Consider the following 71,616-nt stretch of genomic DNA (forward strand, 5'->3'; position numbering starts at 1 on the left):
CCCCGTGCTCGTCTTGTTTGTTGCGGAACACCCACTTGGTTCCCACAACGTTTTACTTGGGACGAGGCACCAGTGTCCAAACTTCATTTCTCTTGAAGTTGTTGAGCTCTTCCTGCATGGCCAACACCCAGTCCGGATCTAGCAAGGCCTCTTCTATCCTGAAAGGCTCAATAGAAGAGACAAAAGAGTAATGCTCACAAAAATTAACTAATCTAGAGCGAGTAGTTACTCCCTTGCTAATATCACCCAAGATTTGGTCGACGGGATGATTCCTTTGAATCGTCGCTCGAACTTGAGTTGGAGGTGCCGGTTGTGCTTCTTCCTCCATTACATGATCATCTTGTGCTCCCCCTTGATCACATGCCTCCTCTTGATGAACCTGTTCATCGTCTTGAGTTGGGGGATGCACCATTGTTGAGGAAGAAGGTTGATCTTGCTCCTTTTGTTCCTGTGGTCGCACATCTCCAATCGCCATGGTACGTATTGCGGCCGTTGGAACGTCTTCTTCATCTACATCATCAAGATCAACAACTTGCTCTCTTGGAGAGCCATTAGTCTCATCAAATACAACGTCGCTAGAGACTTCAACCAAACCCGATGATTTGTTGAAGACCCTATACGCCTTTGTATTTGAGTCATAACCTAACAAAAACCCTTCTACAGCTTTGGGAGCAAACTTAGAATTCCTACCTTTCTTCACTAGAATGTAACATTTGCTCCCAAATACACGAAAGTAAGACACATTGGGTTTGTTACCGGTTAGAAGCTCATATGAAGTCTTCTTGAGGAGACGATGAAGGTAGACCCGGTTTATGGCGTGGCAAGCCGTGCTCACGGCTTCCGTCCAAAACCGTTCGGGCGTCTTGAATTCACCAAGCATCGTCCTCGCCATGTCTAGTAGCGTCCTGTTCTTCCTCTCTACCACACCATTTTGCTGTGGTGTATAGGGAGCGGAGAACTCGTGCTTGATTCCTTCCTCCTCAAGATACTCCTCCACTTGAAGGTTCTTGAATTTGGACCCATTGTCGCTTCTTATCTTCTTCACTTTGAGCTCAAACTCGTTTTGGGCTCTCCTTAGGAAGCGCTTGAGGGTCCCTTGGGTTTCAGATTTATCCTGCAAAAAGAATACCCAAGTGAAGCGGGAAAAATCATCAAGTATAACAAGACCATACTTACTTCCTCCTATGCTTAGATAGGCGACAGGTCCGAAGAGGTCCATATGAAGTAACTCCAGGGATCTTGATGTTGTCATCACATTTTTGGCATGATGAGAGCTTCCCACCTGTTTACCTGCTTGACAAGCTGCACAAGGTCTATCTTTTTCGAAAGTTACATTAGTTAGACCTATCACATGTTCTCCCTTTAGAAGCTTGTGAAGGTTCTTCATCCCCACATGTGCTAAACTGCGATGCCACAGCCAGCCCATGCTAGTCTTAGCAATTAAGCATGCATCTAGACCGGCCTTCTCTTTTGCAAAATCAACTAAATAAAGTTTGTCGTCTAGTACACCCTTAAAAGCTAATGAACCATCACTTCTTCTAAAGACAGACACATCTACATTTGTGAATAAACAATTATATCCCATATTACAAAGTTGACTCACAGACAACAAGTTATATCCAAGCGACTCAACTAAGAACACATTAGAAATAGAGTGCTCGGATGAAATAGCAATTTTTCCTAACCCTTTCACCTTGCCTTGGTTCCCATCACCGAATATGATTGAATCTTGGGGATCCTTGTTCTTGACGTAGGAAGAGAACATCCTCTTTTCCCCTGTCATGTGGTTTGTGCATCCGCTGTCGATAATCCAGCTTGAGCCCCCGGATGCATAAACCTGCAAGGTAAATTTAGGCTTGGGTCTTAGGTCCCCAACTCATGTTGGGTCCTACAAGGTTAGTTACAATAGTCTTAGGGACCCAAATGCAAGTCTTGTCTCCCTTACATTTGGCCCCTAATTTCCTAGCAATTACCTTCTTATCCTTTCTACAAATAGCAAAGGAAGCATTGCAAGCATAATAAATTGTAGAAGATTCATAGTTTACTTTCCTAGGAACATGAACAATGTTTCTTCTAGGCATATGATGAACAACATTTTTCCTAGACAGATTTCTATCATGCATAATAGAAGAACTAGAAGCAATCATGACATGAGAATCAAAAGCATCATAACTTCTATAAACATTCCTAGAATGTCTCCTATCATGATACATGAAAGCATGGTTCTTTTGAGCACTACTAGCCATAGGAGCCTTCCCTTTCTCCTTGGCGGAGATGGAAGCCTTATGGCTTGTTAAGTTCTTGACTTCCCTCTTGAAGCTAAGACCATCCTTAATTGAGGGGTGTCTACCAATCGTGTAGCCATCCCTTGCAAATTTTAGTTTGTCAAATTCACTCTTGCTAGTCTTAAGTTGGGCATTATGACTAGCCACTTCATCATTCAAATTAGAAATTGAAACTAGATGTTCACTACAAGCATCAACATTAAAATCTTTACACCTATTGCAAATTGCAACATGTTCTACACAAGATGATGATTTATTAGCTATTTCTAACTTAGCATTCAAATCATCATTTATGCTCTTTAAGCTAGAAATAGAGTCATGGCATGTAGACAATTCACAAGAAAGCATTTCATTCCTTTTAATTTCTAAAGCAAGGGATTTTTGTGCCTCTACAAACTTATCATGTTCTTCATACAAAAGATCCTCTTGCTTTTCTAATAACCTATTCTTATCATTCAATGCATCAATTAATTCATTAATCTTATCAACCTTAGTTCTATCTAGGCCCTTGAATAAACATGAATAGTCTATTTCATCATCGCTAGATTCTTCATCACTTGAGGAAGTGTAAGTACTAGTATTGTGAGTGCTTACCTTCTTTTCCCTTGCCATGAGGTAGGTGTGATGCTCGTTGGGGAAGAGGGCCGACTTGTTGAAGGCGGTGGCGGCGAGTCCTTCGTTGTCGGAGTCGGACGACGAACAATCCGAGTCCCACTCCTTTCCAAGGTGTGCCTCGCCCTTAGCCTTCTTGTAAGCTTTCTTCTTTTCCCTCTTGTTCCCTTGTTCTTGGTCACTATCATTATTGGGACAATTAGCGATAAAATGACCAATCTTACCACATTTGAAGCATGAGCGCTTCCCCTTCGTCTTGGTCTTGTTGGGATGTTCCTTGCGACCCCTTAGCGCCGTCTTGAAATGCTTAATGATGAGGGCCATCTCTTCCTCATTGAGTCCTGCCGCCTCAACTTGTGCCACCTTGCTAGGTAGCACTTTCTTGCTCCTCGTTGCTTTGAGAGCAACGGTTTGAGGCTCATGGATTGGGCCGTTCAACGCATCGTCAACGTATCTTGCCTCCTTGATCATCATCCGCCCGCTTACAAACTTTCCAAGTATCTCCTCGGGCGTCATCTTGGTGTACCTAGGATTCTCATGAATATTGTTCACAAGATGTGGATCAATGACAGTAAAAGACCTTAGCATTAGGCGGACGACGTCGTGGTCCGTCCATCGCGTGCTTCCATAGCTTCTTATTTTGTTGACGAGGGTCTTGAGCCGGTTGTACGTTTGGGTTGGCTCCTCGCCCCTGGTCATTGCGAATCTCCCAAGTTCGCCCTCCACCAACTCCATCTTGGTGAGCATGGTGACGTCGTTCCCCTCATGTGAGATTTTGAGGGTGTCCCAAATCTGCTTGGCGTTATCCAAGCCGCTCACCTTATGGTATTCATCCCTGCACAATGAAGCTAGAAGAACAGTAGTAGCTTGTGCATTTTTGTGAATTTGCTCATTAATGAACATAGGACTATCCGTACTATCAAAGTGCATTCCATTTTCTACTATCTCCCATATACTTGGATGGAGAGAGAACAAGTGGCTACACATTTTGTGACTCCAAAATCCGTAGTCCTCTCCATCAAAGTGGGGGGGGGGGGTTTACCGAGGGGAATGGAAAGCAAATGAGCATTGGAACTTTGCAGAATACGAGAATAATCAAAGGAAAAGTTTGAATTAACCGTCTTCTTTTTCTCGTAGTCGTTGTCGTCGTCCTTTTGGGAAGAGGAAGATTCGTCGCTGTCGTAGTAGACTATCTCCTTGATGCGCCTTGTTTTCTTCTTCCTCCCGTCTTTTCTTTTGTGGCCCGAGCCTGAGTCAGTAGGCTTGTCATCCTTTGGATCATTGACGAAGGACTCCTTCTCCTTATCATTGACCACCATCCCCTTGCCCTTAGGATCCATCTCTTTGGGCAATTAGTCCCTTTCTTGAAGAGAACGGCTCTGATACCAATTGAGAGCACCTAGAGGGGGGGTGAATAGGTGATCCTGTAAAACTTGAAACGTAATGCCACAAAACTTGATTAGGAGTTAGCACAATAAAGCCAAGTGGCTAGAAAGGAGTTCTTGCAAGACACGATAGCCACAAGAAGATCAATCACAGATAGACACAGTGGTTTATCCCGTGGTTCGGCCAAGTTCAACACTTGCCTACTCCACGTTGTGGCGTCCCAACGGACGAGGGTTGCAATCAACCACTCTCAAGCGGTCCAAAGGCCCACTTGAATAACACGGTGTTTTGCTTTGTATACTTTATCCCGCTCGCGAGGAATCTCCACAACTTGGAGCCTCTCGCCCTTACACTTTGATGTTCACAAAGAAGCACGGAGTAAGGGAGGGATGAGCAATGCACACAAGACACAAAATCAGAGCGACAATACGCACAGAAGTCACAACTCGAGCTCACAACACAACCCAAAAGAGTTCTCTACTCAAATGGAGCTCTAGTTGCTATCACAAAGAATCGAATGCGCGGAATTGAAGTCTTGGTGCTTAGGAATGCTTAGAGAATGCTTGGTGTTCTCCTCCATGCGCCTAGGGGTCCCTTTTATAGCCCCAAGGCAGCTAGGAGCCGTTGAGAGCATTCCAGGAAGGCAATTCTTGCCTTCTGTCGCCTGGCGCACCGGACACTGTCCGGTGCGGATTTCTTTCCTTCTTTGGCGAAGCCGACCGTTGGAGATTCAGAGCCGTTGGCGCATCGGACACTGTCCGGTGCACACCGGACAGTCCGGTGCACACCGGACAGTCCGGTGCCCCTTCTGACCGTTGGCTCTGCCACGCGTCGCGCGCGGATTACGCGGCCAACCGTTGGCTGGGCCGACTGTTGGCTCACCGGACAGTCCGGTGCACCACCGGACAGTCCGGTGATTTATAGCCGTACACCGCCGTCGAATTCCCGAGAGCAGCCAGTTGACAGACGCCAGCCTGGCGCACCGGACACTGTCCGGTGCACCCAGACCGAGCAGCCTTTTGGCTGTACACATCCAACTTCTCCTAAATTGTTTCTCCTGTTTCTAGCACTTAGACACAATACATTAGTCTTCAAAACAATGTACTAAGTCTAGAAACATACCTTTAATCTTGATTTGCACTTCTTGAGTCCTTGGCACAATTTAACACTTAGGCACTTGTGTTGGACACTTAATCACCAAAATACTTAGAAATGGCCCAAGGGCACATTTCCCTTTCAGAGCCGACCCGGGAGTGGTGGTGGCGAGCGACGTAGGAAGACGAAAGCAGAACCCTAACATGTGGGGACAAATGGGTCACAGATAGGATAGAAAGCTGCTCGACTTATTGAGCAAGCGGGCTCATGGCGCTTTTATGAGATCGTTGCCAACCCATTTTCGCGGTGAAGCGCTTTGGACGACAACTACGTGAGAATTTAGATGTTTGGGTGCCATACACGACTTCTGGCTACTGCGAGCCGAAAAAAGTAGATCCAAACAGATCCCATGTGTGTTCGTTTGGAGCGTAGACTTAGGAACAATTTGGAGTCACTATAACATAAAAAGAGAAAAAAGTTAAACCTGTAAAAATTCAAATGTGTTTTTTATAAGTTGCAATGGTTAGGGAGAGGTAGGTAATAGTTTTTTATAAGTAGATCGTTGGGTACTTTAAAATAAGTTTAAGCTAGACTACAAGCTGAATTGTTTGGATCAACTATAAAATCTATCTGATCCAAACACGGCTTATAGCAATTTAGATGCGCGTTCAAAATGCTTCACCGGAGGTGTCTTCAAGGGACCACATACAAAAAAAAACTTCAAACGGTCCTGTTTTTTTTTCCCAAAAACTTTTACAATTTCCGTTCCATAATGGCCTTGGTCGTATGCAGCTGTTTATATAAAATGCCTAAACCCCGTACCCCTAGTCCCCGACCACCTCACCGCATCGCCACCGGCCCACCGCGCAGCCAGATGGCCTCTTCCTCCTCGTGCCCGCTCGCCCCCGGGACAAGCGGATGCAAGCCCAGGACGACGCGGACCAGCGGCGTCGGGTTCGGAGTCGAAGCAATGGCGCGGAGCGTGGCGGCAGTGAAGCTGGAGCCGAAGCCGGAGCCGTGGGCGGCGGAAGCAGAGGAGGGGTCGTCAGTTGTGCCGCGGTCGATGGAGGGGCCACCGTTTCCGGCGCCGTTCGTGGCGAAGACGTACGAGATGGTGTCGGACGCGGCCACGGACGCCGTAGTGTCGTGGGCGCCCTGCGGCGCGGGGAACACTTTCGTGGTGTGGGACCCGCAGGCGCTCGCCACCGGCATCCTCCCGCGCTTCTTCAAGCACGCCAACTTCGCGTCCTTCGTCAGGCAGCTCAACGTCTACGTACGTACGGTATCTCCCACACCCGCACCCACGCGCACATGCCCTTACTATACTTGTTGCTGCTTCGTGCTGTGATGAACGGCGTTCTTGTGTGGCGACCGCTTTACTTATCCCGTATGCTTTGCCTCCCTTGCGTAAGCTGTTGCTAGCGATTCCTGGACCTCAGTTGCTTCTCTGTTACTCGTTGTTGTCTGATCAATGTTGGTCATAGTTGTTTGTGTTGCAAAAGGCAGGAGATGGGAATATGATCTGCTTCAGTTTTGCGGCAAATTATATTAGTCGGGAACTCGGGATTGATGCCAAGACTAACGTGTGAGGGTAGTGTTCGTGGATTGTGAAGAATTTGAATTTAGAACCATGGGTAACTTTGCTGAGATAACAGTTGAACAGTGTAGAACTGGGCCAGTCCCAACCCCCAAGTTCTCAAGTCCCAACTGCTCATTATGCTGATCCATGTGCCTGTAATTTGGACTGTTGTGTATAGCAGATTAGCAGTTAGCCAGTTACTTTATTTCAGTGTTAATCATCAAAGCTGAAAATCTTTGGCTACATAAACAGCGGAAATTCAATGGAGATGTAGCTGCGTTTGTGCGTCCAGCCAAAATGCTCATTCATGCCACTCAATCGTGTTTATCCACAATCATAGAATAGGTTTTAAACTTCTGCGATGAATTAGATGTGCTCAGATTTCTTATGCTCCATCCACTATGTTGTTGTGTGAGATTTCTTCTGCTCCATCCACCATGTTGCGTGTAACACTAATTCCAGTTTCTTCCTATTGCGATATAAGATACTTGTGTTATGTATCCTCTAAAACCAATAGGATAATGTGCTTTGTCCTGGAGACTACAAGTGTCCGAGCAGTTGGCATGTCATAATCAAATTCTATTCCACTGCTCTGACTGCTCTGAAGTACTGAACCTCATGACCCGTCCAACCTTTAGCAGTTAAAAAGCAAAAGGCGATGGGAACATGATATAAGTGACACTTGTTGTTTTGTTTGTCCTATTGGTGATGTTGAGCTCCGTTATTTTCTTGTAGTATGTATCTGGCCTTGATGTCCATGAGCTGCAGGACACTTGCTTTGTTCCTATGGCCTTATTTTTTGTGGCAAGTAATTTCATAGTGTATTGTGCTATTGTCCCTTTGGTTGATTTTTTGTGGTAAAGGGCATTGCCGCTTTAACTACTTTTTTCTTGTTCTATACTTCCCCTTCCCAAACTATAATTCTTTTTAGACTAATTATATATCCATTAAGTAATAAATGAATGTAGTTTGTATGTATGTCTATATTTATTATCATTTGAATGAACAGAAAAATGTGGGCTAAAAAGAACTATATTTTGGAACGAATGAATGTGGATGGAAATCAGTGATTTGGGCTCGTCTCATGGAAAAATGTTAAAAAAACTCTGTATTCTAATCTCTTCTCGTACAACCTCGGCTTTGCGCTGACGGAACGGTGGTAGTGAAACTGTGAAAGGTTGATTGTGTTTCGCTACCTCTTGCATAAACGCTAAGGGCTTATTCAGTTATTTTCAATCTATATGGATTGGAGGGATTGATACGGATTGGAGGAGATTTTCACTTAGGCTATGTTCGGTTAGGCCTTTCCCGGCCGGGATCAAGTCCAGATCCCCGTGGATCACCCACTCCTGGAAAGAATCCCGGGTCGCAAGAAATCGGTGTTCGGTTAAGCCCCGCGTGAGCTGTATCCCGGCCGAGCCCGGCGTTTCCTCGTCACCTTGGCCAGGGAACGACGCCCGGTCTCTAGGACGTGGAAAATATCCCGTCGAGCGCACGCGAAGCAGATGCGAGACAACACGCGTGAAGGCAAGCTGCGGCGACGATAGCGCAGTGGCTAAGACACGGGATTCCTCTCCGGCGTGGATCTCCTCTGGCGCTCATCTTCTCACTGGTATTCTTCTTCCTCCCTATCTGATTCTATCGCACCTAGGGCGTTTAGGGTTCTTGGTTCTTGCGTCTGCATTTAGGGTCTTGGTTCTTTTGTCTCTTCGTGGATCTAAAGTATTTGGGAGATTAGGTTCTTGCACCTGCTATCATTCTCCACGAGTTCGTTCTTGCGCCATCAAGCGCTATTTTCTTCTATAGTTGAAAATTCCCTCGTGTGTGGAGCCGAGGTGAGTGGTGGCTCATATCGCTTTCTGTGGGTCAGGTAGGGGACAGTCCTGGACTTCTAATTTTGGGTTTGTTTCGGTGCAGATTTCTTCACTTGGATACGAATTTTCACACTACTTCGCTGAATTAAATCTTCAGGCTTTTCTCTCCTGTAGCAAATCTTTAGGCTTTTCGATTCAAAATTTAAAACCCCGTCAGATCCGTGCTTGCGTTGCTCGCCATAAATTGAACCTGACAGTAGCAAAAGGAAGTGTTGGATATTGTGATAGCACAGACAAAATTATTCCATCCATTAGTCCCCCCTTGCAGTCAAGATAAGGATGTATCAGTTGCCAGACCTCGAAATCACTTAACTAATGCACATGATATCACCTCCAAAAGGTGGACTAAACTTAATGCAACGCGTAAAACTTTAAAATTCTGTTTTTTAGAGGTGTATCTGTTTGGGAATAGCCTCAAGAGAGACTGATCATCATTTCCTTTCAAACCCAGCTATATTTACACCAATTCATGTGAACAGAGACAAGCTTCCTATTGCTCCACCTACCTATACATCATGCTACTCCACCCCACCCACCCCCACGACAGAGTTCAAGTTCACATTCAAATAGTAATGTACTCAACTAGGTAATGCTGTGATTTTATCATCTGCATTTACACATAACTGCCATTCAAATAGTACACATGTTGCTGCATCTGCACCTCACCACTCTAGGGAAATCCTCTTCACATTATGCACATATAGAAGCTCGCCTTTTCACCTTTAGTTAAAGCTCAAAAGACCTGATAACAATATGATCATCAGGCTCAGTTTCTTCACTGTCACAAAGTGCTCCACCCACAGATCAAATAAGGTGCATGATATTCAGTTTGCTGCCCAAAGCATTTAGTGTTTTTAAATTCTTCACACAAAAAAATGTACCATCTCGGTTTCAAAGTTCATGAAAAAATATGCAAGACAGTACTAGTAGTTTGAATGTACAACACTCGCTTGGGTTTTCTACTGTATCCGCAGAGGATGTCGCTTTGTTTCATGCAGTAACCGGTGGAATGGAAATGTGCATATATATGTTTATAGCTCATTTCAGACTCAACTGAACTTGAGATGTCTATTTATATCTGGTACAACAAATAGTATTGTGAATAGCTCTTAGTTGAAGATGAGATGTTTAGATATCTTACTTGGTTCATTGGAAATTAATTTATATAGTGTTCCTACTGCCTGTTGTTTCTATTTACTAGGTGTGGCTGCTGGAGACTCTGCTCAATTGGTGATATTTTCTTTTGGAGCATGACTGGGCATGAGTGGGCACGACATTGTGGCGACATCAGAAGAACATATGCTGCTAGTCCTGATGTAGATAACTGACTGCGCAGGGCCAGATGTGAGCAGACTAGGGGAAAACTTGACATTTGCTTGGTTTTATTTCATCTGGGTTGAAACTTGAAATAGTTCCTTGAGATTTGGATCAACTTTGCTTCCCGTTGAGTATCTGCTATCACAATTTGAATCTGGTTTTTTATTCATGAACACTTCATTATTTTGGGTTTCCTTGTAGACAAACGTAGGGAGATGCTACTTTTTTTTAGAAAAGTGATCATGGACCAAATCCTATAGATCGTTTTGGTTAGTTTTTCTTGATACTAGAGACATTTTTTGTCTGCTTGCATGTTTCAGTTTGAGTACTACTAGTGGCTGGACTGGTTTCAGTTTCAGATTACCAGGGACACTTCTTTTAGTTTCGGAATTCAGATAAACTTCTTTCAGTTTTAGAATTCAGAGAAGTGTCTTTCAGTTTCAGGATTCAGAATATAAGGGACACTTCGCTCATCTATTGAAAGCCAAGTGGTCGGACTTGCATCTTTTGTTTCCTTTTAAATTCTGTTGTATATGGCAGGGATTAACCGAATGGACTTTTTGAGATATGGATTAAATCATAAAGGGATTAAATCCCTAAGGGCTTGTTCGGTTATTTTCAATCCATATGGATTGGAGGGGATTGATACGGATTGGAGGGGATTTTGACTTACTAGGGATTGAATCCCTTCCAATCCCCCTCAATCCATATGGATTGAGTTATAACCGAACATGGCCTAAGGGGATTAAGTGGAAGGGAGGGATCCACTCAATCCCTCTCTGGATTAGATCCACTTAGGGAAGTAATCCCTTGCAAACGAACATGCCCTTACTAGGAATTAAACCCCCTCAATCCATATGGATTGGGGTAGAACCGAACAAGCCCTAATGGTTCTGTTCCTTTTGTGCAGGGATTCAGGAAGGTGAATCCAGATCGTTGGGAGTTTGCAAACGAATCATTCTTAGCAGGCCAGAAGCATCTGCTGAAAAGCATCAGGAGGAGGCGCGCGTCCAAGCCTCAGGTAGAAGCATCGCCAAGAAACAGCGCAAGTGCTTGTTCCGGACAGCCCAACAAGGATCCCGGGGTGGTCGAGAGTTTGAAACGGGACCGCGCAGCGCTCAGGGCTGAAGTCATCACGCTAAGGCAGCAGTACAGCATTTGCAAATCCCAACTCGTCGCCCTGGAGGAGAGGATCCTGAACAACGAGAGGGACCAGCAGAAGGCCATCGCCTTCTTCGCAAAGGTGCTCAGCAACCCAGCTTTCGTGCAGCAGGTCCTGCGCAACTACGCCAGGGAGAGAGAGCTACACGGCGCTTCCAAAAGACAGCGGCTGATGGAAAACGAAGGACATCGGCAGGGCGATTTGCCACTGAGGGGTAGCACCGAAGCCGCGTTTGCGACCGGTGCGGCTGGCGTCTCTGTGGGGACTGGGAGCACAAATGTTGGCACAGCCGCGAGACAGGAGGAGTCTGGTTCTGAGTTGAATGATCAGGAGGTGAACAGTATTTGGTCTGACGTGTGGGACGAGCTGGACCTGGACCTGGACGCGGTACCAGGCGCTGAAATGGACCGGCGAGAAGCGGACAAGGGCGTCGCTGGCTTCCACGACGTCGAGGACTTGAGTGGCCGGCCTTGCGGTTGGGGTGATGAGTTCTCGTATCTCGCGGAGCCGATGCAGTTCGTGGAGCACTATGACTAGTGGTGCAAGAATAGCTTGATCTGGAGCTGGAGGGGATGATCAGTGGCTTGTTCATAGCTTCACCATACTAGGATTCTGCCAGCTGAGATTCGTATATACTGGTTGAGTTGACATGCTGGCTGTGGTGTGGTGTATAGCGTCAGCTCGGACTTCTCAGAACGTACTGCAAACCAGGATGTGATAATTTGTCCTTTTCTTTTCTAACTTTTGCTGGATAAAGTACAGGGTGCAGCGAATGATACCATCGTGGAGCATTTAGCTTTCGGACATTGGTACCGCCAACGATGGCATATTTCGCGATGTTAGAACTTAACATGTTGTGTCAAGAGTTTGCTCGACTTGACCTACTATGTTGGTATCACTTAGGTCTTTGAGCTTGATATTATGTATTATTTGGATCTCCAAACTTTGATTAATGTACTCCAATGTGGCACGGCAGGTCGATATCCATTAGATTTGAGCAAACTCGGTTTTTAACGGGTTTGCATGGGCCAATCAAGTTAAAGAACCGGCTTCATTGGTTTTTATGTTCGAGGACCCAAATAACATAACGTGCCAAGTTCGAAAACTGATACTGCATTTTACTCTTTCATGAGATATGAGCCACTAGGAGTGAGGGGCATATACAATTGTTGATATTAAAAAAAGAATTAAACACATGAGCGGTCTTTGAACTTGGCTAAGATATCACTTAGATCCACGAACTTTATAAATAAAATTTTAAGTTCTTGAATTTGTTAAATGTCATATCATAATGGTCAGTATGATTTAAAAAATGAACCTATGATGCATTTTAAGTTCGTAGATATAAATGGTATCCCTTGATAAATTTAGACTGTCTGCAATAACGTCTCCTATATGTAGAAGCTCAAAGAACCTAAAAATGCATCATAGTTTAATCCACGAACTTAAAAAATGAACGAACTTTAAAAATGCATCATATAGGTTCATTTTTAAACCTATATCAGTGTGCTTGGTATGTGCCTCAAGCACTGGTTAGCTGTTAAATAACCAGTACTAATATTATCACACCATAATTTAGCATAAAGGGGTGCAAAAATACTTAGCCCTTTCAATAAGGGTTGAATCTATGTAACTTTAGTAGTTTCATTTGCCAAAGCTTTATGTTCAGCCTTTGTACTTGATTTTGACATTGTAGCTTGCTTTATAGGACTAAGGACATAAGATTATCTCTTAGAAAAATAGCAAAAACCCATGTTATGGAATATGACCTTCTTATTCTAAGTTCAACATCTTGTGTGAGGTTCATATATCGAATGATTCTTTTATTGCTGACCAGTGAACATCAGTAGGCGCACGTAGAAACTGGCATACCTTATTAACTTAGAATGCAATACTTGATTATATCAGGGTTACACACTATAGTGCTCCAACTATGCTTATGTAGTTTGTGGCATCCTAGCATCCAATAAGTTCCCTTGCTCTATGGACAATTTTCAGAAGTGGATAACATAGTGGAGACTGGTTTGCAATGTGTCATTCCCACTCATCTCATTATATCAGTGACATATTTTCCTTGTGAGAGACGTATCCATCACATGTGTTGTGTACTTCTATTACAAGAAAATATTGTATGTCTCCCAAATCTTTTAATGCAAAAAGAATGAAGATCACTAAGCAGGGAGCAACAACTTCTTATGAAGAGCTAGTGACTATAGTGACATCAACCTATATTAGTAGAAATACAGTTATTTATTCTCTATTATAATAGAAATAACGATGTACAGTGGCGGAACTTTGCTCACGACAGGACTAGGGCCACTAACTCTAGTCGAAAAAATTTAGCACAGACTAATTGACAGACAAGAATAAGTACCTAATCGATGAAGAATTATTGTATTTGTGAACCCAACATTTATGAAGGCATTAACACCATAATTTTCAGCTCTTGGTTGCTTAAAGAGCTAGCAATAAAAATAAAAGGCTGCATCCTTGACAATACTGTACTCCAACCATGCATGATTATTAAACCAATCTTCCTGAAATCGTCGTTTGTGCCCACATATTATTCTTTGTGGATAACTATGACCTTTTGGTTGACATGGACCCATCAAAATATACTCTCTTTTTATAGCATCCCTAATATTTGGATCCAAATCCTCAATTGGAACTCGAAGGCCAGGATCAACTATAACTCCATTTTGATTAGGTACAACACCAGGAATAGTTTGCTGCACATTACTAGGTTGAGCTTCAGTTTCTACCGTCTCTACTACCGGTTCCAAATTTATTCCATGAGGAGGTTGACTGAATTGTATTATCGGAGTGATCGGTTGAGTAAAATATGATGCTATTGTTCTTCTTCTCTTCATTTTCTACAACTACAACAAATAAATAAAATGAGTGTAGAATTGAGAGACAATAAAATAAACCAATTTTGCTTGATCGGTTGATCCTGACCTGAATGGCGTGCAGTGAAGCAGCAGGTGGCGGGCGGCCTCTTGCCTCTTGGAGTCGGTGGATGCGTGGATCTCTGGTCGCTGGGCACTGGCCACTGGCCGATGGGCAGGCTGACAACAACTTGTTTCGTCTTCTGCTTTACAATGTGGCGGTGTTGTCGACATGCGGTAACTAATCACGATCAGTAGGGGGCAGGACAAACGACACGGTAGAATAATGGATCGAACTAATTAAGTATGGTACTATTTTTTTCTCACGAGCAGGGCCATGGCTCCAACAACCTATAACAGAGATCCGCCTCTGACGATGTATCAGCTTTAGATGGTATAAATTTAATATGCTATTCCTATATATTAATCGGCTGCAGCATGGAGTGACATGAGAAGGTCCACGTCACTCAAAATAAGATTCACCGTCCAGATACTATCCTATGGTTACTTCCTCTGCTTCTAGACACTTCCCTAAACATATGCTTTTGGACTCTTTCCCTCCAAATATATATCGACGTGAAGAAACAACGGTGGAAAAAAATGAAAAGAAACCAATTGTATCACTGAACATGTTCTCCGTCTTACGTCCGCTAGATCTTTGTGCCATCTCCTATCCGACCAACGCATGCCGATGAATCCACGACCCTTAGTGGTCGCCACTATCGTTGCCACCACCGTTATCGCAACAGGGGATTTGCACTAGAACCCCAACAGACTCGCCCTCTGGGTTGGACCGACAGATCTCACCAGGAAATTGCAGGCACCGATAGTCGATAGTCGACCTCCGGCGTCGTCGCGCTTGCCTACAAAAACGGCATGACAGGTGCATGTTGATCCCAGTGGGATGGCGTGGGCGTGGATGGTCGGGCTCCGGCAGCATACACCAATGGTGGCTCGGCTCCGGTGCTATTTTTCTAGGAGAATAATTCTGTACATACTGGATGTAATCATCATCTTTTGCAGTTCCTCACATTCAGCACTTGGAGACCCACAAAGACGGATCAAAATTTACAAAATAACTCTTTAGTAATTTATTTTTCTTCTATTTATATGACCAGCAGCTGATGTATGTGTAGGGGTGTAAAAGAAATTCTTTACATCCGGTATGTAAAGATTTTTTCCCTTTTCTGTCGTTCTTTGGACACAACAATTTATGTCAGCTTCTTCCCTGTAACTACATAGTACCATTAAGAAGTTTTGTTCTATTGTCAATTACTTCATAACATTTCTTCAGAAAGAAATTCAGAACTTGAATATATATATATATATATATATATATATATATATATATATATATATATATATATATATATATATATATAATATAAGCTTTTCTTCAGAAAAAAGAGGACTGGTCTCTTGGTGTGTTGATTGCTGGTAAATGGCAAGGTCTCCGTGACTTCAATCTGTTGTATTTTTGGAATCTGATTTCTCTGTTGTGTCATCTAAATTTCTTGCTGGTAAATGGTAAGGTCTTGATGACATTCTTTTTTCATATTCCCCATATTATACCTAATTTTACCAATAACCCTTATCTGACACATGTTTTACATATGAGATTATGACACAAAGTCGTGTAGGCTGGTACTATATATGTAACTATACAATGTAATACTCCTATATATTACTGCAATCTCAAATAACATGCGCGCGCTAGCGCGCGCTAACGACTAGTAATTTATCGCCAAGCCAAACCAAAACCATACTCCGAGCAGACCATCGAAGTGTGGAACTGCGACGAAAGAAAAGTTATTACTAGGAAAAAAATATAATAAATAGGAAAACTGGAACAAAAATAATTACCATACTTTAATGATGAACATATATGAAGTAGTCTTGGATGTGTTTGGTTTTTAGGGACTAATTTTATCTATCTATTTTATTTTATTTTACTACCTAAATCGCCAAATATAAAAAATAAAACTATATTTTAGTTTTTGTACTTAGCATTTATATACTTAAACAGAATAAAATATATAGACTAAAAAATTAGTGTCTAAAAACCAAACAATGCCTGCCTTTTCTGTTCGGCTGGCCGAGAAAGCTGAGCTATTAACCTTTTACTAAAGTTAAGTTTAAGATTTTGAAGAAATTTAAAAAATAAAACATGGAAAGGGCCTAGTGGGCTAGTCCCACACGAAAGCCCGGTAGGCCGAATTGCTTATGGAGCAGCGGCAAAAATGCAGCGCCACCGACTCACCGTATACTTGGCGGATTTCGCCCACGCCCGCCTCTGCCGAAGACCAGCCGCCGCTGTCGACGGCGAACTCCCGCGGCGAGTCGACCGCCGTCTCAGACCCTAAGGCCTAAGCCCTAGTTCCAGCCCACCCAGTTCCTTAACCATGGAGGATGCCCTCGCGCCGCCGTCTGTGGCCCCGACTCCCTCCCCCCTCGCCGCCGCTGCCGTCCTCACCCGTCGTCGGTCACACCTCGACAGTGCCTCCTTCCGCACGCTCTCCCGCCTCTTCTCTCACTGTCTCCACATCAACCCGTCGCCCTGTGGCATCTCGCCGCCCGTGCCCGAGCCCGTCGCCGCGGACTTCGTCGGTGGGGACCCCGACGATTCCCCAGAAAGGCCTAATGGCGCTGATTTCGATCGGCTAAAGGATGTGCAAATCGAGGCGGCGGATGCGGGAGGCCCTTCGCTTCACGGGACTGTCCATCAACCGGCCGCGGCGAACTCTACCCTCGACCTGGTTGAGGCTGAGGCTGAGGCTCTGCAGCTCGAGGGTGCGGACGCGGTAGGGGTCGTAGAAAGCACCTCGTGTATGACCAGAGCCGAGGCTGGGGAATCAGCGGTACTTGTGGTAGAAAGCACCTCATGTAAGACCACTGCTGAGGTGGAGGAGTCAGCGGTTGGAGCTGGACTGGCGATGGTGGGTGACGTATCTTTGAAGTCGGTGGAGTCTCTCTTGGAGACGAAGGTTGACGAATCGGTAGAGGTAGCAGTGGGTGATGATGAAGGCTGTCTTTTGTTTGAAGCGATGCTGACAAACTTCACAGGGTTGATTGATGATGTTGATGCTGGAGCAATACCAACACAGAGGTGTGCAGTTTCTGGAGGTGACCTGCAGAATAGCAAGGCATCTGAGGATTTGAAACAACTGGGTGATAGGATTGAAGAAGGAGAACCTCTTAGAAACTGTGATAATGGGCAGAATGATGGTGGTGGTTTCGAGGAAGGAGAGATTGAGGGCGAGTTTCAGGATTTGGGTTCAGAAGAATCTGGAAATTCCGAACATGGAGACGAAGATGGTGAAGATGAGAAATTGGAAGACAATTCCATTAGCAGAGGCTCAGGGCCAAATAAATCTTGTGATTATGGCACACAATTCGGGAATTTGCAATCAATTCCTGAAACAGGAAATGATCATCTTATACTGAACAGGGATGCTATTGTCAGAGGTGATGCACAAATATCTGTTACCAGGGCTCAAGCCGTCACTTATGATGAAGTTGTGGATTGGAATGAGACTCCGCTGCCTGACAATGAGGTATCTGATACTGCTTTCAAATGTTATTATTTGTTGCTTCTGTCTAACCATGCACCTTCTAGTTCGTTTGCCTAGTGAGGTTTAATGTTTTGTGTGATGCCTTTTGTTATTGAACTCAATATTTTTTAATCTTACATGCCAAGGTTAAAAAGCTACATCTTAAAATGATACATGTGCACTCTGTAAGAGCAGCACAAAACTCCCTGATGCAGATGGCCATCTTGAACCTTGATTACAATATGGGTTCTTCTCTGCTGATAGTTTTTTGGCTGGATATACTAATTTTGAGTATCTACCTTTCCAATCTATTACAGACTGTCAACCCTGGGAAGAAGAGAAAACGCATTCTGACAGAAGAGAGAAAAGCTAAAAAAACAGTATGTTATAGTTTTGACACCATTTGAGTTCCAATCGTGTTTTGTATGAATTGTTTCTTCTAAAGTGTGAAATTTGCCTTCTAATGTTATTGACAATTGACATGCAGAAAAATAAAAGAAAGAACCGGGCACTGCAACGGATAGCGGATGGAGTCAAAAGACCAAAACTTACTCCTGTTACAAAGCCAAAAAAACCTTGCCACTTCTATGACCATGGGAAGTGCCGCCAAGTGAGTGTTATATGGACAACATAATTTACCTTATATCTATTCACTTCAAGCAGATTGTGTTTTCATCTAATTCTGCTTCTCTTTTTACATTCTTTGCCTTATTTTAGGCTGAAAGTTCATCAATGGTTCTGGTTCCTTGTACCGTGTTTTAGTCATCATCACAAATTCCTGATTTCTAGATATCATGGTCGAGCTGTATACAACAACAACAACAAAGCCTTTTTGTCCCAAGCACGTTGGGGTAGGCTAGAGATGAAACCCCGTATGAAAACCTCAGAGCTCAACCCCCAAAGAACAGAAAAGGGAAACAAAGGCAAAGGAGAACCGAAAACAACGAAACGGGGAAACACATAAAAGAGATAAAACCCACAAGGACCAGCAAGATCTAAAATGGACACAAGAAAAGGTCAAACGATTAAGGAGGAAAAGCGAAACTATCAATCAGGGTTCTGGCACGTGAATTGCACACTTCCACCCCTTCCTATCTGCGGCGAGCTCTTTATCAATATTCCACTCCTTCAGGTCTCTCTTCACAGCCTCTGTCCACGTCAAAGTTGGTCGGCCTCTACCTCTCTTCACATTTTCGGGACGCCTAATTATTCCGATATGCACTGGTGCCTCTTCAGGTCTTCGTTGGATATGTCCAAACCATCTCAAGCGATGTTGCATAAGCTTCTCCTCAATTGGCGCCACTCCTACTCTCTCTCGTATATCATCATTCCGGACTCGATCTCTCCTTGTGTGGCCACATATCCAGCGCAACATACGCATCTCTGCCACACTTAGTTGTTGGACATGTCGTCTTTTAGTGGGCCAACATTCTGCTCCATACAACATAGCCGGCCGGATTGCTGTCCTGTAGAATTTGCCTTTTAGTTTGCGTGGCACCCGGTGGTCGCATAAGACACCCGCAGCTTGTCGCCACTTCAACCATCCGGCTTTAATTCTATGACTGACATCCTCATCGATGTCTCCCTCCTTTTGAAGCATTGATCCTAAGTAACGAAAAGTGTCTTTCTTGGGTACCACTTGCCCATCAAGACTAACATCGCCATCCTCATACCCCATGGCACTGAAATCACACTTCATATACTCTGTTTTAGACCTACTAAGCCTAAAACCTTTTGCTTCCAGCGTCTGCCTCCACAATTCCAACTTTTGAGAAACACCACTCCTACTCTCCTCAATAAGTACCACATCATCGGCAAAAAGCATACACCACGGTAAAACTCCTTGTATGTCCCTTGTGACCTCATCTATCACCAAAGCGAAAAGATAAGGGCTCAAAGCCGACCCTTGATGTAGTCCTATGTTAATTGGAAAGTCATCGGTGTCTCCATCAATTGGAAAGTCATGGTCGAGCTGTATCAAATGCAAAATTTGTTTAAATATTGAAACTGTACATTTTATACCAAGTGGATATTATTTTTAAAGAAACAAAGATATATTAGCTATTTTATTTTTGCTGATTGTTAATTCTTTCATTCTCCTTTTCGCTTTTGCAGGGAAATAATTGCAAGTTTTCCCATGATTTTACACCTTCAACAAAATCTAAGGTACCTATGTAGTGTTTTTTATGCATTATTATAGTTACACTATTATATGGGTTGTTCATTAGTTTGTTTCTGTAAAGAGGTATGCCGTTCAAAGTAAATATGTTTTTCCAAAGCCATCACTTAATCAATACTGAGTTACTTAACTGATTAAACTTCCAGTTACTTCATCACCTGGACGGTATGTGCTTCCCAGCCCCTTCCCTCCCCTCCCGCCCTGGCGCCCCACCCTCACCACCCCACAGCCCCACGTCGGTGCCTACTCCAGGCCTGACGGCCATTCCCTCCTCTCCCTTGGCGCCGGAGACTGCCTCTACCCCGTTGGCCGCTGGCCGTTCCAAGGCCCTTAGGTGGCGCGACGACGAAAGCCCGGCGTTCTCTCCCGTTGTCTCTCCGGGACTCCATCGACGTAGGCCATCATACAAGGAGGCTCTTCTTCTACCCAGGGCTGCTCCCTGTCTTGGCCGGGAGACCGATATTGGCGCTGGCTGGGTGAAGGTCGAAGGAAGACAAGCTCGTCGACGTCGTCTTCGCCCTCTCAAGTCCCCTCCTCTTCTCCCCAGGGTCGTTCCGTCCGACCTTAGGGGGAAGTGTTTTAACTGCCTTTCCCCTTCCCACCGAGCTGCTGCTTGTCGTCGGCTGGTGAGGTGTTTCTGTTGCCGGCTGCCTGGGCACCGTGCTTACGTGTGCCCGCGCCGGCGATCAGGCGTACCCCAGCCACGACGGGGCCTGGTGTGGAGGCCTGTCTCCCAGTCCTCTGGGATGGCTGGCTCTGGTGATATTTCTGCTGGCAGAGTTGAGGCTGGTGGAATTGATGACGTTGGAAGATTGAAGAAGCGCACCCGCCGTGGTCAGAGGAGGCGAAGATCAGGAAGCCAGAGGAATAGCGAAGATCAGGAAGCAGCAGTCGAGGTGCCCGCCCAGCATTGTGCCGGGCAAGGCCTTGTTCATGCAACGGGTAGGACCACGCGGATCATCAAGTACTCCAGGAGGATCCTCCAGGAAGAAGAAAATCTTCGGCGGGCTCTGATCATCACTGTCTTTGATCAGACGAATTATGGCTGCGCCGCGGATGTGTCTGAGGCGCTCGCTGTGAGGTTCAGCCTCGATGCGCAGTCGCTCGACCTCCGTCGTGCTGCGCCAAATTCCTACGTCGCGTTCCTCCCCAGTGAGGAGATTGCCTGCCGGGTCCTCAACGGCGGTATGCCTTTTGTCTCTCCCACTGTTCGCCTTCACATCAAACGCTGGTCCAGACAAGCCTTGGCCGTCGGCGGGCGAGCGTTGCCAGTACCAGTTGACATTGAGCTGCGAGGAATCCCTGCTCATCTCTGGGGGTTGGAGACAGCCTCGCTTCTTCTTGATGAACACTGCCTCATCCGTGATGTGCACCCAGCGTCCGCGGAAGGCGTCGATCTTTCAGTCTTCAAGTTGAGTGCATGGTGCGACGAGCCAGAGCTTGTGCCGACGGAGTTGGATCTTCTTGCGGAGGAGCCGCGTGCCTGTGACTCTGACCCCAGTCCTCGCACACTGGTTTTCCCAATCTCCGTGCGAGTGTTCCGTTCGGACGGGATCCTGGACAGCAGTCCCTTGCCACCGCCACCGCCTCCCTACTCCGGCGACGATCGCGAGCAAGACCATGACAAGCGGCGGAAAAGTCCACATTCAAAACCCACGGCGACTGTTCACAGACCTGTGCACGCGCGCCTCGGGCCTAGTGCCCGTGCCGGTTCCGCGCGCATCGGGTCTGCTGCCCGCGACGGCTCCGCGTGCCTCGGGCCTTGTGTCCGCGCCGACTCTGCGCATGGCGGGACGGTTGCGCTCCCTGTCCCCTTGGGGGAAGGGTCTGCCGCTTCGGAATCCCCTCCTCTGGCGCGCGGCTCTGCGTCTGGATGGACTTCTGCGTCGGTTGAGTTTCCGGGCGCCTCGGCAGCAGAGGTTTTCGTGGGAACAGGGGTGGACGCTTCGGTGGATTTCGTGGGAACAGGGGTGGACGCTTCGGGCTCCCCATTACCGTCGTTCATCCCTTCGGTTTCCCCAGGGCCAGTACCGGTGCCCATCTCTCCTGGGCCTCCCCACGGAACCGTTTTTCAAACGATGGAGGAATTTGGCGGGTGTCACAGGACTGGACAGAACTCAGATTGTCTCTGTATTGTTCATTCAGATCGGGCCTCTGTGCCAATCATGCAAGACCCGAGGGTCCCCATCACCATTGCTGCACAGGTCAGGGACCCCTGGGAAATTATCAAGCATAGTCTGCAAGTAAAGCCGCCTTGTTTGAAGGTGTACTCTAGAAGGAAAGATGCCACACCGGTTCACTCCCAGGCAGTGTCCTCGGCAGCCTCGACCCCCTTGCAAGAATTTAGTCAACACATTTCCAAGGCCATTAATGGTCTGTTGAGCCCGCCACCAGTCCCTAAACGCAGAAAGAAGACCCTTCCAAGAAATTTCAAGCCTAGGAGGTCCAGAAGGGTGGCCAAGATTCCGCCTGAGTTAGGCTCCGATGCAGCAGTCTCTGTTTGCAAGAAGTTGGGATTCTGTGATGGGCATGGCAATATCTCTCTGGAAGATGCTAGCAGATATACTGCTCTATATAATTCACCCCTCTCCAGAGAGCACATCGCTGCATTGGCAGCTCTGTTTGGTTGGGATGCATCTGAGCTCGCGTAAGCTTGGATCGTTTGGTCTGGTCGTGTTTCCTTTTTCTCAATGGACCAGTGCAGCTTTCTAATTTGGAATGTGAGAGGATTGAATAGTAGGGCTAGGAAAGATAATGTCAAGACCTTAGTCCTGGACATCAAGCCTTCACTTATCTGTTTGCAGGAAACCAAAATGAGCAACATTTCGGACTTTGATATCCTTTCCATCCTTGGTGCTGGTTACAGTAATTTTGTTTTCAGTCCAGCACAGGGGACAAGAGGAGGCATTTTAGTGGCTTGGAGAGATGGAATTTTCACCCACAGCAGTCATGTGATCAGGGAGTTCTCGGTCTCTATTCAACTGCAGGAGGCTTCAGGCCCACTTTGGTGGTTCACAGGGGTTTACGGGCCACATCAAGATAATCTTAAACAGGCTTTTCTACAAGAGTTAAGTGAAGTCAGGGCAGGCTGTGATGGGCCTTGGATCTTGGCAGGTGACTTTAATCAGATTTCCAGGTCTGAGGACAAGAACAACTCCTGTATCAACAGGGCCCTGTTGAGAAGATTCAGAAGATGGATAGATGAAAAGGAGCTGAAAGAAATTCCTTTGATTGGAAGAAGATACACCTGGTCTAACCAGAGACAGGCCCCCACTCTTGTTAAATTAGATCATGTCTTCTGCACTTCGAGCTGGGAAGGGCTGTTCCCAGCGGCTACTTTATTCAGCAAGGCCTCAGAAGATTCTGATCATTGCCCTTTGATTTTAAAGCTGCGTGAAGAAGAAGGTACGGGGAAAAGGAGATTTCATTTCGAGAGTTTCTGGACCAAAATGCCAGGCTTTCGTGAGTTGGTGGCAGATTCCTGGAGCCAGCCACTTCCAATTTGTGGTCATCTGGAGAGGATCTCTCTGAAGCTCAAGAGGCTAACCAGAGCCCTGCAGTCTTGGGGGCACAAAACAGTGGGCAACATTAAAATTCAACTGGGTGTAGCAAGAGAGATTTTACACAGGCTAGAAATGGCTCAAGACAGCAGGGTGTTATCCCCAGATGAGTTATGGCTGTTAAGATAACTCAAGCAACAATGCCTGGTCCTTGCTTCACTGGAGAGAACTGTTGCAAGACTCAGATCTCGAGTTCAGTATCTGAAAGATGGAGATGCCAACACTTCCTTCTTCCATATGCAGGCCTGCTGTCGCAGGAAAAGAAATCATATATATAGCTTACTGGATGGTGAGAGGGTGGTCACATCTCATGATAAAAAACAGGAGGTGCTGCATGATTTTTACTCTAATCTGTTGGGGTGTGCCCAGCAGAGAAGGCTAACTCTGAAGCTTGAAGAATGTCACAGAGATCCTATAGATTTGTCTGCTCTTGAGTTGCCTTTTACAGAGGAGGAAGTGTGGGAGGCTATTGCCAGTCTTCCTTCAGATAAAGCGCCTGGGCCAGATGGCTACACAGGGAGATTCTACAAAACTTGCTGGTCTATAATTAAGGCAGATTTGATGGCTGCCCTTGCTGCCCTTCACCTTGGCAATTCACAAAAGTTTGGGCCTCTGAATACAGCATATATTACTTTGATTCCCAAGAAGGCAGACCCCATTTCTGCTGGTGATTACAGGCCCATCAGCCTCATTCACAGCTTTGCTAAGCTGTCCACCAAGGTCCTTGCCAATAGGCTTGCTCCTCTCCTCAACAAGTTGGTTGAGGCTAATCAGAGTGCTTTTATTAGGGGCAGATCTATTCATGACAATTATATGTTGGTCCAGCACTCAATTAAGTCATTGCACAGGAGAAAAGTGGCCAGCCTTTTTCTGAAACTGGATTTAACAAAGGCATTTGATTCTGTTTCCTGGGCATTCCTTCTTGAGGTTTTATCCTACCTTGGTTTTGGTAATAGGTGGAGGAATCTGATTTCCAATCTACTGGCTACTTCCTCGACTCAAATTTTATTAAACGGATTTCCTGGGGAGCTGATTAGACATCGCAGAGGTTTGAGGCAAGGGGATCCCCTCTCCCCAATGCTCTTTGTCTTGGTGATGGATGTGCTCAGTAGCCTTTTCAGAGTGGCAGAAGAAAAACAATTGTTGTCTAGTCTGGAAGGTGCCATGGTGAAGTCCAGATTATCTCTATATGCAGATGATGTTGTCTTGTTTGTCAAGCCCAGGGTGGAAGAGCTAAATTGTGTCAAACTCATTCTTGACTGTTTTGGAGAAGCTTCTGGCCTAGTAACTAATTTGCACAAGAGTTGTGCCATCCTAATAAGATGTGAGGATGATTTGCTGCAGGAAGGGTGTAACATTCTGCAGTGCACCCCTTCTTCTTTCCCTTGCACTTATTTGGGGCTGCCTATCTCAGATAAGAAGCTTAGCAGGAATATTTTGATGACTTGGGTTGACAAGATTGCAGATAGGCTACCAAATTGGAAAGCTAGGCTCCTCAACCTTGCTGGTAGGACAGCCCTTGTGCGCTTTGTTCTCTCTGCCATCCCAGTTTATCTTTTCCTTGCAATGAATGTCCCTAAGTGGGTGATTCACAAAATTGATAAAATCAGAAAAGGATTTGTGTGGAGAGGGAGAAAAGAGGTGAATGGAGGTAGCTGCCTTGTGGCATGGGATTCAGTCACAAGACCTTTGAAGTATGGTGGGCTTGGGATCCCTAATTTACAACAAATGTGTTGGGCCCTTCAAGCCAAATGGCTTTGGCTTCAAAAAACAGATCGGGATAGGCCTTGGCTTGGCTTGTCCATCCCCATTCAGCAACATGTTAAAGACCTTTTTGCTGCATCCCTGATTTCTCATGTGGGAAATGGCTCTAATACCTTGTTTTGGACAGATAAGTGGCTTAAGGGACGCTCCATCAGAGATCTTGCTTCAGAAGTGGTGTCCAAGGTGGCTAAGCGAGCTCTTACCTCTATGACAGTGGTTCAGGCTCTTGAAAACAGGCAGTGGATTGCACATATCAACCCCCCCTTTCCTTGATTGGAATTCAACAATTTCTTTTCTTATGGGATACTTTAGGAGATGTGCAGCTTTCTCAGGAGGAAGACCGCCATGTTTGGAGACATGAGACATCAGGGGTGTTCTCCTCTAAATCCTGCTACAAGGTCCTTTTATTAGGTTCTACTGTTTTTGAGCCTTGGAAGAGATTATGGAAGACCTGGGCTCCTCCTAAATGCAAGTTCTTTCTTTGGTTGGCAATAAGAAACAAATGTTGGACAGCTGACAGATTACAGTTGAGGGGACTGCCACACCCAGATGTTTGCCCAATGTGTGATCAAGCCCAAGAGACAATTCAGCACCTCCTTACTGCGTGCATTTTTGCCCGGCAATTTTGGCATACAATTCTTGCTGCTATTGGCTTGGGGCATCTCACTCCGACTGCTGATGAGGGAAACTTTTCAGAATGGTGGGGAAAGGTGAGCCTTAGAGTTACCAAGACAAGGAAAAAAGGACTTAACTCTCTGATCATCCTAGGGGCTTGGTGCCTATGGCTTCAGAGAAACAGAGCAGTGTTTCATGGGGAGTCTCCTTCATTGCCCAGGATTCTTAGATGTTTCTCAGATGAGTGTGTTTGCTGGGTTTTAGCAGGAGCTAAGGAGATCGGTAGTATGGGCTTAGTTGCTGCCCTGGGTGAGGTCGGGTCTAGTTTCAGTACTTCTATGTAATTTCTTTCGGAATTTTGTGGGTCTTTGGGAGATTTGCTTTGCAACATCTCCTCTTTTGTAATGTTTCTCTTCCTCTTTAATATATAAGATGCGCAGTTCTCCTGCGCGTTCTCAAAAAAAAAAAACTTAACTGATTATGGTCTATATTTAGGAATAGGGTACCACCCACTTAAAAAAAGGAGAACACATTTCATCCTCACTTATGCATACTTAAGATAAGATGTCAATAATGCTTCATTGGGACCTGTGCAAGATGGTAAAACAAAATATCCATATTAGTGCTTCTAATTAAATTTTGCATGATGGGTGCTAACATGGTGTTTGTAATTAGAATATATGTAATTCCAAGGATCTGTTCAGATGGGATGGAGTGCTCACTGCTAACTTTAGCTTTATCAAAGTGCATCTAAATTTCCTCATACATGGATTTGTTGCATACTTGCACGCATGTTTTTTTTTTCCTAATGCCTCCTCATTTCTTGCAGCCCTGCACACATTTTGCATGTGGTTCTTGTTTGAAAGGAGAAGAGTGTCCATATGACCATGAGTTGTCAAAGTACGAATGCCATAACTATAAAAACAATGGAACATGTGCCAGAGGTGATAATTGCAAATTCTCTCATGTGGTACGTAATTGACCTAATTATTTCTGGTATTTTACTTATCTAAGTGTAGTAGCCTGGGACATGTTAATTTTCATTGAAAAATTTATACAAATTCCATTCTCTATCAGATGCCAACTACAGAAGGTACTCCCACACAAGATGCAAAGACTTCTGATGCTTCACTGGCATATGAGAAAACAAACACCAGAGAGCATACAAGAAGCCAGAAGAACGCAACAGTTCACAATGTTGCTCCTAGTAATTCTATCCTAAGAAACCTGGCTGGCGTCTCCAGCAAATCCCAGAATGTTTCTAACCATATTCCAAAGGGCGTGCAGTTTCTTTCCATTGGTAAAGGTCAATCCAATCTGGACAGCCTGCACCTGGATGCTTTGTTCATGGAGAAGCAAAGGAATGCAAATGGTACTCAACATAACCTTGGAGGACATGAAGCAGAAAGGCAAAAAATTGTGAAGCAAAATAGCCAGAAACCGAATCTATTGCTAGACGATAAGAATTCATCAGAAGGAGCTACTAGGCATCCATGTTCAGACCCCCAAAAAGCTACTTTACCTGTTAATTCTATTGCAACACCTGGATCAATACATACTCAGCATGAAGTCTCAGAGGCTTCTAGGATTTTGCAGGAGTTCTTGTTTGGTGCTGGCAGTTAGAGGAAAGTATGTGTGAACTATTCTGCCTTTTGATACCTGTATTTTGCACTATATATATTAAGTCGATATAAAATTTTGCCAATTGCTGTTTACATGGATTGAATTCATGCCCATGTCCTTTCGACTCTTCTGATACGCTGCCAGTTTCCTTGCTGGAACTGCACCTCAAAGTTTGTTTTCTATTTTGGCTACTTGCAAGGTCAACAGGAAAATATCACTGTAGGCAAATGTGTATCGTTGTTTTGTTACTAACAAAGTTGACCGAGGACTTAATTTTGCAGAAGTAAGCACAGGTTTACTAGTCTTCAAAAGCTGACTTTTGTGGACTCCGTGAACAAGTTCAACCCACACTGTAGTTACTTGGAATGGAGCAAACAGTTGGGTCAACTTACTGGTATGACAGAATGCCTCGTCCAATTAGTACTTGCATGAACTAACTCAACATGTAATTATCATGAGTACCTCCTTGGACTAACTTTGACATATTATTATACTGTATTTTACTTTGGAAGTCATTTTCTCCGTTAAGATGTGAACTTTACTTCTTTCGTTTATGTGAATTTGTGCATAATAGTAATCCATGACTTCTCAACGATCCCTGTGCCACCAATAATTCATGAAATTCCCTATATGCCATCGTCTGTGTTGGCCTGTAGGGATTTCAGTGATTTTGCTGTGGTACAGGGATAATTGCATCGAATTTGTGTGTAATCCCTCTGCTCAAATTTATTGACGCGGTTCTTTTTCTATGTAAAACGGAGGAATAAAACTCTTCATGGTCTTGATGGAGCAACTTTGACAACTATGTCTTGCCTTGATGTATTCGTAGTGGCTACAAGTGCTGACAATTTTTGCAAGGGCCAATGGGTGGTATCCAGTTACTGACGACAGGGCTTGTTTAGTTGATTCCTTGTGAGTTATCCACAGGTTTGATGCAGAAATCTGATGTGGCCCCTCTGCTTAGATGTCACGATGTGATCCCTTTGCTTTAGATGTCATGGAAAAGTTGAACCTCAAGTCACGAGGTAGAACAACAGGACTTGATGTGTCATTATTGGGTTCCTAACAAGCTGACTGTTTAGTGAGGCGCACCTCCTGTCAGGTGGGTTTCCGTACATTTCTTTCTGTTGGGCTGTCCATTGAAAGATTCCTCCCCATGAAAACGTACTGTGTGTGGCCCGATTCGTCCAGCCGCTTTGGTATGAAGCTTTTGCCTCGCCTTTAGAAAGAGTTTGAGGAAACAAAAGTGATCTTGTCAACTTCTTTCTTTTTTTCATTTCAGGGAACTCAGATTCCTATTCCTCCATGCAAGAGCTTTACGTCCGTCCGTTTGCCACATGAGAATGGCCGGCTGGTTTAGTCTTGAATCATCATCATGATTCAGTACACATCTACCTTTGCTGGCGACCAACATTAGCCTGGTGCAGTGCATGGTCTGGGCTTGCATGCATGCAATGCCCCCGGGATCTCCGTTCCTATCTCTTGGGTTGAGATTTACATATGAAGCATAGCTGAAAAGGTTGTGGTCCGCCGCAGCAGATGCTGAAGGCCCCAGGTATGTGCTGGAGCGTGTGGCTGTTGCCTCGTCTCAAGTCCCGGCTATATGTCCCCATGCATGCCTACTTGTCTGCTGTCGAAACCTCTGCGGACGGACGTTGCATCGTTTCAGAATTACGTCACATGGTCATCTGACTGAAGAGGGTTCACATGACGATTCATCGGTGCAGCTTGGCGTGGAAGCAGGCATGTGAGCTGTGTGCCCCTCTACGCCTGGGCGTCGTCACATGACCAGGTGACCGACCGTGACGCCTGTTTCTCCCTACAGCAGTCAAGTTTGTTCTGTCGATCATATGATGGTGTTCAATTCCTTGGAGCAAATTACCCCTCTCCCGGGCCCCGGCAGTAAATACACGGTTCGTGCTCTATTGTTTATTTGCGTGTGGAAGGAGGTGGTTCAGATGACCCCCCCCCCCCCCCCCCCCGGATTTACCGAGAATCCCGGCCGAGGTGTGTGTGTATGTGTGGTGGTTATCTTGATTCGCCAAGTATTACTATTACTGTCACTGTCAGTCTCGAAAGGAAAGAAAGCGAGACGAAATTATGGACTGGGCGACTTGTGCGCCTCAACAGGTACTCTGTGCTTCACGTCTTGGGAACTGCTGGATAGGTTCATTTTACGTGTCTATCTGCGGGTGAAAATCCTTCCTCTGGGAATCTTGTCGTGGCTAATTTGTCGCTTACGATTGCAATTACTCCCTCCGTTTGCACAAAAAAGAAATGCAGTTTTAAGTGCAGTCGTTATTCGCTTGTCTAAAATTTAACTAAATTCATAGGTAAAAAATTTAGTTTCTATACCAACAAATAACTGTAGTGTGGCAGTATATGTGATGTCTAATGATGATAATTACTTAATATTATAGATTTTGGTAATTTTCTTATTTATAGGTAGTCAAGCTTTAGAAGTACATTATTTTGTGGATCCATAGAGTAGTTGAGTTTAGGCGTGTTATGAGCTCAAGCAGACTGCATGTTTTTTTTTTCAAAGGAAAAAGCATGCTTAATATAAAAGACAAGCAGTGTTTTGACTCTGTATTCCGTTCATGCTCCATCCTCCTTGTATCTGAGGAGCACGTCGGGACGGCGTCTCGTGCCTTGTCTTCTCCCCCCGCACCTGCTCTGCTGTCCCCTAATCCTCCTGCACAGTCACTACACTGCGGCTGACAAAAACAACTCCTGGGCTGGGCTAACAGGCCGGGATGGAATTTCTTTCACTGAGCCAAGGCCACGGACGCCTCTGCTGCTCCTGCTGAATCCCTAACAGTTAGGATGGCTCCTGTATTAATTGTGTGCATGGTAACCGTCGTCGCTTTGACCGTCGTGCAGGAACGGCCTTTGCTGATGACCGACTTGTCAGATCAGACCGCTGCAGTGCAGCCGTAACAAGTAGTATCAGTTTATTTATACACAACTAATAATAAATAAATAATGGGCCGTTTCTTTTTTTTCCCTTCATTTTTTTGTTTCGTCTACTTAACGGCATGTTTAAACCAGATCAGGCATGTGTGTGGACCTCAGGTTACGATGGCGGAGCGTGTCTGAGCAGCAAGCAAACCAGTAGCTTTTCTAATCATCATGGACCTCTAGTCTCTTGGCTTGCATTCGGTGAAGAGACATCGTCATGAGGGCGCGTCCGTCCTCCCAAAACTCGACTTGTGTTGCAGTTGCAGCCTGCAGGGCGAGCGAGGTACCTGCCGTCGCGTCCAAACGAACATCCAGAACGCGACGCCGACGCCGACGCCGACGATCCTTGGACCGTGCCTCGTGCTCGTCGCATACAGTTTTTTTTTGTTCCGTGTCTCTCGGCCTACGGAAACGACTGTGCTGCCTCATTGTTCTCTTCTCACATATAGATAGAAACTACAATACACCTGTTCGTCTGTGTCCAAGTCCAATCTTGTACGAGATACGTACTACTATAGCTAACCAACCAGCCAACCGTTTTTTTTTTTTTGTATTTCAGCGGTTCTGTTCTCTTGTACCGACGATGACGGCGACACGATGAGCAAAGCAATTCACCGGTACGGTACAGGAGAGCCAATGCTAGCGCTGTGCATGGAGCCATGCATGGAGGAAGTTGTATTCCAGCTTTCACGCCTCACGTTCTGCCCCCATGAATCCTGAATTCCCTGAGCTTCCTTCTCCCAGATTTTTCTTTTTCTAAATAAAAAGAAAGAAAACTGCAGACGCATTCGGCCAACAAGGGGGGCCCGTCTGTCCTTTTCGTGACACGGACCGTGCCTATATCCGGGCTCATAATTCGCGCCATGACCCGCCCTTTTTATTATAAAAAAACAGAAACCATAGGCGATTAGAATTTGAGCATCAACATGCTTTATTTTATTTTACTACGACTACGACGAGCTAGCCTCTAGCTCTTCTCGGAGCGTGTGCAGAACTGTGTCTGTGTGCAATGACTGCTGACGTGTACTCGTGTCTTCTACAACGCCAAGCAATTACTCCTAATGATTGTTGTTCGTGTGGATCTTCCTTTTTGGTAGTCGTCTTGCTGCGTTGGGAAAAAGGCTGAGGCTGGGACGATCATCATCATAATATATCTAATCTTCATCTGGCCGGATCGATGCCAAAGCACCTGCATGAGAGCTAGAAATAAAGCCAGATCAATATAATAGCGTAAGAGATTCGACATATGAATTTTAGAGGAAAACTGACATAAGATTGGATTTTCCCCTCTGTGTCTATATAAAGGGAAATATGTGCTGACGGCGGCACCAAATAATTACATAAATAGAATTTGAAAGTCACTAGCTAAACGAAAGCCCCCCTCCCCCCCCCCCCCCCCCCCCCCCCCCGACGACATGACTAAACTACCGTCATGTCTTGTCGTTGCCCAGATGTCGATGCAGATGCACCCTACGTACGTGATGACATGGCACACGGTAATTGTTTATATATGCTTGTCGGGGTGTGCTTGATTGGCCGTGTGCCGCTCATGCTAGATGCACCAAGCAAGTTAGCTAGGCTCCGATTCTCCATGCACGCTCCCCCCAACCAAATCTCTACGTTCGTACTTTCTATTCATATAAAAATACCTGCCTCGCTCGCAAGTATTCTCTCCTATTCAGCTCTACTTTTATACTTTAAATGCACTATTTAATTTTTATACAACATTTTTTTGATTTTTATATAACAAAATTTAAATGTATTATTTAAATTAGTTTAAGTTACACACTAATCCACTTCAATATATACGGATTGAGCTTAATATTAGAGTACCTCAACTAGGTCTAGGGTTTTTTTCTGCAAGACTGAGAAGAGGGGGAGTGAGTGAGTGAATGAATGGGAGGTGAACTATTCAGGGAATCGTTGGAGAACGCGTGATCACGAGGACCCGAGGAGCGGAATGAAGGAGGAAACCAGAAAAACATAAATAGAAGAGATAAAAATTTTAAGCGTGGGAGATGAAGTGGCACATGCATGGCATATCCGGCCCCTTGACGCTTGTCCGGATTCGACCCCCTAGTAGTAGTAGTAGTAGAATAAAACCACAGCAGGCAGCAGACAGCGACGACCCACCGCTTTGCTGCGTGCGCGCGCCTCCCTGTTCTGATCGCCTCGGTGTTTAGGTAATCTAATCCGATTGGTTAAGATTAAGCCCCCCCCCCCCCCAATTAACTAATTAATTAAGCGATGAGCAGCTAGCTAGCTAATCTATCCCTGCTTTGTTTTGAGGGGTTGGAAGCAACGGCCGCCTGACGACGATGCCCGCCCGGCAGAGATTACATGTATACATATACATATGCACCTGCTGTTCTAGCTAGCTAGCTACTGTTTGTTTATTTTATATATCGCCATGCATCGTCATCGTCAGTCCGTCTGGAGTTGCAGCTCTACGGATTCGGGAATCAAAGTATCCTATGCTGAACTCAGCACAGAGCACAGTTTGGTTCATGTCTCGTATACCAAAAGAGAAAAACGTGCGGTATATTTCCGCGGGAGTTCAGCGTTTGTACAGCTTCGCTGCTGGTCGGCTGTCACTTCAGGATGTTCAAGCTTTCATGCATCGCTTGATGGACAGTCTAGACCTGGAAAAAAAAGGGCCGAGCTGTATGCAAAATATTGAGCTAACTTGGTTTGGCTCGCGAGCTTGCTCATGACTATTTGTTACATAAAATCATAATTAATATATAATGCTAGCTAGTCCAAATTATTTGAGATTATTATGTAAAATTATTCTATTTTTATATTATATTAGTAATATATTAATTTTACTAATTTAAAAATATGTTACTTATTTTTTAGGTTTTATATTATAATTTAGAGGACGAGTTCACATTTATGGTTAAGCTCGTTGGCTCGATACGAACCGAGTCAACTTTCCTGGACTCTGGCGTATCTAAGGCGTCGATCTACTCTTGCAGCCATCCAATCACCGAAATTCTTCTTTTGTCCTTGTACTTTTATGTCGTATTCGAAGGCATTTCAGGTTCCTTGATTTGGTTTTTGCGTCTCTTCTTGGGTCCAGACTCCAGAGTATTAGGGAGTTGGATGCCGTGAGTGAGTGAAGCTGCTCCTCGGCACCACACTCCACGTACGATAATGGCAACTTATTACAAAAAAAAAGTAGAGCTGAGAGAAATATATATTGTGTGTTGTGTTGTGTTTGTCCTCCGTGCACTGTACACACACCCATGAAGAATATTTGCTCTTTTCGAGATATTCCCATCTAAACATAAACGCATGTGCATAGCGCACATTCAATCATATATAGGACTGCTAGCCAAAACAGTAGCATGCATAAAGTGGCTGCTGGTAAATTTCTTCTTCTTTCACGTCGAAGATTCCGACTATTATTACCCCTAGCTGCCTGCTGCTTGTCAGCTGCTTCTTATTCTGCAAGCATCACGGTATATTGTCACAAAACAAACAAACTAATATAATGTAATATCATGTTAAATACTCTAATCTGACCAAATTTATATAAAATATTAATATTCATAATTGCCAAATAATTCCCATTTAATTCTTCATATGATATATTTTTATACTACTTATATTTCTATTTTATATATATATATATATATATATATATATATATATATATATATATATATATATATATATATATATATATATATATATATAGGGCAGGTATAACGGGAGCCCTGGGCTTCGGATATTAAAGGAAGCCCAGGTCGGTTTCCGAGGTCTGGTCGATGGAACAGGCGCACCTGTGTTTTAACGTGGGGCTGAGAGGCGGCATGCAGGTCAGACGGCGCCGTGACGCGGTTGTTTGAATGATAAGGGAATTGCGCGGAATTAAAGGGAATAGATGCCACATGCAAACGTGATTACTGCGATACGTGGGCACGTAAATTATGGATCTTGCATGGTAAGTAATGTGCGGAAGGTTAACAAAAATGAAGCATAAGATGTTGAAAGATATGGCATAAAACCGAAACGGCATAATAGATGCATAAACAGTATATATACCGATTGGCGTAAAACGTTGTGTCATTGTGCATAAATTTTATATTATGAATTTTAGTTTGACAAAGACGTCGCCATAATATCGGGACAGTTTCGGAAATAATGGGGAGACCCTGTAAACGTGGATGCGGTTACATTTATAGTATCCGAGATTTACTTTCATTCGAAAAAAAGACCACTAAGCCTGCATAACTCATCGGAGTTGGAGATGGCCGGCTCTGGAGGGTCGCCGGCGATGGAAGGAGATGGCGTTCGTCTTGATCCAGAGACAGAGAGAGGAGTTGGTGGTAACTCACTGGTGACACCACCGCCTGCTCTAATGGGTCCTGAGATCGCCGAGATGAGCATAGGGGAAGAAGGAGAACAAAGGGTTCGACCTCCTATGTCCAATATTAGCTCCAGGGAGATGGATACGCCACAGATACTGCGTTCACATGTAAGTCCAATCGCTGTATTTGATTATTGATTGATTATATTGTTGTGAACATATTCCATGGTGCAAACAACAATGACAATGAAATAGCAGGCAAAAGACATTGATCCAACTATAGTGCCAACGGTAGGGATGACTTTCAAAGATGTTGATGATGCATATAAATTCTATAAAAGGTATGCATATGAAGTTGGATTTCCACTGAAGAAATACAGAGAGAAGACATTCACTAAGTGGATAAATTGTTCACGTGAAGGTAAAAGTGCAGCAAAATCAAATGATACACCTAGGATGAGGAATAGATCATCAGGGCGTACGCAATGCAAAGCTGGAATAAAATAAAAAAAAATATATGATGATGAAAACAAAATGGTTGTAGCTACAAAAATTGAACTGGTAAACTTGGAGCATAACCATGAGTTCATAACTGACGAAGCAGAGAAACAACATTTACGTTGCAACAAAATTAGGGATGCTGAGTTCATAAATTTTGTGGATGCAATGCATGATAGCCGAGTGCCGCAGCATTGCATAGTTGATTTTATATCAGAAATGCATGATGGGCCGGAGAACATACCGGTAACTGCTCAAGATCTGAAAAACATGTAAGCAATACTTTTTTGTTACATGTGTATATATCAATAGCCATGAATATTACTAAAGTAAATGTGTGTGTAATAATTTTTTGTGCAAACAAATGTAGGAGGGCAGCCAGGAGAAGAGAAAATTGCTCAAATGATGTAGCCAAACTTTTGGCTTTCTTTAGAGAATGCAAGAAACAGAATCCACAATTTTTTTGTGATTTCTAGCTAGACGATGATGGGAAAATAGTTAGTATTTTTTGGTCACACGCAAGTATGCAGGGGGAATACGCAGATTATGGTGATGCTGTGACATTTGATACAACACACAAGACAAATATATATGATAAACCACTGGGCATGTTTGTTGGAGCTAACAGCCATCTGCAGTGTACAGTGTTTGGATTTGTTTTGTTGGGAGATGAAACTGTACATACTTTTGAATGAGCTTTCAATTCATTCAAAACATGTATGGGATGCGAGGGTCCAAGAGTTATGCTTACAGGTATGTGATATATAAATTTGTTATGCAAAACAGTGAATTAATTTATTGTGAAAATAACTGAATAATCTGTGAGCAATTGCAGATCAAGATCCTGCAATGTCAATTGCTCTGAGAACTGTATTTCCAAAAACAGTGCACAGATGTGCTTATGACATGTACAGAACAGATTTATGCCATTTCTAAATGAGATATATGCCAGGTTTGCTGTTAAGGATTTTAAAACAACATTCCAGTCTATTATACATCATCCATTAACTCCTCATGAGTTTGAATGTGCCTGGGAAATGATGCTAGAGGAGTTCAATCTTCATGAAGATATGACTCTACGCAAATTATATGAAATAAGAAAAGAATGGATACCTGCATTTTTTAAAAATGACTTCTGTGGGGTAATGGTATCTACACAACGAAGTGAGAGCATGAACAGATTAGTGAAGCAATCACATGTAGATGCGAACACCCCACTGCATGAGTTAGCTAAACAAATTATGAAAATGTTGCACAGCAGGAAAATGAAAGAATCAAAGGAGGCATTGGTGAGCAAGGTATGTCGTGCTTGTTAGCAATAACGGTTTGCATACATTTATGTAAATAATTTGTTTAATTATGATAATAATGTGTTATAGGCACCAAGGACAACAGATACATTATATAGGTTCAAAGTGAGAGTCTCTAGAGCATACACCAGAGCTGTTATGAATAGATTTGAGGAATCAATGAAATACGCCACTGCATACAAAATATTAAAGGACCCAGACGGATGTGATAATGAATGGATCGTACAACATACAAAACGGTCTAATAAAATTGTGTGGGGACAACATCAATTCAAGATAACAGCAGACATAGAAGCTGGGGAGTATACATGCGAGTGCAAACAGTGGGAACATACAGGTTTGTACGTATTATGTTGGTTAGCATGAAAAAATTGCATACTAGAGAATTTGATGATTGTAGTACAACTTAATGTATATTTTTGAAATAATGGTTCGTTTTCATGTTTTTAGGTCTATTGTGTGTTCATCTTTTAAGAGCCTTCATGCATCTTCAAGTTGAAAAGATACCTTCAAAGTATATATTGCAAAGGTACACTGTCTCATCAAGAAAAGATGTTCCGTTTGAAAGAATTGATAAGAGCTTCAGGGGGAAGGATGGAGTTACTAAATCATACAGACAGAAAATGTTGTTAACGAAAACAATGAAAGTAGTTCGCCAGACGTGTATGTCAAAAGCAGGGTACGATAAGGCGATGGATGTGTTGGATGAGCTCGATGTCGTTCTAAGCCGATTGGAGCCAGATATTGGATGTAATGAGTCAACAGATGTTAGTGATAATGAGGAAGACAAGGTAATAATATTGAAGATGTTTTAGTGTTATACTATTTGTAACATAAATTATGCATAGTAACATGTTATTTTGTACCAGGAAGAAGAGTTGAATAAAAATAATGCTGGCGATGGGATGGAAGATGACAATACAATTACATGTCATAATAAGGTATGTAAAAGATATATATATAAGCTTGCATGAAGTATTGTACATAATGAATATATAATATCAATGTAATAAGCAAATAATATTTTGTAGGATTCGCATAACACCAGGACTGGATGTGAACATGCGTTAACAATAATAACAACTGGTAACCAGGTACATATTAAAATAATATTGTTTATTTGTCTAAAATGAAAATATATATTTATGCTGCTTGTAAATGTTGATGTATTTGGGTTGTGCTCTAAAGGAGGACAACATGAGATTTTCACATGAGGTTGGTGATACAAGTTCTCCGTGTCACGTAGCACATGAACAAATGGAACATATTGCTGCATCCTCAAAAGCTAAAAAGGTGAGCATTGATAAATGATTTTACTGATTGGTATAAATATATGTAAATATGCGTATACTAAATAGTAACGTATATTATTATGCAGAGATTGAATTTTAATGTGGATGTTATAAATCTGAGTATGCCGGATCGTGCAAGACCAAAAGGCCGGACAATCAAAAATTCAGAAGATAGGATTATGAGACTAGGTGCGAAAGGAGAGAAAAAGAAGAATAGGAGATGCCATTTGTGTGGAATAGCAGATGTGCATAACAGCAGAACATGTCTGTCTATGGAAGAGAACAGGGCAAGGCTAGCAAAACTGTCTAATCGAAAGAGAGGACGGCCAGCCGGATCAAGACTAAACAATAAAACAACTGCTCCACAGTGGAATGAAACATCGACTGCAAAAAAACATCGTATTGATGAAGAAGTGGAAAATGAAGAAGCCGATGAGCATATGGATTTGGGCGAATAATTTGAAGTGTGACTAAAGAGTGGTCGATTTAGTAGAAACTTGTAATATCACAATGACTTATGCTTTATTTTGTTGGAAATTCAATAGTTTGCATGAAAGGGTTATGTAATGCGTTGATATAAAACTATAAAATGTTGCGTAAATATAGACAATTACACAAATTATGTAACTGAATATGTACAACAAATTGGCATTGAACGTTTAGCAATCGGAAGGTATGGACATTAATGGTATATAAAACTGCATACACTTAACAATACTAATCAAATGGGAGTGCATACGTCGGTTTCACACTTCAAATACAACAAACAGGATATAGCATAAACACTTGTTACAATTAGCATAATTAACGTGAAAAATGTATAAAAGATGAACTTAGTGTATATAAAATAAGGGAGTATATATTATGCATAAAACTTGAATATTGAAACAATATGATAATACAAATAAGCCAAACATTGGAAGCAAAACGATTAACCAACTCACAAACTGGAGATGAAAACAACATAGAATCTGTTAACAGATAACATAAATAGACATTCTGGTAACAATTATGTTTGACACACTTCAAATAAAAACTGATGCGAAGTAGCGTAGACATTAGACACATTGAACATAAGTGTCACACGGAGTATCAAACACATGATCAGAGGCATGACATAAGTGACTTAACAAGTAACATAAACAGTTTTGTGGATCCCACAGGGAATCATGTTCATCTATGCTATCTAAGTCTTGGCTTTCAAACAGCGGCGTCTCCTTGGAGAATACTTGAAAGGCAGCAGTTCTGCAGGAAGGGGGGCAACCATGTTGTTGCGATGAAAGGTAAGGTAATGCAGAACAAAGGCACGTTGGTCCAATGGTTCATCCTGGAATAGCCATAATATCAAATTAATGGTAGAATAAAATCTGAAGGAGTAATATATGCAAGATTAGAAGACTAATTTAGTGACATACTGGAGTATAAAATTCTGATAAGTCGCCATCATCAAAATCGTAGTAGCGGAGGAAGTTTGCGATAAAAAAACCACAATCATTTGACCCTGGTGTCATGGTTGGACAATTGGGAAGGAGCCCAATCTTGTAGTTGCCAAACTTTGGTACAGTTGACTCAGGTCGAGCTTCATGTAAGGCAATGCTAAGTCTTCTCATTATTAATCTGGACCAAGGTATCTTCGTTCCATTTATCATCATTTGATCATTATGGATTTGTTTCCATGTAGTGCCTCCAAGCAATGGACCATAAGGATTTGAATCTAAGATGTCTATTCGACGACGTTCAAAATTGATTGCATAAAGGGTCCAGTGGCTTCGGCGTAGCATAGGAACCAGGATCTGTTAAATATATATGTAAATTTATGAATGATTTATACTATGCATATGAAAAATTAAAACTAATACAACATAAAACTAGTGACCAAAAGAACATTCTAACATTTGTACAAATGAAACTGATTAGAGCTCACCAATTTAATCTGGTTCAGAACATCATCTGAAGGAAGGGTCGGTTCAAGATGTTCTTTAAGAAGTGATGTTGTGAAGGGCTGTGGATTTGAACTGTGTTGTTCAAACTCCTCGATATTCAAAACGGTCTGGGCAAAGAAAATAAATTGATTATTATTATATATTTATACAGTTAGTGTTGCAATAAGATACAAAGTTGTGGAGAAAAAATTACCCCAACGTTGACATTCAGTATTAGAGTGTTGATTACAGAATCTGAATTGTATAATACATCATCCTGACGAATACAGTCGATAAATCCCTGCATGAAAGTATTCTCAAGACATTTGTTGGGACCAAACGACTGGACAACATCAAGGACAGATCCTCCAAATCCTCCAAAATTAATGATAGACCTGGGGAAAAAACTTTGATTACAATTCTTCTAATTATACTTAATTGGAATTTGAATAACTAATACATACATGCTCGGGTCTAGTTTTCCTGACAAAATGAACTTAAGCAGGTTGCGAGCACAGTCCTCACGTGGCACGTGGGGATGTTCAGCAACTGCAGCTTTACAGGAACTATCCTTTGCAACCAGGTCAGTAGTTGCCTAGTATATGAATATATGTTAGTAAACAGTTGCATAAATATGTATGTCTTAGTGTATAAATAGGAAAAATATGAAAATGACAACATGTCTTACATCTGTCAGTGGGGTTTTATCGAACAGAGGTGCACCAGATACAGGAGTGTCATGTGTAACAGATTTTTGTCCTTCCTGTAACCAATAAATTTATTAATATAAACGTAATGAAACATAGGGTATAATTAATATTAGCATAATATGATGAAGGTGTAAATACTTACACTATTTATATCTGGTGTTAACTTAGGAGCAGCAGACTTGTCTGTTGTGGGAGCCTGTGGATTTAAAAAAAATAAAGCATGCATATATATTAATGTTACTTGCATACATTGTAAATGAAATAATAATAATTGTGATATAAGGAAGTCAAACATTAGATTTTGGAGTTTTGTCAAAAATAGGGGCATCCATAACTTCATCTTTTTTGCAGACGTTCCCACTGACAATCTATAATGGAAACAACTGAGAGTTGAGTAAACAGTAACTTGTATGCAGAATAGAATATATGCATTGTATATATAGTTTGTACGAGAAAACTTACATCATCTGATACTTTGATATGATCAGAAGGAACATGGCTTTCCTGATCATGTTGCTGTTTATCAGGTGTTGGAACAGTTGGTGTGGATACTGGATCATTTGTTGGAGGCATTGAGGTAGTGGGGGGTTATCTACATTTGGAACATATAATAATATAGTAGTTGTTACTGAAATATAACTGCAATATAAATGTATCGTTATAAAAAAATGGTTAAACATACACATTTGCAAACTACATCAGTATACTATCAGGATGCATAAATAAAATACAGTTTTCAAACAATGAAATACACTGAAAAAATATGTTGCTGCTTGTATGTGTATAAATTAATATATAATTTGTATATACAAAACTGCATATAATAAATTATTTGAGATCGTATAAGTATATATTATTTTCCAGGAAATAATTCGTGAACTTGATTAGTTTAAAAAAATAAACATAAATACTAAAACCTTCTAGCTGTGAATCGCGCTGCGTTGCAGCTCTCAGAACTTCATCGATCATTTCACCAAATGTTTCAGAGAGTTCAATCTGCTTCGAAACAATCATCTGATGGCTCAGCTGAAGGGAATCACAGTATTTATCAACCTCTTTGTCATGAGCATCAAACAATGATTGAAACATTGGCCGCTGCTGGGAGGGCAAACATTGTAACTTGTTGCCAATCAAATTCTTGATACGTGGCACATATATGTTGAAAACGACAGAAACAGGCCGTTCTGGAGCAATGACGTAACACGTTTCTGAACGGCTACGAAACTGTATAAAGTAATATAGAACAGTTAGCAGTAATAATATTTTAACATCTGCATAACAGGACAAAAAGTTGTTTATGTCTAACCTCTGCATATCCGAATGGTTCATTAGTTTTACGGGGGGGGGGGGCGTCTGTCACCACGAGCCAACTCTTTTATGGTCTCATTGTCAAAAAACTTAATGCGTGGAGTACCATATTTGTTAACAGGAGATGCAGGGTGATGTAGGTGATCAAGATAGTAAATCTGAAAAAAGGAATGCACAAATATATAAAATTAGTACATAACAACTATTTGCATATCATATATATGCACATTAAACAAAAAAATACTTACCAGAACAATGAGTGAGCATCCATATATTGTTGCTGTGATGTTTGTTTTGTTCCTTTTATGCCAACGTGCGGCAGCATCACACAAATCCGTGTAAACTAGTTGACACCAGTCAATATCAGACATTCGTGCCATGTTTGAAGTCATGAGTACCTCATTGTTTGTAATGCCCCAAGAAGCAGAAGGAAAAAGAAGCCGATTGAATAAAATCAGAAAAAAACATCTAATTGATAGCTCATCATCGTTGCCAAGCACTATCTTGTCTTGAAGCTTGACAACATCAAATTCTTCTTTACCAACATTGAGATCACGTCTCAGTTTTGCAGCAACATCCACTTCACCATACCAATCAGTAAACTCCCTGCCTCCTCCAGCACATGGCAAACCCAAAATCAGATGAACCGTATCTTTTGTTATCTTCAGTTCCTTGCTAGCCCCTGGGCGTATAGTCATGTCATGTGGATCCAATTTATCCATCAACCACCTGATGAGTGATCTGCTCTCTAAGGCATCAGTTCGCAAATCAAATATGCTTGAAAATCCCAACCTAGCGACAGCATCGCGCTGCCGATCGCTCATTATCCAAGATGATACAATAACATCATAGGGAATGCAGCGGATATTCAGTTTCTGGAAGCATAAATGAATATGCATTAATACACAAAGTATATATATGGTTAGAACTAATGATACAATATTTACAAACAAGGGATAATTATTACATGCTTGTAAATAACTAGTCTACAACAATAAAAAAAAGTAAACACCATATTTGTTGATAATAATATACATATATTTAAAGTGGGGGAAAATACAAACTTGATTGGACACCAAAATTAACACATGAATAAACATAAATATATACATGTTACCTGTGATTTTCTAGGAGTCTTCTGTTTAGGAGAGTTTTTTTGTAATGATATTAGACTTTGGACTTCTTTTCACATCAGGAACTTGAGGAGAAGGTACTTTTAACTTCTTTGCACTGATTTGTTCTGAAGGAGAAGGTGAGGCAGATCTGAATTGGCGCTTCAACGATGGAGCATCCATGAAATCGTCGTCGGACAGTGTGGATGGAGTAGGAGGTTTTCTTTTTAAACGACAAGCTAACGCCTTTCTGCGAAAACGATGGATTGGGGTTGGCTGTGGCTCATTCTGCTCCTGATTTTGGGGAATATCATCTTGGTGAGCTGAGCTGCTGGATCTTGTACGTCTGGAAATGTCAATTGAAAAAACCTCCTGACTCGATTCAATGGTTAATCTTTTTGGATTACTGGGCGGGCGATCAACAGACTTCATGATTAAATACTGAATAGATCTGTAGAAAAAGAAGTTGTTTTTAAATACATTGATTTATGCATGAATATATGCCAAAAAAAGAACTAATTTTTACTATAACTATCTGAAATGCATACTATATAATGCTACCTTGTACATAACTTAAACTACCTTGTACATTTATGCGATAGCATTTAATGAACAATGGTTATATACAAGCATAAAGATTGATTTAATATTTCATATAATTGTAAATGGAGCAGGATAAAATAAGAGCCTTTTTGCATCAACTAACTATACAACATATTTTAATAACTGGTTCATAGTAATAAAAACATTTAGCTCAAATAACATGAATATTTAAATAACATTTGCTTAAATAACAGTATCTGTATGTATTTATATATAATGAACAAGAGTGTAAACTAATTATGCAAGTAAATAGAACAATTCAAATATGCTTAATATATTGCGAAATGTTCATAAACTTGTGTATGAATGAGCATACACATTACTGCCAATATGCATATATATCAAATCCAATGTGTACACAAATGATTTAATTGAATGGGCATAAAAAGTACTGAGGATATGCATATAAATGAAATACAATAAGCATATTAGATAATTAAATAGATGTGAAAACAAATCATTAAAGTAAATGTGCATAAAGAATACTGACTATATGCATGTATAATAAAACAAATGTGTAAACAAATGACTCAAGTGAATGTGCATAAACAGTACTGAGGATATGCATATATATCAAATACAAATAAGCATATTTGATAATAAAATAGATGTGAAAACAAATCATTAAAGTAAATGTGCATAAAGAGTACTGACTATATGCATATATAATAAAACAAATGTGTAAACAAATGACTCAGGTGAATGTGCATAAACAGTACTGAAGATATGCATATATATTACATACAAAAAGCATATATGTGTTCCTTGGGTTGTATAAGAGTACTCTCTACTAACTCATCAGTAAATACCTAATCCACAGCCTTTGTCTAAATCTATGAATGTCGGACGATAGTGGGAATATAGAATAAATACACATGCCCTAATATCGGGGCTCCTAAACAAAAAAGAGATGCAATGCGCGATGCAATGACCCGATTATAGTGATGTCTAAGCGGATACAAATCACACATTTAGCTAGAGAATAAGGGTTACAATCAAATCCACTTCAATCGACCGATAGGCTTCAAAAAATCGACGACAAACTCAGTGTATTTCAATGTTGGATTACCTGGAACTTCTTGAATCGCGCTCCAATGCTGGGAGATTGAAGGATGTAAGGTGGAATGGAAGGGCGCTGGATTGGAGCGGCGGTGGATTGGCGCTGCGCTGGCGCGGAAATCGCCTGGGGAGTCGCCTGACGAAAGAAAAATCTACGCGGCTGGGGTTTTCTTCAAATCGGCGCTGGTTTGTCTCCGTTGAATGCGCGACTACGGTTTTAAAAACAGGAAATGTGGGAGAGGTGGCTGGCTGACGGAGGTAACGGCGCCGTGACTAGGACCTGTTGACTCGGTGTGGTTCAACCAAAATGCCCATGTTGACTAGCCTGGGCTTCCTCTATTATTGGAAGCCCAGGGCTCTTAATATATAAACTATATATATATATATTGATACACTTTTTAAAAGAAAAAAGTCTAAGTCTTAGAAATTTCTCTTGTATTTTATGGTCGGAGTAACCGAACATTCAATCAACATCTTCTTTTATGGTTATAGATGACCAAGTAGACCGTGCTAAATAGGACTTGGCAACCCGCCGTGCTTCAACACGATACGACAATGATCCATATAGTGCTCGTGCCAACATATCATGGGATCCAGTATAATGCATGTGCCGCCGTCCCAGCACGATGGGCCAGGACGAGCACGTCACGATTAAGTGACAAGAATGATTGTGCATGACTCAGACCAACAAGTGGTCTGTGAATGCAATTGAGATGTATGCATGTGATTGTGAATTATGATTTGTTATGATTTTAAATATAATACATCCACTTTACATTTGAAATTATATATGTAATCTTAAAAATGGTTTAGATCTTTTGAGCTCTTAAAGTGAAATAGTGTCTAGATTGACATAAACACTACTAGATGCTAGTGCCGTATACTGTTGCCTTATTACAATTTGTCACTATAGTGTCATATCTAGTCCGATGGCTAAGCGTGTTTATAGACACGCCATGATACTATTACTAACGGTGTCCAATTGTGTCGTACTTTATTTATGGGTTTTTTTTAAGGTGATGCACTCGGTTTGGCTCAGTGGCGGACCCAGGATTTTATGGCAGCCTAGGCTGTGAGCCAGTGCTGCGGTGCAGGCCTGCGGTAGCCTGGGCTTTGCATCCTTTTTTGAATTGGGGTCAAATACATGCTCCATACAGACACGCGAGGCAGCCCAGGCCGTGGCCTGTGGTGGCTGTGTACTGCGTCCGCCTCTGGTTTGGCTGGTGTGGTCATTTGTATCCTTAGTCGTTTTTTTTTTTGCTCAGTTTACCTTTAATGTCGTGCCGTGTCATGCAGCGCTGCACTTTTGATCATCTATATAGTTCTGGCCAGCAGTTCCTTAGGACACTCACATGCTCAGATTGGAGCGAGGAAATCATTCACGTGAGCATGTCCATGAATCTTTGATATTCTCAATGTGGCCAAGATCAGAAGCAAAATATTCGAGGAAAGGCAAGGCTGTTCTCTTTCAGTCTTTTGGAGCTGGGCCCGCCCGTCCCGGCCCTTTTGGTGGAGCGCGCTCTGCTTTCATGGAGGACACCCGCCCAAGTTTTACACTTTTTACATGCAGTAAAAGAAGTACACCTGGGATTAGTAGTATGCCACACAGTACAGGAGAGGTTCCTAGTGAGCTACGTAGGCTCCTGCAGCCATATGCGAACTTCGGAAAATACCTCTCCCTTTTGTGGTGCCAAACTTCAGGATACCGTTGCTATCTAGGGCGAGCAGATCAGATTCATGTTAAGCTATCTTCATCCAATTCTATATCTCATTTCCTACCGTATTCCTTATTTTAAACTACACTCTACAAAATAGTGTCATCTATAATTTCGCGTCCCCTATTTTACATTATCTGTAGAAGACAGTCTCACGAAGCAGATAGTTTTTAGACCAAAATCAAAACAGCTTAAAATATTTATATTTAATTCAAACTAAACAAGGTAAGCTATATATGTAAATAAATTATATGTGCCTTGAGCATATCTAATGAGAACCATGTTTAGCTACAGAGAGAGGTAACTACTGCTGTACTGCAGCTCACCAGGCCTTGCGTCACCTCGTCGTCGACCACCCGCTCCAACCATCCCAGCCACTCATTCGGCCACTCCGGCTCCCGCCGAGTGAGGTATTATTTTTCAAAATTTTATAATTAATTAGCATATTGTTTAGTATATAGGAGGAAAGTTAGTGAGTATATAGTTAGTATAATATTATCATTTAGTTAGTGATTACATAGTTAGTAAATTGCTAGCATATGTTTAGCATATCTCTACTACTTATTAAGGCTGCAATAGTAGTCTGACATTCCGCGTTCTGCTATTCCCTGTTCTGCCCATTATGTGTTCTGCCTTTCCGATTCCCTCCTCCCCGCGTACAGTCCATTCCCATGTTCTGCCACTATTCTATATCTATCATTCTCATTCCCCTTCCCCGTAAAGGCCATTCCCATTTCCCGTACAGCCGATGTCTAGTTAAAATTTAAAAAATACACATGGCTCCAAGGGGATTCACCTCTCAAGCAAATGCTAGCAGTAGCTACCACTACACCACATGTGTATTTATGTCTATATATATAACAGAAAACACATCTACTACATCTCTCCCCAAACCCACCTGCTACCCTTGCACAATGCGTAGTAGTAGATAAGTATCACCGAGATTCTTGAATTATATTTTTGGATGGAGCGAGTAGTATTTAAAGAAGAGTCGTGCATGCAATTTCTTTTGTTTGAATAATGTTTTCAACTTAAATTCTTTTTTTTTTGCATGCGTGACATAATATTTTTTTTCCATGGATCTAACTTGTGAGTCATTTTTATAAACCAACGACAAACATGAATCCATATTTCTTACTTGAAAACCCCGAACAAACTGAAAGGATCACGATGCCCAAGAGGGGGGGGGGGGTGAATTGGGCTTTTCTAAAAATCAACACTAATTAAAAGCTAAACAAGAACTAAGCAAGAGCCCAACTTTACCCCAACAACTAGCACTAAGATAATAATACTAGAAATACAATAATGCTAAGACAATACTTCAAATACTTGCTAAACAAATACACAATGAAAAGTGCTTGAATTAAGTGCGGAATGTAAAGCAAAGTTTAGAAGACTCCTCCAATTTTTCCCGAGGTATCGAAGAGTCGGCACTGTCCACTAGTCCTCGTTGGAGCACCCGCGCAAGGGTATCGCTCCCCCTTGGTCCTCGCAAGAACCAAGTGCTTACTACGAGATGATCCTTTGCCACTCCGGCGCGGTGGATCCCTCGAGACCGCTTACAAACTTGAGTCGAGTCACTCAGTCACCAACAAGATCTTCACGGTGATCACCGAGCTCCCAACGCCACCAAGCCATCTAGGTGATGCCGATCACCAAGAGTAACAAGCCGTAGACTTTCGCTTGACCAAGAGAAGCCTAATGCAAGTGGTGTGTGCTCTAGGTGGCTCTCGCTAGCGCTAATGAGGAACAAACGCGGATTAAGATTCTCTAATCTCCTCACTAGGCTTTTGGTGCTTGCAATGCACTAGCAATGTGCTGGAATAAATGTGGGGTGCAAGACATTGAATATGGTGGGTGGAGGGAGTATAAATAGCCCTCACCCACCAACTAGCCGTTACAGGCATTTTCCTGCGCACTGGCGCACCGGACAGTCCGGTGCGCCACCGGTGCGCCAACGGTCGTTTCCAACGGCTAGTTCTGACAGTTAGCCGTTGGACTCATGGCACACCGGACAGTGAACAGTCACTGTCCGGTGCACACCGGACAGTCCGGTGCGATGTCCGGTGCGCCACTAAAATTCAACTCTGAAACCTGCGCTCTCGGGTTTCTGCGTGGGAAAGGATCTTCCCTGGGCCAGCCTGGCCCCACCTGGCAGAGGGTGCACCGGATAGTCCGGTGCACATCGGACAGTCCGGTGCACACCGGACAGTCCGGTGCCCCAGGGCCAGAAACCCTACTTCATGTTTTTCAGCTGTTTTTCAAATCGGTTTCGTTCTAACTTGTGAGTGAGTTCTAGAGTGACACCTAGCACTGTATGTGAGTGTGATTGTGCACCAACACTACACTAGAACTCTCTTGGTCAAACTACTCATCGACAACCCCTCTTTATAGTACGGCTAAAAGAGAATAAAAGACCTAACTAAATCGCGAGTGTCCACATCTCCTTGACACTCGGACTCCGTAGTCCTTCACCTTTTGTTTCATCGTTTTAGCCATCGCTTCGAGTTCTTATCTCTGGGATTGTTTTCACGGTTGTAGTACTTCTACCTGTCATGCGACCTAACTTACCATTTGTCTCTGCAAAACACACGTTAGTCACATATAACATTACGTTGTCATTAATCACTAAAACCAACCAGGGGCCTAGATGCTTTCAATCTCCCCCTTTTTGGTGATTGATGACAACCCTACAAGATTTGTGAGAGTAGTTTGTTTTGAAGTTTCTGTCAATAGAAAGGATGGTTAGTTATACTCAGTAATCTTTGGCAGAAAGAACGCGTACCATAATAATAAGAGTGAGCGCATACACATCATAAGATTCTTGTTCATATAAAAGTGAAGTTAAATCAATGAATCAAGAACTAGAAGACTGGTGATAAAATATAAGGTGAAAACATAATACACACTGTCAATCATAAGCATCGAGAGTATATATAGAGTTTGTGAGCCAAAAGCACCAAGCTAGTACAGAGAGTAACAAGCACATATATTACATCAAAATGACTCTCTACTAACTCTCTAACTCCCCCTAGCTCTCACAACTCATATCTCTCCCCCTTTGGCGTCAAACACCAAAAGGGTACCCCTACCTAAACATCTGAAGCGGGAGGAGGCGGCGGGGGCGCATCCGGTCGCGGTCGAGGCAGCAGAGCGAACGCCGGCGGGGGGTCAGAGTCAGTCTCGGATCCAGGATCTGCGGTAGAAGCTGAAGCTGGTACTGACTCGGACTAAGGCCGCGCTGTAGGAGCTGCCGGAACAGAAGTGGTCACAGATACTGCCACAACAGTAGTGGTAACAGTAGATGCTGGTGGCACTGGCGGCTGAGGGCAAACAGAGCTGAGAACCGGTGACGTGAAAGCCAGAGTGACCGGCCGGAGCGGAGAAGGAGGACCAACAGAAGGAACATGGGGTCCTGACTGAATCGCTGGCACAACAGGAGCCTGAAGCGGAGGAGGTGGAGCAGACTGAACCGGAGGAACTGAGACACCAGAATGCTGTAGCATAAGAGCCATGAATGCCCTGCTCTTAGCCCGATCCTGGAGTAGCTGCTGCTGAAGTGAATCCTGCATGTCCTATATGGTCTGAAACATCGAGAGCATCCTCTTGGATAACCGGGTCTGCTCGGCTGCCAGGTGAGCCTGCTGTTGAGTGAGAGACTGGAGAATCGAAGCAATAGCAGGGTCAATAGCCGGAGGGGCAGCAAGGGTAGCACTAGAACTCCCAGCCTCATGATCATGTGAGCGTGGAGGCATAGGAGGCGGAGGCGGAGGAGGAACCCCAAAATCATCATCATCATCATCATCATCATCAACTGCTGCATCCTGAGCTTCAAACTGACGAAGAACAGCATCCTCGGCCTGAGAGTCAAAAACTGGAGCAGAAGCTGGCACAGGAGCCTCAGGCGCAGGACGGTAGGATCCAAAAACAAGGCGTGAGGCCTCAAGTGTGCCCTGAAACTGTGGAGGCCGAATCAGCTGCGCAAAAATGTGGCACAGGTAGTGAGCATATGGCAACTGTCGATGAGCACGTATGCCATCCAAAACGGTGTCCTCGATCTCACAAATAAGGAAATCCACGACATCAAACTCAGAGTGAGAGACCAGGGCACCAAGGAGCCAGAGCTGGATATGTGTGGTAGCCTCCCTGTATCCCATCCTCGGCAGAAGAGTCCGTCTGATAAGCTCAAATAAGTACTTGGCTGTTGTAGTAAAATCTGCCGGAGAACGTCGCGACCCATCTGAGAAGGGCGGGCGGAACAGAGCCGCGACGTTAGCTGTACCCGGAGCCACACCGCCGTGAGGGCGACGAGGAGGGTCAGAGGAGCCGTAGCATAGGCTGTGAAGTCGAGTCGTCGACTCGGGAAATCCAAAGAGCCACCGGGTGCCACGCAAACTAAAAGGCAAATTCTACAGGACAGCAATCCGGCCGGCTATGTTGTATGGAGCAGAATGTTGGCCCACTAAAAGACGACATGTCCAACAACTAAGTGTGGCAGAGATGCGTATGTTGCGCTGGATATGTGGCCACACAAGGAGAGATCGAGTCCGGAATGATGATATACGAGAGAGAGTAGGAGTGGCGCCAATTGAGGAGAAGCTTATGCAACATCGCTTGAGATGGTTTGGACATATCCAACGAAGACCTGAAGAGGCACCAGTGCATATCGGAATAATTAGGCGTCCCGAAAATGTGAAGAGAGGTAGAGGTCGACCAACTTTGACGTGGACAGAGGCTGTGAAGAGAGACCTGAAGGAGTGGAATATTGACAAAGAGCTCGCCGCAGATAGGAAGGGGTGGAAGTGTGCAATTCACGTGCCAGAACCCTGATTGATAGTTTCGCTTTTCCTCCTTAATCGTTTGACCTTTTCTTGTGTCCATTTTAGATCTTGCTGGTCCTTGTGGGTTTTATCTCTTTTATGTGTTTCCCCGTTTCGTTGTTTTCGGTTCTCCTTTGCCTTTGTTTCCCTTTTCTGCTCTTTGGGGGTTGAGCTCTGAGGTTTTCATACGGGGTTTCATCTCTAGCCTACCCCAACGTGCTTGGGACAAAAAGGCTTTGTTGTTGTTGTTGTTGTTGTAGCGTATCTGACTGGCAGTAATAGTGACATCCTCTCGCTCAAAACGAAACCTCATCCAGTGATGATCCGGGTCTATCCATACAGACGCGTAGAAGACTCGGACCCACTCCTCAACATACCTGCCGCTGGTAGTCAAAAGGGTCAGAAGGCTAGGCAGATATGTGAGGTGCGCCTCAGAGTCAGCACCGGCGGCAAGCAGAAAAGCTGGAAGATCCAAAAGCCGGTGCACTCGCAGAGCAATATGTGCAGACAACTGTGCCCTGAAGAAGGATTCCTGAATCCTGGTGCTGAAGAGGTCAACTGCTGCAGGGTCCCTCTAGGCCGGTAACCAAGACTCCATGGGTACGTATCTGAACCTACGTACCCGTGCCGCTGTAGCACGCTGAAGGTCAAAAAGTCTGGGATCCGCAGCAAGGGGTCGTACCTCAGTCTCATCGCGCTCCCGGAATCGAGGTGGAGGGATAGGACGAGCTGAAGCGGGAGCGGGAGGAGGAGCAGTGGAAGCTGGTGTAGTGGAGGTAGCGGGGTATGGCTGTGGTGGTGGATGGCGCAACAGGGGTGACGGGAGCAGGCAGAGTGGGTGGTGGAGTGGAAGCAGTGGTGTGAGAGGAGGAGCGAGGCCGGGAGGCGAGACAACGAACACGGTATGCAATCTGATCTGACGGAGTCTGTGGCTGATCTCCAAGCTCGGCCTGCGCAGCGGCTGCTGCTGCTGCTGCTGCTGCTGCCGCTACACGGGCTGCTCTGTCCATACGCCGCTTCTTGCGGCCTTCCTGCTGCTCCAAGTGCACTGTCTTGCCCTTGACCTGCCTGAAGGGGCGACGAGGATCCTCATCATCGCCTCCCCCTGGCGCCGACACATTCTTCGTGCGCGGCATCCTGACCTGAAGACTGCAAATGAGAGAGAGAGAGAGACTAAGCACAGATCAATAATATCCGATAGAATATCAAAGGATGAGATGACTACACGAGAGGTGACGATCTAGGCAGGACAGGAGACGACACACGTGCAATCAAGGTCACTGAAATGACAGAAGAGGTGAGCACGTATTAGTCACATAGTCATAAGTATATGAAATGTGAATAAATACATACACAGAGAAAGATGGCACAGAAAACAAGGGATGAGACGATCGAGAGGTCAAACGACGTGAAAACGGCGTTTGAACGATAAAAAGTGCCATAGGAGGTTTGGAATTCGAATTGAGGCACGAAATGATGTGGAATTGAGCCGATACTTCACGAATAGGTTTATATAGGTGAATATGAGTGAAGTGTGTGTTTGGTTTGAATTTAGGCGAAGAAAATGAGATTTGGGCGCTCGGCTCGGAAACGATCGCTCGAAACGGGGAATTGAGTGAAATTGAAACCTGGAATATCGGATTGGCGTGAAATTTGGCAAATATGTTACTGGAGGTGTTGTGAAGGTGCCTGAAAAATTTGGGTTCAATCGGGGCATTTTTGGCTGGTTTGGGCATTTCACCGAACACGTGACGTGCGGTGAATTAGGTTTTCGGGGAAATGGCCATTTGAGGTGTGAAAACCCTCCCGAAGGAGCTAAGAACCCGCAGGAATGTTCAAGGCACACAGAGGAACACATATGACCACTTGGTTTCACTGGAATTCACATGATTTGATAGAAATTGGATTTGACTCACAAAGGGAGAGAAAGGGGGGGCACTGAGCAAAGGAATGGAGAGAGAGGGAAGAGGTGCAGGGCAGCTCACCAGAGGAGGGAAAGGGAGAAGCACTGGCGCTGGTGGTCGCCGGAGCACGGCCGGAGACGATGGACGCCGGTGAGGGGTGGATCGCCGGTGAGAGGGAGCAATCGCAGAGAACAGAGAGCACAGAGGGAGAAGTGAGCCTCTGGCTCGGTCTCGGGCTGGAGGCCATTTTTAAAACGCGATATGGGCGCACCGGACAGTCTACAGTGCCTGTCCGGTGCACACCGGACAACGCACAGTAGCTGTCGGGGACCATAATTAGGGGTACCCTCAAGACGCCTAATTCTCAGCTGGTAACCCCCATCAGCATAAAGCTGCAAAGGCCTGATGGGTACGATTAAGTCAGGGATCAGTCCACACGAGTGACTCGATCACGCTTCACCCGAGCCTAGCCTCGGCCAAGGGCAGCCGACCTCGAGAGACTTCCGTCTCGCCCGAGGCCCCCTTTTTATGGCGGACACATCACCGGCTCGCCCGAGGCCTTGGCTTCGCTCAGAAGCAACCTTAACTAAATCGCCACACCGACTGACCAAATTGCAGGGGCATTTAACGCAAAGGTGGCCTGACACCTTCATCCTGACACGCACCCCCGGCAGAGCCGAAGTGACCGCCGTCACTCCACCGCTCCACTGGCCAGTCTGACAGAAGGACAGCGCCGCCTGCGCCACTCCGACTGCAGTGCCACTCGACAGAGTGAGTCTGACAGGCAGTCAGGCCTTGCCAAAGGCGCCACGGCGAACTCCGCCCCGCCCGACCCCAGGGCTCGGACTCGGGCTAAGACCCGGAAGACGGCGAACTCCGCTCCGCCCGACCCCAGGGCTCGGACTCGGGCTAAGACCCGGAAGACGGCGGACTCCGCTCCGCCCGACCCCAGGGCTCGGACTCGGGCTAAGACCCGGAAGACGGCGAACTCCGCTCCGCCCGACCCCAGGGCTCGGACTCGGGCTAAGACCCGGAAGACGACGAAACTCCGCTCCGCCCGACCCCAGGGCTCGGACTCGGGCTAAGACCCGGAAGACGACGAAACTCCGCTCCGCCCGACCCCAGGGCTCGGACTCGGGCTAAGACCCGGAAGACGACGAAACTCCGCCTCGCCCGACCCCAGGGCTCGGACTCCGCCCTGGCCTCGGCCGAACGACTTCCGCCTCGCCCGACCCCATGGCTCGGGCTCGGCCACGGCAACGGAAGGCAGACTCAACCTCGGCTTCGGAGGAACCCCCACGTCGCCCTACCTAGGGCACAGACCGCCACATCAACAGGAAGCGCCATCATCATCCTACCCCGAATCGACTCGGGTCACGGAGAACAAGACCGGCGTCCCATCCGGCCAGCTCCGCCGGAGGGGCAATGATGGCGCTCCACAAGCTCTATGACGACGGCGGCCCCCAGCTCTCTTACGGAAGCAGGGCGACGTCAGCAGGGACTCGACCGCTCCAACAGCTGTCCCTCCGCCAGGCTCCGCCGCACCTCCGACAGCCACGACATCACGCCAGCAGGGTGCCCAGATCTCTCCAGCTGCCACATTGGCATGTACCTAGGGCGCTAGCTCTCCCTCCGCTAGACACGTAGCACTCTGCTACACCCCCCATTGTACACCTGGATCCTCTCCTTACGACTATAAAAGGGAGGACCAGGGCCTTCTTAGAGAAGGTTGGCCGCGCGGGACCGAGGACGGGACAGGCGCTCTCTTGGGGCCACTCGCTTCCCTCACCCGCGTGGACGCTTGTAACCCCCCTACTGCAAGCGCACCCGACCTGGGCGCGGGACGAACACGAAGGCCGCGGGACTTCCACCTCTCTCACGCTCGACTCCGGCCACCTCGCCTCTCCCCCCTTCGCGCTCGCCCACGCGCTCGACCCATCTGGGCTGGGGCACGCAGCACACTCACTCGTCGGCTTAGGGACCCCCCTGTCTCGAAACGCCGACAGTTGGCGCGCCAGGTAGGGGCCTGCTGCGTGCTGACGAACAGCTCCCCGTCAAGCTCCAGATGGGCAGTCTCCAGCAACCTCTCCGGCCCGGGACGGTGCTTCGTTTCGGGACTCTTGAGTTCATGTCCTTCGACGGCAGCTACGACATGATACTTCTTCCACCGCCGCGCGACTACGACAATGGCGGCCGACAACCCACCCGCCGGCGGCGGAATCGACGACGTCTTCCCCGCGTGGTGGAAGGGCAACATTCGGGCTCGCTCCGTTCTCTCCCCCGCCAATGGAGGAGGAGGCGGGGCCGTCAAGGCCAGGTGGGAGGCCGCGCTTCGTCGGCCGTCGAGCGAATCGACGCCCCCGACGCCCCGACGAAAGGCACGCCGGACGTCGACCTCGCGTTCAAGACGGAGGCAAGCGCCGTCCCCCCGCGGCACGCTGACCCCGAGCAAGAAGACGACGCCGGCGCGCTCGCGGAAAGCCTGCAGGACGTCGCCCTCGAACCAGAGTTGACGGTGCAACCAGTCCCCGATGTGACTACGTCGCTCCTCGTCGACAAAAAGGTACCGACTAACTCCCATCTTGCGTCATTTCGACTCGGCCTCAACCCGCCAAACGACCTCGTTTTGGCGGGCGCTCTCATTGAGGCGAGTGCAACCCCACTGAGGTTCCGTATGCGGTCGCCTTGGGACCGACTGACGGACGTCTCGACCTACGGGCCCTCTGGGTCCGAGGAAGATGACGATCCCAGCATCGGTTGGGATTTCTCCGGACTTGGCAACCCCAGTGCCGTGCGGGACTTCATGACCGCATGTGACTACTGCCTATCCGACTGTTCCGATGGAAGCCGCAGCCTTGGCGACGAGAGCTGCGGCCCAAGCCGCGAATGTTTCCACATCGAGCTAGGGGATCCCTCCGAAGGCAACCATCTTGGCATGCCAGAGGACGGTGATCTCCCTAGGCCGGTGCCTCGCGCCGACATCCCACGGGAGCTAGCTGTGGTCCCCGCTCCGGCGGGGGGTTACGACCCACAACTCGAGCAAGTCCGCGAGGCGCAGGCCAGGCTCAACGAGGGAACAGGAGCGCTTGAGCCGATCCGTCGGGACGTCGGACAAGCATGGGTGGGCCAACCCCTGCCCGGAGAAATACGTCACCTGCCCCAAGGTCTCCAGCACCGCGTCGCCAACGATGTCAGGATCAGGCTGCCGCCCGCATCCAGCGGGGTTGGTCAGAACCTGGCAACCGCAGCAATGCTCATCCGCGCGATGCCGGAGCCGTCAACCACCGAGGGTCGGCGAATCCAGGGAGAACTCAAGAATCTCCTGGAAGGCGCTGCGGCCCGGCGGGCCGAGAGCACTGCCTCCCGAAGGCAAGGTTATCCCTCGGAACCTCATGCCGCGACTTCCCGATTCATGCGGGAAGCCTCGGTCTACACCGGGCGCACGCGCAACACCGCGCCTGCGGCCCCGGGCCACCTCGGCAACGAGCACCATCGACGCGACCGTCGGGCTCACCTCGACGAAAGGGTGCGCCGAGGCTACCACCCCAGGCATGGGGGGCGCTACGACAGCGGGGAGGATCGGAGTCCCTCGCCCGAACCACCCGGTCCACAGGCCTTCAGTCGGGCCATCCGACGGGCGCCATTCCCGACCCGGTTCCGACCCCCGACTACTATCACGAAGTACTCGGGGGAAACGAGACCGGAACTGTGGCTCGCGGACTACCGCCTTGCCTGCCAACTGGGTGGAACGGACGACGACAACCTCATCATCCGTAACCTCCCCCTGTTCCTCTCCGACACTGCTCGCGCCTGGTTGGAGCACCTGCCTCCGGGGCAGATCTCCAACTGGGACGACTTGGTCCAAGCCTTCGCTGGCAATTTCCAGGGCACATACGTGCGCCCCGGGAATTCCTGGGACCTTCGAAGCTGCCGGCAACAGCCGGGGGAGTCGCTCCGGGACTACATCCGGCGATTCTCGAAGCAGCGCACCGAGCTGCCCAACATCACCGACTCGGATGTCATCGGCGCGTTCCTCGCCGACACCACTTGCCGCGCCCTGGTGAGCAAGCTGGGTCGCAAAACCCCCACCAGGGCGAGCGAGCTGATGGACATCGCCACCAAGTTCGCCTCTGGCCAGGAGGTGGTCGAGGCTATCTTCCGAAAGGACAAGCAGCCCCAGGGCCGCCCATCGGAAGAAGCTCCCGAGGCGTCTGCTCCGCGCGGCGCCAAGAAGAAAGGCAAGAAGAAGTCGCAATCGAAACGCGACGCCGCTGACGCGGACCTTGTCGCCGCCGCCGAGTATAAGAACCCTCGGAAGCCCCCCGGAGGTGCAAACCTCTTCGACAAGATGCTCAAGGAGCCGTGCCCCTACCATCAGGGGCCCGTCAAGCACACCCTCGAGGAGTGCGTTATGATTCGGCGTCACTTCCACAGGGCCGGGCCACCCGCCGAGGGTGGCAGGGCCCGCGACGACGACAAGAACGAAGATCACCTAGCAGGAGAGTTCCCCGAGGTCCGCGACTGCTTCATGATCTATGGAGGGCATGTGGCGAATACCTCGGCTCGGCACCACAAGCAAGAGCGCCGGGAGGTCTGCTCGGTGAAGGTGGCGGCGCCAGTCTACCTAGACTGGTCCGACAAGCCCATCACTTTCGACCAGGCCGACCACCCCGATCATGTGCCGAGCCCGGGGAAATACCCGCTCGTCGTCGACCCCGTTGTCGGCGATGTCAGGCTCACCAAGGTCCTGATGGATGGGGGCAGCTGCCTCAACATCATCTACGCCGAGACCCTCAAGCTCCTGCGCGTCGATCTGTCCTCCGTCCGAGCAGGCGCTGCGCCCTTCCATGGGATCATCCCTGGGAAGCGCGTCCAGCCCCTCGGGCGACTCGACCTCCCCGTCTGCTTCGGGACACCCTCCAACTTCCGAAGGGAGACCCTGACGTTCGAGGTGGTCGGGTTCCGAGGAACCTACCACGCCGTGCTAGGGAGGCCATGCTACGCGAAGTTCATGGCCGTCCCCAACTACACCTACTTGAAGCTCAAGATGCCGGGCCCCAACGGGGTCATCACCGTCGGCCCCACGTACAAACACGCGTTCGAATGCGACGTGGAGTGCGTGGAGTACGCCGAGGCCCTCGCCGAGTCCGAGGCCCTCATCGCCGACCTGGAGAACCTCTCCAAGGAGGTGCCAGACGTGAAGCGCCACGCCGGCAACTTCGAGCCAGCGGAGACGGTCAAGGCCGTCCCTCTCGACCCCAGTGGCGACACCACCAAGCAGGTCCGGATCGGTTCCGGGCTCGACCCCAAATAGGAAGCAGTGATCGTCGACTTTCTCCGCGCAAACGTCGACGTCTTTGTGTGGAGTCCCTCGGACATGCCCGGCATACCGAGGGATGTCGCCGAGCACTCGCTGGATATTCGGGCCGGAGCCCGACCCGTCAAGCAGCCTCTGCGCCGATTCGACGAGGAGAAGCGCAGAGTGATTGGCGAAGAGATCCACAAGCTAATGGCAGCAGGGTTCATCAAAGAGGTATTCCATCCCGAATGGCTTGCCAACCCTGTGCTTGTGAGGAAGAAAGGGGGGAAATGGCGGATGTGTGTAGACTACACTGGTCTCAACAAAGCATGTCCGAAGGTTCCCTACCCTCTGCCTCGCATCGACCAAATCGTGGATTCCACCGCTGGGTGCGAAACCCTGTCCTTCCTCGATGCCTACTCAGGGTATCACCAGATCCGGATGAAAGAGTCCGACCAGCTCGCGACTTCTTTCATCACGCCGTTCGGCATGTACTGCTATGTCACCATGCCGTTCGGTTTGAGGAATGCGGGCGCGACGTACCAGCGGTGCATGAACCATGTGTTCGGCGAACACATCGGTCGCACAGTCGAGGCCTACGTCGATGACATCGTAGTCAAGACAAGGAAGGCTTCCGACCTCCTCTCCGACCTTGAAGTGACATTCCGGTGTCTCAAGGCGAAAGGAGTCAAGCTTAATCCTGAGAAGTGTGTCTTCGGGGTGCCCCGAGGCATGCTCCTAGGGTTCATCGTCTCCGAGCGGGGCATCGAAGCCAACCCGGAGAAGATCGCGACCATCACCAGCATGGGACCCATCAAGGACTTAAAGGGGGTACAGAGGGTCATGGGATGCCTCGCGGCCCTGAGCCGCTTCATCTCACGCCTCGGCGAAAGAGGTCTGCCACTGTACCGCCTCTTAAGGAAGGCCGAGTGTTTCGCTTGGACCCCCGAGGCCGAGGAAGCCCTCGGCAACCTAAAGGCGCTCCTTACAAAGGCGCCTGTCTTGGTGCCCCCGGCGGACGGAGAAGCCCTCTTGGTCTACGTCGCCGCGACCACTCAGGTGGTTAGCGCCGCGATTGTGGTCGAAAGGCAAGAGGAAGGGCATGCATTGCCCGTTCAGAGGCCGGTCTACTTCATCAGCGAAGTGCTGTCCGAGACTAAGATCCGCTACCCACAAGTTCAAAAGCTGCTGTATGCTGTGATCCTGACAAGGCGGAAGCTGCGACACTACTTCGAGTCTCATCCGGTAACTGTGGTGTCATCCTTCCCCCTGGGGGAGATCATCCAGTGCCGAGAGGCCTCGAGAAGGATCGCAAAGTGGGCGGTGGAAATCATGGGCGAAACGATCTCGTTCGCCCCTCGGAAGGCCATCAAGTCCCAGGTGTTGGTGGATTTCGTGGCCGAATGGGTCGACACCCAGCTGCCAACGACTCCGATCCAACCGGAGCTCTGGACCATGTTTTTCGACGGGTCGCTGATGAAGACGGGGGCCGGCGCGGGCCTGCTCTTCATCTCGCCCCTCGGAAAGCACTTACGCTACGTGCTGCGCCTCCATTTCCCGGCGTCCAACAATGTGGCCGAGTACGAAGCTCTGGTCAACGGATTGCGGATCGCCATCGAGCTAGGGGTCAGACGCCTCGACGCCCGCGGTGATTCGCAGCTCGTCATCGACCAAGTCATGAAGAACTCCCACTGCCGCGACCCAAAGATGGAGGCCTACTGCGACGAGGTTCGGCGCCTGGAAGACAAGTTCTTCGGGCTCGAGCTCAACCACATCGCTCGGCGCTACAACGAAACCGCAGACGAGCTGGCTAAGATAGCCTCGGGGCGAACGACAGTCCCCCCGGACGTCTTCTCCCGGGATCTGCATCAACCCTCCGTCAAGCTCGACGACGCGCCCGAGCCCGAGGTACCCTCGGCTCAGCCCGAGGTACCCTCGGCACAGCCCGAGGTACCCTCGGCACAGCCCAAGGTACCCTCGGCCTCCGAGGGTGAGGCACTGAACGTCGAGGAAGGGCAGAGCGGGGCCACGCCAGATCAAGATTGGCAGGCCCCGTACCTGCAATATCTCCGTCGAGGAGAGCTACCCCTCGACCAAGTCGAGGCTCGGCGGGTAGCGCGACGCGCCAAGTCATTCGTCTTGCTGGGCGACGAAGAGGAGCTCTACCATCGCAGCCCCTCGGGCATCCTCCAGCGATGCATCTCCATCGCCGAAGGTCGGGAACTGCTGCAAGAAATACACTCGGGGGCTTGCGGCCACCACGCAGCGCCCCGAGCCCTTGTCGGAAATGCTTTCCGGCAAGGCTTCTACTGGCCAACGGCGGTGGCCGACGCCACTAGAATTGTCCGCACCTGCGAAGGGTGCCAATTCTATGCGAAGCGGACGCACCTGCCCGCTCAGGCTCTGCAGACAATACCCGTCACTTGGCCCTTCGCTGTATGGGGTCTGGACCTCGTCGGTCCCTTGCAGAAGGCGCCCGGGGGCTACACGCACCTGCTGGTCGCCATCGACAAATTCTCCAAGTGGATCGAGGTCCGACCTCTGAACAGCATCAGGTCCGAGTAGGCGGTGGCGTTCTTCACCAACATCATCCATCGCTTCGGGGTCCCGAACTCCATCATCACCGACAACGGCACCCAGTTCACCGGCAAAAAATTCTTGGATTTTTGCGAGGATCACCATATCCGGGTGGACTGGGCCGCCGTGGCTCATCCCATGTCGAATGGGCAAGTAGAGCGTGCCAACGGCATGATTCTACAAGGGCTCAAGCCTCGGATCTACAACGACCTCAACAAGTTCGGCAAGCGATGGATGAAGGAACTCCCCTCGGTGGTCTGGAGCCTAAGGACGACGCCGAGTCGTGCCACGGGCTTCACGCCGTTTTTCCTGGTCTACGGGGCTGAAGCTATCTTGCCCACTGACCTGGAATACGGCTCCCCGAGGGCGAGGGCCTACACCGAACAAAGCAACCAAGCTAGCCGAGAGGAATCGCTGGACCAGCTGGAGGAAGCTCGGGACAGGGCCTTACTACACTCGGCGCGGTACCAACAGTCCCTGCGACGCTACCACGCCCGAGGGGTCCGGTCCCGAGAACTCCAGGTGGGCGATCTGGCGCTTCGGCTGCGGCAAGACGCCCGAGGGAGGCACAAGCTCACGCCCCCCTGGGAAGGGCCGTTCGTCATCGCCAAAGTTCTGAAGCCCGGAACATACAAGCTGGCCAACCATCAAGGCGAGATCTACGGCAACGCTTGGAACATCAAACAGCTACGTCGCTTCTACCCTTAAGATGTTTTCAAGTTGTTCATATACCTCGCACCTACGCAAAGTTTAGTCGTCAAGGAAGGGTCGGCCTAGCCTCGGCAAAGCCCGACCCTCCCTCGGGGGCTAAAAGGGGGGAGACCCCCTCTGCGTCGAATTTTTCCTCGAAAAAGGATCTCTTTTTAGCAGGATTTCTTTCGCACTTCTTGACTACTTCGGAAAGCGGATCCTGGAAACGACGGAGTACACGTAAGCAGCCAAGGCTGACCGAGCCGAGGGACTCCTACGCCTCCGGGATACGGATACCTCACTCATCACCTTCTGCGATAAGTAACTTGCGCTCGGATAAAGCGACTCCGTGGACCGAACAAGTCTTCACGTTCGGAAGCTCTCCTGCCGAAGCAGTCCTTCAAGCTTTCTCAACTAAGTCGGGGACAGGGCCTCATGGACGGGTGAAAGTACGCGTAAGCGGCAAGGCCGACCGAGCCGAGGGATTCCCATGCCTCTGGGATACGGATACCTCACTCGTCCCTTCCGCGAAAAGCAACTCTCGCTCACACAAACATCCCTGTTACCGACAGAGTCCAGATGCTCGAAACAAGAGGAAAAAAGGCGCAGCTTCGCAAGCGGGGCGAGGGTGTGTTTTTTCTGGCCTCGGCGGCCGCAGAAAGCACACGCTACAAGATGATCTGATCCTGCAGGCTCGGGTCTTCACGCTGAAGGGAGCCGTGGCACCCTCGGCATCGACGACGTCTTCAGCGAAGTCCGACCCAGCCTCGGGCGGCGACACGGTCCAGGGACTCCTCCGGGAATCCGGCCCGAGCAGGCGGCTCGGCCGGTTACCCCTGGGGCCTCGGTCAACCGGCTTCCAAGGGCGCCAGCCCGACCCGAGGCCTCGACTGATCGACTTCGGCGTCGGCTCCGCTGACGGACAACACGACTAGGCTCCGGCCAACCATGTTCCCAGTCTCGAGCCAACTCCGCCTCTGTTCATACTGATATCGCTACCCCTGGCCTCGGTCCACCGAAGGGCGGCCGAGGGGTCTCTTTAACTAAGCTAGAGGAGCCCCAGACAACAAGGCCGAACGGGCCGAGGGATTCCTACGCCTCCGGGATACGGATACCTCACCCGTCACCTTGACACGGGGCGACTCATGCTTGGTAAAGCGGTTCAGATAATCAACGGGCGAGACTTAGTGCTCGAAAATGAGGAAAAAACACGGCTCCGTGCCGAAATTACATACATGTTCAGGCCCCGACAGCCGCAATGAACAAAAAACACTGGCATTCGAAGTGCCATTACGAACGGAACTCCGGTTCCCCCTCCGCAGGCACGAACGACCCCACTCCGAGGGGGAAGGCCTGCGGAGCAACTGAAGGCCGACGAATGGTGTGTCGTCACCTGCTCCAGCAGCGGCGACGACGACGCCTTCTGCTCCGAGGGACCAAGCAGCGGCAACGCCGACCTCAGGCTAGATGCCGCTGCCAGGAGGCCCCCGCCCATGCCAGGACGGGCAGAAGGCCGTAGAGTTGGAGGTCAGCCCGTGGCCGGCTCCGGCTATCTCGCCGGCAGCAGAACCTCTTCAAACTGCCGTCGCGGATGCCGGCACCGCGAGCGGCTCCGAAGCCACCCGCGCCTGAAAGCCAGGCACGCTGCAGCTGCCAGCGCCACGGACGACGACCGCCTTTCCCTCCGATCACTGAGTGAAGGAGCGGGCCGCCGCCCACGCGGGGGTCGACCTCAACTCGGCGCACTCCCCTCCCCAGCCCTGGTGATGAAAATCCTTGAGGCTGAGGGAGGGGAAGAGGCCACAGCCCGGCTCGCTTTCCCCCACCATCAAGCCGGAGGTCGCCATCTCAGGTGACCGCCGGCGGAGGGGAGCAGCCGGGCAGCATGATGAAAATCCTTGAAGCCGAACGATGGCTGAGAGGTACCAACTCCCATGGAGTTGCGTTCCTCCAACGAGGAGGCGGAAAGGCGGCGGATACCCCCCATCCGGGGGCTTGGAAGATGAGAAGACACGACGCTTAATAGAGGAAGAAGACATGGTTGCATTCCGAAAGGAGTCTCCCTCCTTTTAAAGGCAACTCTCCCTACGCGCGCCCCCAGGCGCCACGGGCTGAGCCTTCTCCAACACGCTCCAAGGCCCTCCCCTGCGACTCGGGGGCTGGGTCCCGCATGTCGTGCAAGCCGGCTCAGGGCAGAAGAAGCCAAACCGCCGCGCGTGGTGCGCACGACCGTCCAGCGGTTACAAGCGACCCCCCATTTTCGCCCAGACCAACGGGCAGAAGGGGCGGGCAGCCATGCAGGCGGCATGCAACCGCGCCAGATGGGCGCGCTTCTCCGACTTCTGACACGCCAGCTTGGGAACCCAGGCCCACGCGTCGAGCAACCGGCGCGCCAGTTGCTGCATGCAAGCAACCGCACCGCCACTTGTGCCACCATCGCGCCTCTTCGGTTGCGGAGCCAATGCCGCGACTCGAGGCGACCCAACAGCGCCAGCCTGGCGCGTCGGTCAAAGCGACCGAAAGAGGGCCGGCAGTAATAGCGGTGGCAGGCGGGCGGGCGCAGCGGTCACGTCGTCAGCCAGGCTCACGTCCCATCCTGGGACAGCAAGAGAGCCTCCTCTCACGGCGTGGAGACGGTGCACCCGTGACCCGTTCCTCGAACGGATCGCACACGCGTAACGGCCGCCCCGCCAACCACTCGCCCCGTCACATTAACTCCGCGGCGGGACAGGCGACGCCTCTGACGGGAGGAGCGTGCGACGCTTCACCTTCGCCGTAATAACCGCGTCAGAAAAGGTACGCCACGTCGTCCGATTTCGTATCCTTTTCCGTTTTCCTCTTTCTCTATCTCTTGCAACAGGGACCGGGAAAGGGGGACACCCCGAAAGGGATCCTTCTCCGCGAAGGAACCGGGCTCCGAGCCCCCCACTACTGATCAGGGGTTCGAAGGCTGGCCCTCCGAAGGGTTCAACAGCCGCCTCAGATCGCGTGGGCCCGACACCCACTACTGGTCAGGGGTTCGAAGGCCAGCCCCCCGAAGGGTTCCATGGCCGCCTCAGGCTACTCGGGCTCCGCGCCCATTACTGATCAGGGGTTCGAAGGCTGGCCCCCGAAGGGTTCACAGTCGCCTCAGACACCGAGCGAGGGATGACCAGGGGTACGTTCGATACATAACCAAGGCTCGGGCTGCGCTCCCGAGGTACCCTAGGACATTTCCGAGACCAGCGGGAACGATCTTGTAACGGAATCCCATCGGAGGGAGGCATCGAGCCCTCGGACCCCGTCGCCAGGGGACCGGGTCCGACAAATCACCCGCAGGTACTTTTGGGCGTGCCTCTGGGCCCCTAGCCGACCCCCAACGAACGGGGCACGGACGTCCACTCGGATTACCCGCTTGCAGCTCACCGGAGACACCATGTTCGGTGCCCATCGAGGGTAACATGGCGCACTCCCCCCCTCCTCCTTGCGGAAAGGCGACGTAGGGGCGTATGTAAAAAGTCGAGTCTGTCCCTGATCGCCCTCTCGCCCTGTGCAGAGGCTCGGGGGCTGCTCTCGCAAAAACCGGCTCCGGCCAAATCGTTGACAGCGTCAACATACCAGCCCGAGAGCTTGGACCCCGACCGTGCACCCGGGCTACGGCCAGTTCGCATGAGGGAACGACCAGACCAGCCGAAGCATTGCGCGAGGTATTAAGACCTCGAAGGAGTGTAACCACTCCTCCGAGGCCTCGGGGGCTACACCCGGCGGGTGCGCTCGCGCGCACCCACCGGAACGAAATGCAACCGAGAAAGGCTGGTCCCCTTGCAAAAAAGTGCGACAAAAAGCCTCCAAGCGAGTGCTAACACTCCCTTCGAGGCTCGGGGGCTACTGTCGGGGACCATAATTAGGGGTACCCTCAAGACGCCTAATTCTCAGCTGGTAACCCCCATCAGCATAAAGCTGCAAAGGCCTGATGGGTACGATTAAGTCAGGGATCAGTCCACACGAGTGACTCGATCACGCTTCACCCGAGCCTAGCCTCGGCCAAGGGCAGCCGACCTCGAGAGACTTCCGTCTCGCCCGAGGCCCCCTTTTTATGGCGGACACATCACCGGCTCGCCCGAGGCCTTGGCTTCGCTCAGAAGCAACCTTAACTAAATCGCCACACCGACTGACCAAATTGCAGGGGCATTTAACGCAAAGGTGGCCTGACACCTTCATCCTGACACGCACCCCCGGCAGAGCCGAAGTGACCGCCGTCACTCCACCGCTCCACTGGCCAGTCTGACAGAAGGACAGCGCCGCCTGCGCCACTCCGACTGCAGTGCCACTCGACAGAGTGAGTCTGACAGGCAGTCAGGCCTTGCCAAAGGCGCCACGGCGAACTCCGCCCCGCCCGACCCCAGGGCTCGGACTCGGGCTAAGACCCGGAAGACGGCGAACTCCGCTCCGCCCGACCCCAGGGCTCGGACTCGGGCTAAGACCCGGAAGACGGCGAACTCCGCTCCGCCCGACCCCAGGGCTCGGACTCGGGCTAAGACCCGGAAGACGACGAAACTCCGCTCCGCCCGACCCCAGGGCTCGGACTCGGGCTAAGACCCGGAAGACGACGAAACTCCGCTCCGCCCGACCCCAGGGCTTGGACTCGGGCTAAGACCCGGAAGACGACGAAACTCCGCTCCGCCCGACCCCAGGGCTCGGACTCGGGCTAAGACCCGGAAGACGACGAAACTCCGCCTCGCCCGACCCCAGGGCTCGGACTCCGCCCTGGCCTCGGCCGAACGACTTCCGCCTCGCCCGACCCCATGGCTCGGGCTCGGCCACGGCAACGGAAGGCAGACTCAACCTCGGCTTCGGAGGAACCCCCACGTCGCCCTGCCTAGGGCACAGACCGCCACGTCAACAGGAAGCGCCATCATCATCCTACCCCGAATCGACTCGGGTCACGGAGAACAAGACCGGCGTCCCATCCGGCCAGCTCCGCCGGAGGGGCAATGATGGCGCTCCACAAGCTCTATGACGACGGCGGCCCCCAGCTCTCTTACGGAAGCAGGGCGACGTCAGCAGGGACTCGACCGCTCCAACAGCTGTCCCTCCGCCAGGCTCCGCCGCACCTCCGACAGCCACGACATCACGCCAGCAGGGTGCCCAGATCTCTCCGGCTGCCACATTGGCATGTACCTAGGGCGCTAGCTCTCCCTCCGCTAGACACGTAGCACTCTGCTACACCCCCCCATTGTACACCTGGATCCTCTCCTTACGACTATAAAAGGGAGGACCAGGGCCTTCTTAGAGAAGGTTGGCCGCGCGGGACCGAGGACGGGACAGGCGCTCTCTTGGGGCCACTCGCTTCCCTCACCCGCGTGGACGCTTGTAACCCCCCTACTGCAAGCGCACCCGACCTGGGCGCGGGACGAACACGAAGGCCGCGGGACTTCCACCTCTCTCACGCTCGACTCCGGCCACCTCGCCTCTCCCCCCTTCGCGCTCGCCCACGCGCTCGACCCATCTGGGCTGGGGCACGCAGCACACTCACTCGTCGGCTTAGGGACCCCCCTGTCTCGAAACGCCGACAGTAGCTGTCCGGTGAACCACCGGACAGCACACAGGAGAAGGGAATTTTAGCGCGCGGCTGCCGGTGCACCGGACATTGCACAGTGAGCCTAGACAAAGGAAATTTTGGATTTTTTGAATTTTTTCTATCTAGTTCCCAACCAAACCAAATCCTAACTTATAATCACACAAAATAACACTTGTTGGGACAGATATTGGCACCCTCATATATTTTATCATATATTTCAAAATATTTTGCCATAGGCTAGATAATTTTTAGAGAAAATAGGCAAATGGTGAAATTTGCATTTTGGCTTGCACTAGGGGTTTTCATGAGTGATTTGAGTTTTGAATACTCCCCCTAAGTGCAGTACCTCATGCATATTTCAAGAACCAACAATTGCATAAAAAGTAAGAATTTAAGTGTTAAAAGCTTAAAACTAAGACTTGTCAAGTTTGATACGAGTTAAGCTTTTTCACTCGCTTTGTTGGCGGTTATCTTAACTAGGTTAGACAAGCCCTAGATGCAATACAAGAAATTTAAACATGCAATGCAAGCTTGACAACACCATTTGACATCTTACATAAAATTTCTGAGATCAAGAATATTTAGTTCATTCCTCAACATGCAAAAGCGGGTCTTATCAAGTGGCTTAGTGAAAATATCCGCTAATTGATCTTCCGACCTCACTCCTTCTAAAATGATATCTCCTTTAGCAACATGATCTCTAAGGAAGTGATGACGGATATCAATGTGCTTGGTGCGAGAGTGTTATACAGGATTATTAGCAATTTTAACAGCACTCTCATTATCACACAACAAAGGTACCTTTTCTAGAACTACGCCATAGTCTAGAAGAGTTTGTTTCATATACAAAATTTGTGTGCAACAAGCACCTGCGGCAATGTATTCCGCTTCGACAGTTGACAAGGCAACACTATTTTGCTTTTTGGATGTCCATGAAACTAGTGATCTACCAAGCAGATGGCATCCTCCAGAAGTACTTTTCCTATCAATTTTGCAACTGGTATAATCCGAATCGGAATAGCCAATTAAATCAAAAGTAGCTCCTTTGGGATACCACAGACCAACGCTTGTGGTGTGCCTGAGATACCTAAGAATTCTCTTAACAGCGCGAAGATGAGCTTTCTTAGGATTAGATTGAAATCTAGCACACATGCAGACACTAAACATAATATCAGGCCTAGATGAGGTAAGGTACAATAAACTACCAGTCATAGAACGGTAGAGAGTTTGATTAACCGGGTTACCTCCCTCATCTAAGTCGAGATGTCCATTTGTAGGCATGGGGGTCTTGATTGGTTTGCACTTCTCCATGTTGAACCTTTTCAAAAAGTCTTTGGTATACTTTTCTTGTGAGAGAAAGTTACCATCTTTCATTTGCTTGACTTGAAAGCCGAGGAAGTACGTTAGCTCACCAATCATTGACATCTCGAACTCCTTCGACATCAACTCACCAAATTCCTTGCAATGATAGTCATTTGTCGAGCCAAAGATTATATCATCAACATATACTTGACAAATGAAAATATCACCGTTATGTTTCTTTGTGAATAGAGTTGTGTCGACGGTCCCGATCTTAAAGCCCTTTTCGATGAGGAAGTCGCGAAGGCGCTCATACCAAGCCCTTGGAGCTTGCTTTAGCCCATATAGCGCCTTGGACAACCTGTAAGCATGGTTAGGATATCTAGGGTCTTCAAATCCAGGTGGTTGCTCAACATATACAAGTTCATTTATGAAACCATTTAAAAATGCACTTTTTACATCCATTTGATAAAGTTTTATATCATAGCATGATGCATATGCAAGTAGGATACGGATGGCTTCCAGTCGAGCAACCGGTGCAAAGGTCTCTCCAAAATCTAAGCCTTCAACTTGAGAGAATCCCTTTGCAACAAGTCTTGCCTTGTTTCTTACAATCACACCTTGATCATCTTGTTTGTTTCTGAACACCCACTTTGTTCCAATGATTCTTGCATCTTGTGGGGGCTTCTCCAGGGTCCAAATTTCGTTACGGGTGAAGTTGTTAAGTTCTTCACCCAGTCCGGATCCTGTAGCGCCTCATCTATACAAGTAGGCTCAACACAAGAAACAAAGGAGTGATGTTCAATAAAAGAAGCATGTCTATGTGATCGAGTAATAACCCCTTGTGAAGGACTCCCGATGATTTGATTTGGAGGATGAGCTTGAAGTAGTGATGAGTTTCTCCTGTCAACCACTTGGGAAGAAGATCCTGGAGCATCAACATCTTCGGCTTGTACCCTTGCTTGTTCATGAGAGACAAATGTATCTTCATCTGCATGCCTCTCATCTTTTTCATCATCTTGTGGTACATTTGATGAAGAAGGCATGTCAATGTTTCGCACCTCTTCTTCATCTTCTTTTGGTTTGATAGCTCCAATAGGCATGTTCTTCATTGCTTCCCTAAGTGGCTCATCACCTACATCATCAAGATTTTCAAGTGCTCCTTGGGAGCCATTAGTCTCATCAAATTCCACATCATATGTTTCTTCTACCACGTCAGTGGCGTGGTTGAATACTCGATATGCTTTGGATTTTAATGAATAACCCAAAAGAAAACCAATATCACAACTTCTTTGAAACTTCCCTAGGTGATGGCGTTTCTTGTAGATGTAGCATTTGCACCCAAACACCCGGAAGAAGGAGACGTCTGGCTTTTTCCCATTCAGGAGTTCATAGGGAGTCTTCGCAAGTAGCCGGTGAGGAAATAGCCTGTTTGATGCATAACAAGCAGTGTTGACAGCTTTGGCCCAAAACCTCTCCGGTGTATTATACTCATCAATCATTGTTCTCGCAAGAGTGATCAAGGTCCTATTTTTCCTTTCAACAACTCCATTTTGTTGAGGTGTATATGTTGCAGATACTTCATGCTTGATCCCAATTTCATCACAGTACTCATGAATGTTGGTGTTGTCAAATTCTTTGCCATTATCACTTCTAATCTTCTTGATCTTGCAATCAAATTCATTTTGTGCTTTCTTGGCAAACTTCTTGAATATAGATGCAACTTCAGATTTGTCATGAAGAAAGAACACCCAAGTGTATCTTGAGAAGTCATCAACAATCACTAGACAGTAGAGGTTGCCACCGGCACTTACATAATTTGTAGGTCCAAATAAATCCATATGAAGTAGTTCCAGTGGCCTTGATGTTGACATGAAAGCTTTTAGGATGTGTATTAGCAACTTGCTTTCCAGCTTGACATGCACTACATGGCTTGTCTTTTTCAAACACCACATCCTTTAATCCTCTAACCATGTCTTTCTCTAATACCTTCTTGAGTGTGCTCATCCCAACATGTGCAAGCCTCCTATGCCAAAGCCATCCAAGTGAAGCTTTGGTGAAGAGGCAAGTTCTTAAGTCTGCATCTTCTGAAGTGAAATCCACTAAGTAGATGTTGTTGTATCTAAATCCCTTGAACACCATTGATTCATCATCCATCTTTGTTACAACAACCTCTGTTGGAGTGAATAATCATTGAAGTTCAAGATCACAGAGTTGACCCACTGATAATAAATTGAAGCTCAAAGGTGCAACTAAGAGAACATTTGATATTGATAAATCATTTGAGATTGCCACCTTGCCAAGTCCTTGCACTTTTCCTTTTGAATTGTCTCCAAATGTGATTTTATCTTGTCCATCAACATTCTCATCAAGTGAGGTGAACATCCGTGGGTTGCCTGTCATATGTTGTGTGCATCCACTGTCAATAACCCAATGGCTCCCACCGGTCTTGTAGTTCACCTACATCCACAGACAATTCAAGCTTGAGTTTTGAGGGCCCTATATTGCATAGGACCAGTGACTCTCTCAATCAAGGACTTTGCAACCCAAATTTGTCTAGGTCTACTCTTGTTTGGTGGACCTAGGAATGTAACTTTGACCTTTCCATTTGCAACCTTTCTTAGAACATAATGAGCATTGAAAGCAAATGGTCTTGAGTGCTTAGGCAAGGGAGTTGGTGGTTTGGCTTTGCAGTTGTGGGCAAAATGACCTTCATTTCCACACTCAAAGCATTTGATAGGCTTGTGAGTCTGCTTTGGCTTGTATTGAGTGGTAGCTTTCTTTTGCACAAAAGCATTGTATCCAATACCACTCTTGTTGTTTTTCATGACAGTGTTCATAAGCAGCTCATTTTGGAGGTATTGACCCTTGTTGAACTTTTGCACACTTGTTGCAAGATGTTCATTTTCACTTTTTAGTTTCTTGACCTCATTTTAAGCCTTTGATTATCCACTGCCAACTCATTGTTGAAATCATTGTTCTCAATAGCAACCTTTCCTCTAGTAGTTGCATCAGTCAAGTATTTCTTCAATTTTTGGTTGTCTAAAGTCAGGACTTCAACTTTTTCAGTCAATTCAGCATGTAGACTAGTTTGCCCTTCTTGACTCAAATCATCACATGAGGTTGCTACATCAATCTTAACAACAGGGTTAATAGCCTCATGTGTTTTGCA

At 47.1% G+C, this 71,616-nt stretch overlaps 2 protein-coding genes and 1 long non-coding RNA gene across 17 annotated transcripts; all 3 read left to right on the plus strand.

Moving 5' to 3' along the window:
• The first annotated feature begins 6,208 nt into the window (after positions 1 to 6,208).
• LOC100277492 (uncharacterized) lies at positions 6,209 to 12,342 on the plus strand. Of its 4 annotated transcripts, none has more exons than NM_001151031.1 (2): positions 6,212 to 6,651; positions 10,033 to 10,273. In NM_001151031.1, the coding sequence occupies exons 1-2, from the start codon at positions 6,349 to 6,351 to the stop codon at positions 10,063 to 10,065; spliced, it is 336 nt and encodes a 111-aa protein (NP_001144503.1). In that variant the 5' UTR covers positions 6,212 to 6,348; the 3' UTR covers positions 10,066 to 10,273. The 4 variants fall into 3 exon arrangements, 3 of the variants coding, with proteins under 3 accessions (XP_035821687.1, NP_001144503.1, NP_001351050.1); XM_035965794.1 differs by lacking the exon at positions 10,033 to 10,273 and adding an exon at positions 11,059 to 12,342 and having other exon boundaries at positions 6,209 to 6,660; NM_001364121.1 differs by lacking the exon at positions 10,033 to 10,273 and adding an exon at positions 11,059 to 12,049 and having other exon boundaries at positions 6,223 to 6,651.
• A 4,044-nt stretch (positions 12,343 to 16,386) lies between these two features.
• On the plus strand, positions 16,387 to 29,791 carry LOC103651515 (zinc finger CCCH domain-containing protein 7). Of its 12 annotated transcripts, none has more exons than XM_035966501.1 (10): positions 16,387 to 17,752; positions 18,067 to 18,129; positions 18,237 to 18,359; positions 19,865 to 19,915; positions 26,697 to 26,837; positions 26,945 to 27,496; positions 27,772 to 27,884; positions 28,252 to 28,689; positions 28,773 to 29,045; positions 29,160 to 29,791. In XM_035966501.1, the coding sequence occupies exons 1-6, from the start codon at positions 16,601 to 16,603 to the stop codon at positions 27,488 to 27,490; spliced, it is 2,076 nt and encodes a 691-aa protein (XP_035822394.1). In that variant the 5' UTR covers positions 16,387 to 16,600; the 3' UTR covers positions 27,491 to 27,496; positions 27,772 to 27,884; positions 28,252 to 28,689; positions 28,773 to 29,045; positions 29,160 to 29,791. The 12 variants fall into 12 exon arrangements, with proteins under 12 accessions (XP_035822394.1, XP_035822395.1, XP_035822396.1 ...); XM_035966502.1 differs by having other exon boundaries at positions 29,218 to 29,675; XM_035966503.1 differs by having other exon boundaries at positions 28,252 to 28,592; positions 29,218 to 29,675.
• A 7,483-nt stretch (positions 29,792 to 37,274) lies between these two features.
• Positions 37,275 to 37,701, plus strand: LOC109945347 (uncharacterized). Its single transcript, XR_002268499.1, has 3 exons — positions 37,275 to 37,365; positions 37,444 to 37,515; positions 37,606 to 37,701. It is a non-coding gene; the product is annotated as an uncharacterized lncRNA (long non-coding RNA).
• The last annotated feature ends 33,915 nt before the right edge of the window (positions 37,702 to 71,616 follow it).

This window comes from Zea mays, chromosome 3, assembly GCF_902167145.1.
Source record: "Zea mays cultivar B73 chromosome 3, Zm-B73-REFERENCE-NAM-5.0, whole genome shotgun sequence".
Taxonomy (NCBI): Eukaryota; Viridiplantae; Streptophyta; class Magnoliopsida; order Poales; family Poaceae; genus Zea; species Zea mays.

What these genes read in the sequence shown, in the direction of transcription:
- LOC100277492 (XM_035965794.1), top strand. Translation starts at nt 6,253, where the DNA reads ATGGCCTCTTCCTCCTCGTGCCCGCTCGCCCCCGGGACAAGCGGATGC. An exon ending in TCAACGTCTACGTACGTACG is followed by an intron (nt 6,661 to 11,058) that starts GTATCTCCCACA and finishes CCTTTTGTGCAG; the next exon opens with GGATTCAGGAAGGTGAATCC.
- LOC103651515 (XM_035966495.1), top strand. Translation starts at nt 16,601, where the DNA reads ATGGAGGATGCCCTCGCGCCGCCGTCTGTGGCCCCGACTCCCTCCCCC. An exon ending in ACCATGGGAAGTGCCGCCAA is followed by an intron (nt 18,360 to 19,864) that starts GTGAGTGTTATA and finishes TCGCTTTTGCAG; the next exon opens with GGAAATAATTGCAAGTTTTC. An exon ending in CACCTTCAACAAAATCTAAG is followed by an intron (nt 19,916 to 26,696) that starts GTACCTATGTAG and finishes CATTTCTTGCAG; the next exon opens with CCCTGCACACATTTTGCATG.